This window comes from Capsicum annuum, chromosome 1 (genome assembly GCF_002878395.1).
Source record: "Capsicum annuum cultivar UCD-10X-F1 chromosome 1, UCD10Xv1.1, whole genome shotgun sequence".
Classification (NCBI taxonomy): Eukaryota; Viridiplantae; Streptophyta; class Magnoliopsida; order Solanales; family Solanaceae; genus Capsicum; species Capsicum annuum.
The window spans coordinates 181516358-181588446 of NC_061111.1; the positions used below are offsets into that span (position 1 = coordinate 181516358).

General features: G+C 33.2%; 2 protein-coding genes across 4 annotated transcripts; one reads left to right on the plus strand and one right to left on the minus strand.

The window, feature by feature from the left end:
• The first annotated feature begins 42169 nt into the window (after positions 1-42169).
• Positions 42170-49309, plus strand: LOC107842538. Of its 3 annotated transcripts, none has more exons than XM_016686444.2 (9): positions 42170-42376; positions 42470-42572; positions 44584-44967; positions 45838-45964; positions 46440-46734; positions 47062-47134; positions 48299-48389; positions 48465-48544; positions 48825-49309. In XM_016686444.2, exons 2-9 carry the CDS (start codon positions 42486-42488, stop codon positions 48957-48959), a joined length of 1272 nt encoding a protein of 423 aa, XP_016541930.1. In that variant the 5' UTR covers positions 42170-42376; positions 42470-42485; the 3' UTR covers positions 48960-49309. The 3 variants fall into 3 exon arrangements, with proteins under 3 accessions (XP_016541930.1, XP_016541938.1, XP_016541946.1); XM_016686452.2 differs by having other exon boundaries at positions 42182-42367; XM_016686460.2 differs by having other exon boundaries at positions 42184-42376; positions 46494-46734.
• A 394-nt stretch (positions 49310-49703) lies between these two features.
• On the minus strand, positions 49704-56428 carry LOC107842556. The gene is made up of 9 exons (XM_016686466.2): positions 56169-56428; positions 55816-55937; positions 54671-55159; positions 51735-54013; positions 51385-51654; positions 51234-51314; positions 50333-50444; positions 50171-50237; positions 49704-49984 (listed from the first exon to the last, which is right to left on the minus strand). The coding sequence occupies exons 2-9, from the start codon at positions 55925-55927 to the stop codon at positions 49888-49890; spliced, it is 3507 nt and encodes a 1168-aa protein (XP_016541952.2). The 5' UTR covers positions 55928-55937; positions 56169-56428; the 3' UTR covers positions 49704-49887.
• Positions 56429-72089: the final 15661 nt, after the last annotated feature.

Genomic DNA, 72089 nt, shown 5'->3' on the forward strand with positions numbered 1-72089 from the left:
TTACACAAAATTTACACTTGCTGAACTTGGAGAATAACTGGCGATCTTTGAGAGCTTATAAGACAATCCTCAAATGGTCTACCTGCTCATCTTTACTCCGAGAATAAAGACAATGATGAATATGTCCAAATACTACTTGAACACCATGTTCATAAACTCCATAAAAGTTGTAGGAGAATTCGATAGTCCAAAAGATATAACAACAAATTTGAAGTGACCATACCGAGTTCTGAAGATTGTCTTTGGAATGTTACATTCTCTAACTCTGAGATGATAATAGCTCGATCTGAGGTCTATCCTTAAAAACAACTGACACCCTAGAGTTGATTGAACAACTCATCAATCCTAGGGATAGGATATTTGTTCTTGATTGTGACTTTTTTTAACTAACGGTAAGCGATGCACATTCTAAAAAAAACATCTTTCTTTCATACGAATAAAATTGGAGCACTCTATGGAGAGATGTTGGGCCTGATAAAACCTTTGTCCAAAAGTTAATTGAACAAGTCATCAATCCTAGGGATAGGATATTTATTCTTGATTGTGATTTTGTTCAACTAATGGTAATCGATGCACGTTCTAAGAGAACCATCTTTCTTTCACATGAATAAAATTGGACCACTCCATAGAGAGATATTGGGCCTGATAAAACCTTTGTCTAAGATATATTTCAATTGTTCATTCAATTCTTTAAGATCAGTTGGATCATTTGTTAAGGTGAAATTAAAATAGGTTGGGTATCTTAAAAGAGATCTATTTCGAAGTCAATTTTCTACTTAGGAGAAATGTCGAGCAGATCTTCGAGAAATACTTCTGGGAACACATTTACCACTGAGATTGACTGAAAAGTTAGGGTCTCAAATTTTGAATCATTAACCTGAATAGATACACACGCTTTGGAAATCTTTTTTGGCCTTAACGTACAAAACAAACCAACCCATAGGCACTAAATTACTACCCTTCCATTCTAAGACTGATTCATTTGGCACTGAAATTGGACTAACTTTTTTATACAGTAAATTGAGGAATAACAAGAATATAACCAATCCCTTCCATGAATGACATCAAAATTAGTCATATCTAACTCCACAAGATCAAATAAGTAACTTTCTGACAAACTATGATAGGGTAATTTTTGTATACCCATTTGGCTATGACTAAATCACCAACATGAGTGGAGATTAAGAAGGGATCTAAGAGGATTTCAATACTGAAAATAAAGTCTACTCTATGTAAGGAGTCATGAAAGAAAGTATGGCTTCAGGATCTAACAAAGGATAAACATTAACATAAAAGACCTGTAAGGTACTAGTAACAACATCAAGCAAACCATACTGGTCCTATCGAGTTTGAAGTATATAAAATCTATTCTAACTATATCTACCAACTGTACTAGATGAGACACCCTGCTGAGTCAAGCGACCTGCTAAAGATACTAAGAAATTAGTCTAATTCTATTAGCAAGCATCCCTATCTTTATGTAAATCCACTAGACACTTCCTTAATTTGTGACGAGGCTAAAAAAAACTACTACTACCGATCATACACTCTACCTTGGTGTTTTTTACCACTCTTCTTGCAATTTAGATGAGTACGTCAACTAGTGACACTGCCTTGGGACTTAGATCTTGGTTACCTATCCGGTGATCTTATCTGAACTTGGGCACTAGAGGAGGATGGGGCTAGAGCTAAAGAATTTTGATAGAACTGAGAATGTTCACCACCTCCTAAACTCCACTAAGATAAGTTAAAACTGCATATTCTAACTTTCTTATTTTTTCTTTCTTTTGCTTTGATCTTTTCCTCCTCAATATGTTGAGCATGAATAATCAAACTGGAGATGTCCATCTCCTTGACCAACATTGTAGCTCTACACTCTTTAACCATATCCTTAGAAATAACCAATATAAACTTACTCATACGGGACCTGGAATTAGCCACCATAGCTAAAGCATACTTAGAAAGCTAAGTGAACTTAAGAGAATACTTATTTGCCATCATGTGGCCCTACTTTAGATTAATGAACTCTAGAGCCTAAGATTTCCTTAACTCAAGTGAAAAGAACTTGTCAAGAAATGCAGCTATGAACTCATCCCAATCTACTAGGCCTTCTTACATACCCCCTATCTTCTTTTCATTACTTACACTAAGTTTGAGCTACTTCTTTCAACTGGTAAGAGGCTAAGTCTGCACTCTCTACTGGAGTGACACCCATAATCTGAGTGACCTTTTGAATTTCATCAATGAACTCTTATAGATCCTCTTCCATCTTAGAACTATGGAACTCGAGAGAATTCATCTAAGTGAAATCTCGAATTCTAGCTGATATTGTACCATCATTTAGATTAACCTGTGAAACAATCTATTGGTTCATCTGGGTACTCATTGCCTGAGCTAGTAGCTAAAAGGTATCCCTGAACTCAGCATGTGAGGCTTGTTCATTTAAAGGGTCTGTTAGAGCTGGTAGTGCTTGTTGGTTCATATTCTTGTTACCATTTCCATTCTTGTTTCTTCTTTCGTTCGCTCTTCTAGGAGGCATTTTATGTAAATGAGTAAAGATAATTTAGAAAGTGGTTAAATAGAGTTCAAACCCTATCACAAGACATAAATATAAAAGAAGAAAAACTTTTCATAAAATATTTCATAGCCCCTTATTCATAAGTTGGTGCGCTTCATACCCATGAATAAGACTCTACATAATGTGGATTTAAGACACCCTCCGATACTTTAAACCTGATTATATAATCCCAAATTTATCACAACCTGAGATAACTTCCTAATCTAACACGATGCTTAGTCATAAGTGACCCCAAGCTAATCCATGGCCTGATATGGCACTATAAATATTAAAATAAATTGGAAATAACTGAGCGAAAGCTAACAATTTAAATGATATAAAAATAATATCAAAAATAATTTAATACTGATGTCAAAACCATAAGCTAAAAATAGTATATTTGCCTGAAAGCCTCTAAATAAGATGAGTTACTGGGACAAGCCCCCAACTAACTCTATTGTTTGAAAATAATATGACTGAATAAGAAAGTAATTATAAATCTTGTATTCATAAGATGAGGACTAACTAAACTCTTCTACTAAGATGATACGAGCGGAAGGTTGGGCGTCTGAATCTATTTTATAAAATAATATAAAGCAAAAAAAGGTATACATTTATTCCTTTGAATGTACAAAGCATGTGAGATATGCACAATACTAAATAAATCTATATGAGAGAATAAACTGAACATGGAACTGAGGAATGTAACTAATACAATAACCAAGTAAATAAATATGCAATTGAATAATAATATGTGGAATAAACTGAATAAAAGGTCATGTAGTATCTGAATCTAAACTGTATAAGCTATCATTAACCATCATACCCCATTTAGCTAAAGGAGGCCCAACCAGTAACCCCAATTTAAAGGGTATTCTATACCTTGTCAAGTTTACGAACATTGACCGATGTGGATTTACTAATTTGTTGTCAAAAAAGGACTAAGGTATCAAGCTTGGTCTGATGGGTGATCCTTTATAACCTATGATGGCGTAGTAATTTTAGGACTTAAGGACTTCTACTAAAAGTCTCAACTTAACTAGCAGGTGAGTCTTCATCCATGCGTCCACTCAGTGCTAAGTACTACTCCCAACTAAATTATATTTATAACTGATAGGCTTATTTATACTGAAGTCTAGAACTGAGATATAGACACTTTATCTAAAAAATCCTAAACATATATAAAATTGAAGGACTGGACATTGAAATTAAAGGACTGGACATTCAACTATCAATTCATGAGAACCTAAGTCAGCGGATATTTATAACCCACTATCTCTAAAAATTTCAACTAATTATGACAATTTTCATAATCTGAATGGGATAAGAAATTACATAGCACAAGTCTAGAATCAAGAATTTATCAATTTCCTTAGGAATGATGAATTATAAATATATAAAGGTACTGAATTTATATAGGGGTCATGGGTATAAGGATCATCTTGAAGAGGAACTAAAATACCAAGAAAGTCATATTTTTCATGAAACCCTAGGCTCTGAAAGATAGATTAAACAGAGGAATTGGGTTTACGTAGGGACTCAATGGGCGAAAGAAAATCCATTAATGAAATTTCACATATACCTTGGTGAAATCTTTGGATTTGAGGTCTGAAGTTAAAGAACCCTATATATTTCTTGATGAAGGCAAAACACCTATGTTCTCTATTTTCTCTCCAAGTGTCGACTGAAACTTAGTTAATAAAGGATTTGGGTAATTTAGACATATTATTAAGCCTTATAATAGTTAAAATAATGTAGTTTAGGAGTTTAAATAATGGAAAAGGACTAAAATACCCCTTATAAAATAAAAGAATTGAGTATCATGATTGATGAACCCTTCAACGGTCATTAAATCTATCAACGATCATTGGTAGGATCGCTGGCTGAGAGCTAATTTGATGGTTTGCAAGACTCCAACATACGAGCCAATGGGTGACTCATTGGATCCCGCAACAATCATTCTTTGGTTGCTCATTGGATATCCAAGCCAAGCCAATCTTAGAACCACGATTGCCACCAATAATCTTTAGTTATATCAATACCTTCTTGTCTCTTTCATGCCTAGGAGGTACCTTTTATCTACTTGCAGGATTTTGAGGTTGTTTCATGTAGACGAGCACCACTAATGCTCATCCATTCAACCAAAGATCATTGGAAGGAAAGTCGTATATGACTGTTGGACAGTGCTTCAATAAAATGATCACATCTCTAAGCTCTGGAATCAAATTAATGAGCAATTATATCTGTTAAGAAGAAGACTCAAAAACCTTTCATTTGGCGAATTTTAAACCTCAAAGCTCCTTATAGTCTAAAAGTTGTACTCATGTAAAGTTGACTAAAGCAAGATCCTATACAAGAATTCAATAGGTAAGGAAGCTTTCAATTTAACTATAAGCTAGGTATTGTGTATGGCTTTAATTCAAACACAAAAAACACTTCGCACGATACCAAATCATTAAGTTTGGTTCTATATGTACTTTAAGTATGGCTCCAATATTAGCTAGATTTACGGAGTGTTACATTAGTATAATGTGACACCATTTAACTTGACATAGTATTTAGGAAAAGAAAAGAAAAACTTTTGAAGTTTGTGGGCTAAAAAAATCATCAAATATTTGTGTGATTGTAAGAAATTTCATCAAGATTAAAAATAGAATTTTAAAGTTAAATTATTTATAATCATAGTAATGAGACATTCTTTTTGAAACAGTGATGTATCGTGATTTTATGATACTTTCGACGCTTAAAACAAGGAAAATATGTTAGTCTAAAGCATGTTTATGTGAACATGATATGTTTCTATGGTGTTTGCAGGTGAAACAGGTCCTGAGAGTTAAAGTGCAAAAAATAGAACTCGGGTGTACCAGAAGAGCCCTTCAACGGTTATTGGGAGCCACTAATGGGTCTTCCTATGTAGTCGTTAGATGAACCAGAGAAGGTGAAATATTAAGAGCGCCAAATGAAAACCTCCCACATTCATCCCAAGAAATAATGAAGTCATCCTTAAGATCATGGGAGGAAGATTTGCAAAGTGAAAAACTCAAGGATCTAGCAATGAGGAGATATAACTATCGTCCTTTGAAAGGACGAGCTCATCCTAAATGTCATCCTAACAAATATTACAGAGATATCAAGAAGCAATCATCCAGCAATGAACATGAAGAATAGTCATTGGTTCAAATCATGATCGTCTCATCTTTAGTCTGAGGTGCGGACACTATAATCCCATCATGTTTGAGATAGGTTTTATTTTTTTCTATAAATGCATTCCTTAGATTTTCTTTGAAAGGTCACCTATTATTACTATTTGTGAGGCCTTAGAAATAGTAACAATAAATTATTCTTCTGTTTTAACAGATTAATTTCAAATTTTAATTTTTGTACTTAAAGTTTCTTTGGGAAATTCAAAGCATTCGGGTTTTCTTCTACTTTATTCGTAAGTTTATGATCATGAGTTCTTCTAATAATCTCTATTTTGGTCTTAGGAATATAACTAGCTAAATCATGCAACTAGGGTTATGGAAATCATGATGAAATAATAATGTAGGTTAAGTACTTAGTGATTCTAGAATGGTGGTTATGCATGTATTGATCTTCACTTTGTAGTGGTTGCTTTTTAATGAGTGCACATGCTAAAACTTATCTTATTATCACTTACTGGATCAAGAAGGTAATGAATAGAAAAAGAGATATAACAATGGAGATTTGAAGCTACCAATCCTCATCTAATAACTAAACTCTGTCCAAAAATAGTAAATTTGGGATCAAAGGTAAGGGTTATTAAAGCTTATGCACCCGTTGATGGACTAAGTTGTGTGGTGTACTTGAATTATCGATCTTGCATGATAAGCACCAGGATAGATCATTAGTACGTTGCACCTATTGCATTATGAAATCATGGTAATACAACCTAGCCTATTCTCTTACTTCTTAAACAAAAATAAATTAATATTTTGGTACTTGGTTACTAATTACTCAAAATCATTACTTGTTACTACAAACCCACTTCTTAGAAATAACATACTAATAGTTCAAATAACACATCGACTGAGCGTCTTGCCATATTCCATGTGGGATAGACCTCAACCTCGGTTGGATTCTATATTTGACAACGATCGTGCTATACTTTTTTTAGAGGTGTAATTTGAGTGGCATCAAATTTTGGCGCCATTGTTGAAAATACGATTTAGGACTAGTTTGATTGTATTTATTTAAATATTAGTCCTTATTTCCTAATTTTACTATTTTGTTATTTTTATTTTATTTTTAGGTTGCACACTGTTCATGCACAATACTCGGAGTCAGGGAAATCTTCTGATTCCACTTGATCCTGAAATAGAATAGACTTTGGGAAGTTGGACAAAAATGGTTAACGAGGGAGTTCTTGATAAAGGAGAGCAAAATTAATGAGTTCAGGAGACTACGAAAGAAAGGAGTGCAAAATCAACAAGTTCAGGAGACTACGAAAGAAACTACTGCCCGTACACTCCCTGAAGAACAAGCAAGAAGAACCCCTTAGGCAAGCAATACTTCTAGAGAAGACTAGACAAGAAGAAACAAACTATTTGGCTGCCACTGAGGAACACACAAGGTAGAGAAGGAATAAAGGGACATCCGTATCCCCAATATTATGTTCCCTAGTTTGATGATCCAGATAATGACATGGGTTTTGAAGAGGCAGGTAAAATAGGTGTTATTGTTCCACCCGTTTCCATAGGAACTAAGTTTGACATCACCGGTACTATATAATACAATTTTTGAACTTGAAAGGAGTATTCGCAGGCCTTGCTATTATTGATGTGAATTTCCATCTGATGAACTTTGTAGGAATTTGCAATTCCTATAACCTGACTGGGGTGAGTCAAGATGCTATGAGACTGCAATTGTTTCCCTTCTCTTTAACTGGAGAAGCCACTCTGTGGTTGATTGAATTTCCAAGATATTAGAGCAAAGTTTCTTTGATGATTGACATATGTCTGTGAAATATGTTAGTCATACTGCTCCTCACATGTGAAGCACATCGAAGCAGATGCAAAGTTGACAATGCATAAAAACAGGAGTGGATAAGCAAGGAAATTCAGATATACTCTCAATACTTATCACATATAGTAGAGAAGTTAAGGAGAAGATAAATGCAATACTTAGACATTGAGTTGATCAATAAGTCCTGCCAGACTAGGAGATAAAATAGAAGATTTTTATCCAGCCAAGGAGATAGACTGCAGCAAGGAGTAAAACTACCTAAGAATTCTAGTGAAGAAAGAAGAGCACATCACCTAAAGGACTGAATCAGGAGTTATCTTAAATATAAGAAAAGACATTCAAGAGTTTTACTCATGCACTGATAGGAAAAGCATCAATCAGCAAATCAGTTCACTAACTTGAAGAAGAACCTGGTCCTTTACTTAGAAAGTTATGGAGTTTGTGTAATAGGTTGGTTCTTTGAGTTGTAATGAGTCTTTGTTCTAGTCTCAGTAAAATATAAATTGAGTTAGGAGTTGTGTCTTCAAGTTAGGGAACTCGAAGACTTGGGAACACTTATCTTGGGAATATTTGTGTTATTGTAGAAATAGGAGTTAGAAGTTTTAATAACTAGTTTACAAGAAGTTTTGTAATTTGTTGATTGTTGAGGCTCAAGAGTATTAGTAAAGTTGGGGTTAAATCCTATAGAGGTACAGGTCGTGGTTTTATACACCTTTCTTTAGCCGGGTGTTTTTCACATAAAAATATTGTCTTTATATTTTACTTACGTGAACCACGTTAGCTTACTTGTTCTACTGATAGGAAACTATTAGAGTAAAACACTAAAATTAGTAGGGTACGCACTTTAACAAGTGGTATCAGAGCGAGGTTGTCTTAAATAAGGTTAGCACCCAAGAAAAGATCACTATGTTGAATTCCGTACCTCCTACTGGTCATAGTGAAAGTTAGTCAACTACTAGACCTCCACTCTTTGATGGTTCTCACTTTACCTGGTTGAAATCCAGGATGGAAATGTTCATTTAAGGTGAAGACTACGAATTATGGGATAGGATCACTGATGGTCCTACTATTCCAATGAAGCTGGTTGATAGTGAACAAGTTAAGAAGGTAAGGAGTGAATTTACTGTTGATGACTTAGTGGCATTAAAGAAAAATGTTAAGGTTAAGAACATCTTAGTCTGTGGACTAGGAACGGCTGAGTACAACAGATAGTCAAATTGTACCACTGCTAAGCAAATTTGGGATGCTCTGGTCAATGCACATGAGGATACTTCTCGAGTAAGAAAATTCAGGATTGCTCTTCTTTTTACTGAATATAAAGCTTTTAAGATGAAGGAGAATGAATCCTTGTATGAAATAATGACAAGGCTTACTGCCTTGACAAATGAGTTGACTTCCTTGGGAAAAGTCATCACTGTTGAGGAACAAGTTGAAAAGGTGTTGAGGGTACTACCAAAATCAAAATAGAATATTAAAGTGACTGCAATTAGGGAAGCAAAGGATCTCACAGGTATGACACTGGATGAACTAGTAAGGAACCTGAGGACTTATGAAATGGAAATTGATGGAACTAAAGAACAAGAAGCCCCTGAGAAAATCTTGGCTCTGAAGGATTCAGATAGTGATGAAGAAATTGAACTTGACAAGGAACAAGTTGCCTTCATAACTAAGAAATTCAGCAAACTCTTTAAAAAAAAGGGAATAGGTAGCAAAAAGTATTCCAATGACAATCCAAATGGTTGCTACAAGTGTGGTAAGACTGATCATTAGATCAGGGATTGTCCTATCTGGGAAATATAATAGAGAAACGAAAGGGCTGAAAGAGAACTGAAAGGAAAAAACAAAAGGAAGGAGAAAAAAAATATGCAATGATAGTAGCCTGGGGATCTGATTCAGATGATGATGAAATTTATGAAACAGCATTCATGACTATTGGAGATTTAGACTTAGAGGAAGAAGATGATGCTTCTAAGGTAAGTATACTTGAACTTAAAGAAAAATTACATTTATTTTCTAAAACAAAATATGTTTCCTTGATAAGTACTCTAATTGATGATTTTCAAGAATTAACTTCTGATAGGGATGAGCTGTTCAACAGTCTTGCAAGTTTAAAATTTGATCTTATTGATTTAAAAGCTAGCAAGAACACTGTTGAAGAAGAAAAATGCACTCTTAAGAAACAGGTTGCACAACTTGATTCTTCAAACAATGAACTTAAGAATGAAGTCCTGAAATTAACACTCACTGAAAATGGAAAAAAGGTCATGAGTAAGGAACAAGAAAATACTGAACTTAAATTAGTTAAGTACAAACAAGAATGTAATGATGCAACATAAATGGTGAATAAACTGAGTCAAGAAGTCTCTAAACTGAAACTTGATATTGAAAGAGCAAACAGGTGGATAAATTCTTCAAGAATTATTCACAAGTTGAGTGAAAGGAATCACAGTGAAAAAGCAGGTTTAGGTTTTCACAGAAATCTTGATGATCCTCAAGACTTGTACTATATCTATGGTAATCTTGGACATCCAACCACTGAATGTCTTGTGACTACCAAAAGCAGATTTAGTAGTCAAAACCTGGTAAATAAATTCTCTCAGACCAAGAAAAAGGAACTAATATTGGTCAGAGAAATAGGTCACTTTACCTGTTGCCTGCCTGGACTAGAAGAAATTTAATTCATCCATTTATTCATAAAACTGGACCCAAGCTTATCTGGGTCCAAAAGATAACCATTAATTTCTTACAGGAGAAGGTGAAAGGAACCAGAAAGCATTGGTACCTGGATAGTGCTTGCTCAATACATATGACTGGTGATAAGAAAAAGTTTTTTTCACTCTCCAAAGTAAATGAAAGAGTTTCTTTTGGTGATGACAAAAAGGGAATCATTACTGGAGTTGGTAAAATTGGGACATCTAAATCAAGAGCATTAGAGGATGTCTATCTTGTGGAAGGATTGAAGCACAAAAATTGCTTAGCATATCACAACTGTGTGATAAAGGTAATAAAGTTATTTTTACTTCTACAGGAGTCAAAGTCAAGAGAATGGACACCAAGGAGATTGTGCTCACTGCAAGGAGATACAGGAATGTGTACAAAGCTGACATAATGGCAATGCCAGGAACAGAGCTGACCTACCTGGGTGCTATGGAAAATGATCCCCTCCTTTGGCACAGGAGACTTAGACATGCAAGTCTAAAACAACTAAACATACTTTCCTCCAAAGATATGGTATTGGCCTTGCCCAAAACCAAATTCAAGGAAGAAAAGGTATGTAGTGCCTGTGTAAAGGGGAAGCAGGTAAAATCTTCTTTTAAATCAAAGAACCATATCAGCACTACCAAGTGCCTTGACCTGATCTATATGGATTTATGTGGACCAATGAGACTTGAAAGCAGAGGTGGAAAAAGGTATGTTTTTGTGACTGTTGATGATTATTCCAGATTTACCTAGACATTGTATCTAGCTTCCAAAGAAGATGCCTTTGATGTCTTTACTATATTTATCAAGGAAATTAAAAAGAAATTAGGCACTTCTCTAATTTCCATAAGATCTGACCATGGTACAGAATTTAAAAATGTTAAGTTTTTAAAATTCTATTTCTTAAATGGTATAGATCATAACTTCTCTGCTCCTAAAACACCTCAACAAAATAGAATAGTAGAAAGAAAAAACAGGACCTTGGAAGAGATGGCTAGGACAATGATACTTGCAGGAAATCTTGCTAAAAACCTTTGGGTTGAGGCAATTAGTATTGCTGCATATATCATTAATAGATGCATAATCAGACCTATTCTAGAGAAGACTCCCTATGAATTACTAAAAGGAAGAAATCCAAACATTTCTCATTTTAGAACTTTTGGTTGTAAATGTTTCATTCATAATAATAGAAAAGATCAATTGGGTAACTTTGATGCTAAAAGTGATGAGGGAATCTTCTTAGGTTATTTACATTATAGTAAGGCTTATAAGTTTCTAAACAACAGAACTAACTGCATTGAAGAAAGTGTGCATGTAGTTTTTGATGAATCTTGTGCTAAGACTAACCTGCAGGAAGGGAGTGATTCTGAGGAATAGGTTACACAACTTGGTTTATCCACTAAAGTCACCAAACATGGAGGTACCTCGATAAGGGGAACTGATTGTAGAGATACATTGACAGGAGGAACTGAGCTTCCAACTACCCGAGCTTAAATAATTGCAGTGATCCTAGTAGCTAACTAGATTTGGTTCCAAAAGGTTACAAGTATCAAGGATCATATCCCATTGAGAATATACTCACCGATCTTACTTCTGGAATCACCATAAGATCTATATTGAGAAGCATATGTGCCTTTAAAGTATTCTTGTCAGAAATTAAACCAAAGAAAGTGAATGAGGCACTTCTTGATGTTGATTGGATCATAGTCATGCAAAAGGAATTGAATCAGTTTGAGAGAAGCAAAGTTTGGCACTTAGTTTCTCATTCAATAGACAGGACAGTGATTGGGACTAAGTGGGTGTATAGAAATAATTTTGATGAGCATAGAACAGTTACAAGAAATAAGGCAAGATTGGTGGTCCAAGGATACAATCAAGAAGAAGGCATAGACTTTTATGAGACTTTTGCTCCTGTAGCTAAAATTGAAGAAATTAGGCTATTTGTAGCTTTTACTGCTTATATGGATTTTATTCTCTATCAAATGGATGTTAAGAGTGCATTCTTGAATGGCATTCTCAAAGAGGAGGTATATGTCAAACAACCTCCAGGATTTGAGAGTAAGGAATTTCCAGATCATGTGTATAAGCTTGACAAAGCCTTTTATGGTCTAAAAAAAGCCCCCAAGTTTGGTATGAAAGATTGTCAAAATTCCTTCTGGAGCATGGTCATACTAGAGGTAAGATTGACAACATATTTTTCTTGAAAACTAATGGAAAAGATTTGTTGGTGGTGCAAGTTTATGTAGATGATATCATTTTTGGCTCCACAAACATGAGTATGATTCATGACTTTGTAAAACTCATGAGCTATGAATTTGAAATGAGTTTGAAGGGTAAACTAAACTTTTTCTTGGGATTGAAAATCAAGCAAACAGCCTCTGGAACCATGATACATCAACAGAAATATGTCAAGGAACTTCTTAAAAGATTCTCCATAGAGGAAGCTAAAGAGATCAGCACTCCAATACCCACTACCACCAAGCTAGACATGGATGAAACAGGTCCTGATGTGGAGCAAAAGCTATACAGAGGGATGATAGGATCATTACTGTATCTCACAGCTAGCACATCTAATATTGTGTTCAGTGTGTGATTATGTGCAAGGTTTCAAGTAAATGCTAAAGAATCTCATTTAAAATCTGTGAAGAGAATCTTTAGATATCTCAAGGGAACTAGTGATCTTGTCCTATGGTATCAAAAAGGTACTAATTTTAACTTGGTAGGAGATTCTGATACTGACTATGCAGGATATTTGGTGGACAAGAAGAGAACCATAGGCATGGTATACTTCCTTGGATCATGTTTAATTACCTGGTCCGCTAAGAAACAAAACTCAGTAGCTCTGTCTACTGCTGAGGCTGAATATGTTGCTGCAGGATCGCGTTGTGCTCAGTTGTTATGGATTAAACAACAACTAATGGATTTTGGTGTGGATGTTGGATATGTTTCTATTTTCTGTGACAATACAAGTGTCATTAATATTTCTAAGAATCCTGCTCAACATAAAAGAACTAAACATATTGATATTAGACATCATTTTCTTAGAGATAATGTAGAAAAAGGGCTTATATCAATCATTTTTTGCTCTAATGAAGAACAAATTATTGATATATTCACTAAGGCATTAATCAAGGAACACTTTTAAAAAAAATGGGTTAGCCTTGGGGATGATTAAGATTGCATAAATCTCTCTCAATGATTGACTAGAAAAATTGATGTGCTCTTGAATTATTGTTGATTAATCCTGTCTTGCACATTTAGTTGTGTGTCCTAATTCCAAAATGTTGAGTGATCTAACCTTCATTTGTTTAAATTTTTATAGTGTAGTTGGAACACATAAAGCAATTTTGTTCAGAACTCTCAAGATTCCAGGTATGACTATCAGCCTATCTTAAAATTGACTAAGGAGAAACAGGTGTGCCCTCTTTGTTCTTTGTATTTCTCTTAACCGCAAAATCCCAAGAGTCCAAAAAATTTAAAAAGTTGCCACTATAATTCCATCACTACTGTAAATCCTCATCATTATCCTGCCACCTATCAAATCACCCCCCCCCCCCCGCCCCGCCTTTACGATTCATTTTTTTTTTACATAGCCAATTCTCTTTACCAAACCCTCACCAATCCACAACCAAGAACAAATTACTATTTCTCCCTCACCATGGCATCTTTATCTTCTGCCCCATCCTCAAAATCTACCACCACTCCTTCGACGGCCATTGTTTTTTATCCTACTGCTAACTTACCACCTTCCATCCATCCTATATCTCCAATTAAACTATCCAATTTTGTAGACTTCAAAATTTTCAAAAACCCTTTTGCATAATTTTCTTCCAATCCTTTGTCCCCGTCTAAGCCCTCACTACCACCTTCAATCCCTCTCCAAATTATCGACCCTGATGATGTTCCTATTGATAATCTGATTCTATGAAGGTCAATATCTAAATCAAAGAGAAAATCCTCTTCCCCCACCATTGTTGTTGAAGAACATGATCTGGGTGAACCCTCCCCTGTTGTACCCACTCCTAGAACTTCTCACACTTGAGGGAATAAACAACGGGAAGAAGCTTTCTTGGCTGAAGCCCTTCAAGCAAGCAAAAGAAAATGAGTTGCTACATCTGCTTCTCCTCCTTCCTCTTCTCGTGATATATTGCTTCACTCAGTGCGTAAAGGTAAGATAGTGAAATGCACAATTCCAAAATCCTCTTCCTTTTTTACCTCTTCATCTCAGTCAAAAACCATCCTTGCCTCAAAATCCTCCACTTTCAAACCCACTCCAAAGAAGTCATCTGCACGTTTAAGAAATAGGTTACCAAACATATTCCTTCTGATTCTTCTGAGTTTGACTCACCTCTTGACACTCCTACTGAGTTGGATCTAGATTTTGAACTTTATAAATCCTCTGCAAATCAAGATACTCTTGAAGATCACTATTTGTATTATCAAAAGCGTAAGCTAGCTAGAGAGCGTGTTCTTAGTGGTTTGGGGGTGATGATATGAATGTTCTATTAGCAAAATTAGAGGTCCAAGGGTGGTCACACTTATTTCTTCAAAGTGACGTACAAAGGAAGTTTTCCAAGCCTGAGGCTTACGATATCTATACAAATGGGGCTGTTATTGGTGAAATATTCCCAACCACTGTTCGAGGGATCACTATGAATCTTTATGCTGATGATATTGCTAGAATTTTACACATTCCTCCAGGAGTTTGGGGTCACTATGTCAAGGTCACTTGGCCTCCTCTTGACAATCTTGCATCTGCCCTTGACATATCTCATAAGTTTTATGGAAATCCTCACCTGGTTAATTGTCATAAGGTTCTCAAGAGAGAAATGTCTCCACTACGTCAACTCTATTTTAATTTTGTTCACAAGATGCTCACCCCTAGGAAGGAAAGAAGAACTGTAGCTAACTTTCTTGATCTTACTCTCATGGAGTTGCTAGACACTGAGGTGAAAATTGATCTGCCTAGGATTATCCTAAAGTATATGCAAGGGTTCTCCTCAAAGAAGTGAATGGCCATGCTTTTTCTTATGAATTCTGGCTCACCCCTATATTTGAAGAGTTTGGAGTGCCTATCCAAGTGTGGTCTATGCAGACCACAAAAGATGTTATAGAAACTGTGAACCATATGCAGCTGCCTTTCCATGAAGAGTGCAGACAATCCTATGCAGCGTTTAAGGAATGCTCTAAATGCCAAGACTGTTGAATTGGAAGCTGTACAGGTTGAAAATCTGCAACTTCGTGCTCAGATTACTTCTCTTCAACTTGCCCTTGAGAATGAAAGATTGTCTAATGCTGAAATCGTCCGCAAGTTGACTACTCTCATTCTTTCTACCTCTTTCTTCTCAACTTAGATCCTTCTTAGCACCTTAGTAGTCCTCTTTGTGTACTGGCTTCCTTGTTTCTCTTATCAATTTTTAGATATTAGTTGTTGTTAGCTTGATCTTGGATGTACTGAACTGCATTTCTACTTATGTTTTGCTCCTATTTAATCTAATGAATGATGGTTCCTTACTTCAGCTTTTGATTGTTTTAATGATAGCCCCAGTGGCCATGAATTATTAAACATCTCTTACTGAGTGCTTATTTTTCAATGATGTCAAAAGAGGGAAGTATTAGATTGTGCAATGTTTATAACTCAATGACTAACCTATTTCTAAGTGTTCTTGTGTCTTATTCCTTTAGTGGGTATGTCAGGAATTTAAGAAGTATTATGGTGATGTTGTGATGCTGTGAAATATGTGTTGTATGGTTTGTCATCATCAAAAAGAGGAATTTGTTAGAGCAAAGGTTTTTTGATGATTGACATATGTCTGTGAAACATGTTAGTCATACTGGTCCTTACATGTGAAGCACATCAAAGCAGATGCAAGGTTGACAATACGTAAAAACAGGAGTGGATAAGCAAGGAAATTCAGATATGTTCTCAATACTTATCACATACAGCAAAGAAGTTGAGGAGAAGATAAATGCAACACTTAGAGATTGAGTAGATCAAGGAGTCTTGCCAAACTAGGAGATAAAGTAGAAGAGTTCTATCCAGCCAAGGAGATAGACTGCAGCAGGGAGTGAAACTACCTGAGAATCCTGTTGAAGAAAGAAGAACACATCATCTAAAGGACTCAATCAGGAGTTGGCTTAAATATAAGAAACGACATTCAAGAGTTTCACTTATGCACTGACAGGAAAAGCATCAATTAGCAAATCAGTTCACTATCTTGAAGAAGAACCTGGTCCTTAGAAAGTTATGGAGTTTGTGTAATAGGTTGGTTCTTTGAGTTGTAATGAGTCTTTGTTCTAGTCTCAGTGAAATATAAACTGAGTTAGGAGTTGTGTCTTCAAGTTAGGGAACTCGAAGACTTGGGAACACTTATCTTGAAAAGATTTGTGTTATTGTAGAAATAGGAGTTAGAAGTTTTAATTCTTAGTTTACAAGAAGTCTTCTAATTTGTTGATTGTTGAGGCTCGAGAGTATTAGTAAAGTTGGGGTTAAATCCTGTAGAGGTACAGGTCGTGGTTTTTTACACCTTTCTTAGCCAGGTGTTTTTCACATAAAAATATTGTCTTCATATTTTACTTACGTGAACCACGTTAGCTTACTTGTTCTACTGATAGGAAACTATTAGAGTAAAACACTAAAATCAGTAGGGTACGCACTCTAACACAAGAAGATTAATAACAACTTGGCAAGAGCTGAAGACACAGTTTTTGAAGCAATTTTCCACCTTCTAGAATGTTGCGGTCGAGATTTACAACTTCAAGCAACTACATTCAGAGGTGTTGTACGAGAGATGATTAAGGTTTAAGAAGAAACTGCAACAAGTCCCTAATTACAGGATCCCTAATCATAGTTTGCTTGAGACACTCTACAGAAGTTTAATGTTTTCCTCAATGTTGCTCCATTTCTCTATTTGCATCAAGGTTTCTTTTATAGTCATGGCTAGAGCATTAGTTATAAGCCGTTGAATCCTCTCTGCAATATCTCTATATTCTCTGCTATTCAATTGCTTTAGGTGTGGCTTCAAAGCTTTCTGCCAAACATTCCAAAGCTTATACTTGTGTGGCCTTCCACCCAGTTGCTCTGAACTAGTGCAGCAAAAGTCTCATGATTTGCCCGCACATTAAAGAATCTAAATGGAGTTTTAGTGATGGAAATTTACAAATGCATGTCCAATAACATTGAAGAGTGATAAGATATATAAGGCAACTTATATTAAAAAACAAAGTATCCGTAGTGTAGCATTCACTCATTGTAGCTCTATCCAACCTACTACTATAATTTATCAGCTACTTGTTTGATCAGGAATAAGACGCCACCTTCCAAAGCACGTTATTCAAAATTAAATCTTGTACAAATTCAATAGTCTTTAGTTTCATTCCTAGAGACTGGTGCTTCATAAAGTATGTCCTGGTTCTGTTATAGTGCATTGAAATCACCCCATATAAGCCATAGATTGGTGCTTTGCGTTGTCATCTATCTGAGTTCACTCCATAAAGTTTTCCTAAGTTCAATTGTATTTAAATCTATACAACAGTCATGTTACAATCAATCTTATTGTCTCTGCTCGATCAACACTCTAACAATGGATATATTGTTCCCCTTGGTGAAGACATTGGACTACATATACAACATCATCCCAAAGGATCCAGATCCTCCCATTCACAACACTTGTATAGTTGTGAAGCATAAGCCACCCAGGTATTACTTCTTGAGCAATCTAATGCTTTATTCTTTTTCACTCTAGTTTCAACCAAACCAACTAATTTGATGTGATTTTTCTTCATATATCTACCCAGTTCCAAGGATATGCTTTATCGTCAGTAAATTTTATCAAATACTCGAATTATAATCAATTCTGATTGAGCAATTGAACACGTGGTAAAATATTTATATTAGATACTTTTGACTCAACTTTGAAATTATTTCTACTATTCTCAAGTGCCATCATGTATATAATCTATATTGATATGTATAATTAAAGAATGTGACATATTTTATTGAGTCTCTCGTCAACTCTTTACTTTTGCAATATATTAAAAATAATTGTCCAACTTTATTTGTTCAATTTGAAAAATCAAGGGATAATTTATCATTTTATATCTATTTATCCCTGTTATTAAATATTATTCATCATCCAACATTTAAATGACTTATAATCAATACAAGTGATGTAATAATTATCTTTTTATTTATTACTTTCTTAAGGGGTGGATCAAGTTAAATATGGACAAGTAAAGATGAACGAAAGGAGTAACTTGCCTGTATAATAGGAGTAGACGCCTAAAAGCATTTTAAAAACTAAGTCATAAATATCTAATAAAAATAATTTATCATGTGTTAATATGCTCAATTGATTCAAATTTATAAATTCTTTATTAGTCTCATGTTACTGGTCCACTTTTATCCTTTGATACCTCTGAAGAAATCAAACAATTTCACTTTTTAAAATAATTTTATTTATATACCTTATTCATCAATATCAAGATTAATAGTGGAAAAACTTTACGATACTTATACTTTTAAAGAAAAATAATTTTTAGGACAAATTGAAAAAACTAAATAAATTCTATCTTGATTAGTAAATTGACAAATAATCAATAAAATGAGAGTGATAGAGTAAAATTTACTCACAAATTTAAGATAAAAAATATAAAATTATTTCTATACTTGTCAGCAAAACTTACTTTAGCATTTTACTTTACGGTATGTATATACTTCCCCCCACCCACCCCCCACAAAAAAAAAACACACATTTCAAGTATATTAAATCACCCCCAAGAATAACACCACTCTCACAATAGAAAGTGCATTACCCACGCGTAACATCATTGCTATATTAGAGTCAAGTCAAAAGTTATTTAAATTTTAAATTTTTTTCCTTTACCTCTATCTCTCCCATGGAAACAAGAATATGAAACTTTAATTTGACTTTTTCATAGCCAAGAATCTGAAATTCATTGGCGTCAACCAGCTGAAAAATTGATTAATTCCTTATAGTGTGCTTTTGAGCTTACATCTTTAAATAAGTATTTATTTATTCAAGAATCTTATTTTGATAACTGTGGTGTCAGGGCTAGCTTGCGCGCACCTCGATTAATTCTATGGGATATCTGTCACTTTCCACCAGAAACATGTACCATGTAACTTTTTGTCCACCAAGATTAGAATAGATGTGAAGAAATCACCAAGTGCTTGTCTCAACTAAGAATTGAACCTGAGACATCATTGTGCTCAACCCAACTTTATTGAGCCACGAGGTTGCACCCTTGGGTGCTATTCAAGAATTTTTCATCAGCTAATTTTTTTTTCCAGTTTTTCTTCTTTCATTAACCTCTATTTCAAAAGCTCCATTTTTAAAACTGAAAGATCTCCATCTCCTTCCTTTCGGATTGCTACTTCTAATTTCTCTTCTCGTAGTACTTGTTTTTAAAAAAAATGGATGTTCCAAATTAATATTTGAATACTATAATGAAGATTTCTTGAAGTAAGATATGAAGACTTTTCATGTAAGTGATACAGCAGCAGCAACAACAACAACAACAACAACGTATCCAGTGCATTCTCAAATAGTAAGGTCTACAGAGGGTAGAGTGTACCCAGATCATACCACTACCTCAGATGAAGTGGAGAGGTTGTTTTCGATAAATCCCCAGCTTAGGACCGATAGCAGTATAACATACACAAATCATAAATGCATATAAATGAGTACAGTCTGCAAAATAATACTATAGCCACAAGATAATACTAAAAATTATCTATTCGAAATCATAGACATCACTCAATACCACGAACAAGAAACTTCAGACCCAAATAAAGAACACTCCCTTATTGTTACCGACGCACTCTCACCCCTTAACCCTCTACCCTAATTTGTGTTCTCCACACCTTCTTATCAATGGTCATGTCCTCCATAAACTGTAACTGCTTCATATCATGCCTAATCACTTCCCTTCAATATTTCTTAGGCCTACTAGTGCAGAGATTTGAAAAAAATGAAAGAAAATGGGAAGGGTTCGAAGAGGAAAAGGTTGGGGGGTTTGTAGAACAAGAAAAGGGGGGTTGTTCAAGAAAGATGAAAAGAGGTGGGGAAGAAGAATTTTTACTTATTTTATTTTTATCATGTAATAATGAAATTAGTGAAGCCGCCTCCCTTTTAAAAAAAAAACGCACTTAAAAATTTTTTTTAAATTCTCTAGCCATTAAGGTGACATTTAATTCATTTGAAAGTTATTTAAGGGGGTATTCAAATATGCGTAAAGTTAAAGTGCTAAAGTAATTTTTGCTGACAAGAGGGTGATTTTATGCATTTTCCCTAAGGGGTAATTTGATAAAGTTTATATAAATAATGCAGAATAGTGTATATTAGTAATATTTGCATTAGTAATGATGATATTAGGTATGCTGGTATTAGTTATGTTAGCATTATTTCTTATATATTGTTTGATTTGATGTATTAGAAAGAACTAGTGAACGTACCCGCGCGATGCGCGGAGTTAAGTATTATTTTAATCATTTTATATTGAAATATTTTTTTTCGAGCATGTTGAATATATTATCTAAAAAAAAAAATTCAACCACCATATTATTTCTCAATAATATGTGGAAAAAAAAATTCTACCCCTACCCCTACCCCCACCCCCTTTTCTCAATGATATGTGATAAAAAAAAATTTCTACCCCCTCCCCCCCCCCCCCTACTTCCATCTCCACACCCCTCCTCTCCCCTCTCAATTTATTTTTAAAAAGATTAAATCACCCTTTCACCAATCTCTCACCCCTAACCAAATCTATACGTAAAACAATCATGTAATTGTAACAAAAAAAAAATTATGTTTCATATTTTTTAAATTATATTATTCACAACGTAAAGATATCCTCCGCCCCCACCCCACTTCTAATCAAATCTAGATGAGGAAAAACAATGAGGAAATTGTGAAAAAGCTTTTATTATTTATATTTTTTAAATTATATTATTTATAATTTAAAGATTTCAAATTCTTAATATTAATTGTTTTAACTTTTAAACTTTTATTCTTTCCCCATCTCTTTTGTTTAAAATGTATCGATAATAATATGTATTAACTAATTATTTTATTGGGAACAATAACAACATACCCAATATATATAATTATTTCATTATATTCTCAAAATTAATTCAAACTCACCTTCCGTATTCACAGTATACATATTTTTCTACTATTTTTAATTACTTAACTAATTCTCTACTATTTTTTAATTACTTAATTAATTTAAATTCTCTGATCTATCCTCAATGTGCATTTTTTCATATTATGTTTTCATTACTTTACTTTTCTCTAATTTTACTTTAAATTAATTTTTTATGTGTGTGTTACATGCATCAGTAGTTAAGTTTTCTTGCCTCTTATCCCAAAATAAAAAAAAATAGAATAGATAAGTTTCGCTATGTATAACAAATAAATAATATCTAATACTACAACAAGTCAAAGATAACATAATTTCTCAATCTTTTTTCCAATGAACCACGTTGTCGGTGCCCCCTTCAATCCATTTTTGCTGCAAACCACACTGGTGGGGGGGAGTTCTTCGAAGTTATCCATTTTTGAAGGATCAACACGACCTCGGTGAACCACGCTGCTGGTGGTGAGGGTTCTTCGATGTTCTTCAAGTAAGAACATTGTTATACATAGCTATGGTATGTATAGTGGTAAAGTCGTGAAATCTTCAAGCAAGAAAAAATTGAAGGATTAGCACGACCTCAGCTTTCAAAGATTTTGTGATTTGCTTTTGAATCTGTATTTTTTTCTTGATTTTATTGCTATCTTATACATTATCATACATAGGTATATTATGTATATGGATAAACTCTCTTTTTTTGCGAGAACCACTCTTATTTCTATTCCATATACATTAATACGTAAGTGTATGGTTGACCCATTTTGTTATTATACATGCAAGAGTTATGTATAAGTTATGTAGAAGGGTTGTCAGTGGCATGTAATGTATGTGGCTTGAAGTATTCTGATCTTATACATGTAAGACTTATCTATAAGGGATTGTCTGTGTTATGCAATTTATATGGTTTATCGCAATATTATATGCTTTATGTATAAAACTATTGTTTCCTGTTGCTATTTTTTACTTTATACATTCCATGTTAACTTTTTATGTATAGGTTTATGTTTCTTCTGCAATTATGTTTTACCTTATACATAAGCATGTTATGCATAAGGTTATGGTTAACTGAAGTTATATTCTAAATTATACATTTGAGGTTATGTATAATAAAGTCAAATTTATAAACATGTATGTCTTTTTACTCGTCATTATAAGTTGAAGTTTGGTGTTAAAGTTCTCTGAAGTTCAGAGAGTTGGGATGTTCATATGGTTGATAAATTTTGATGAAAAACAGAGCTTCAAGAATACAAAAATTAATTGTTTGGAAAAACAGAGAAATTTTGATCAATGAAATTTTTCTTTTGTTTGAAGTTTTTTGGATTTGATTTGTTGTTACTGATTTTAAGAATTCATTAATCCCAATTACAATAAGTGGCGTTAATTGTGCAACAAATTAAAGGCGACAGATTTATTTTCCATAAATAATGTCAAAATAGTTATTTCATATACATAGATTGTAATGTATAATAACAATCAACAATGTATAAGAACATTAAAAATTTAGGAGAGAGAAAAAATAATTAACAACTATTGTAGCAATCAAATTTTTAAGAATTCTTTCACTGTCTCGGCGAGTATGTTCGGAATCAAATCACCGAAATACAAAAACATCTAATTGATTCAAAAAAGATGTCTTGGGGATCCATTTGCAATCTTCGTTACGACAATGAAGGACATAGTTGATGCAATTTAATCAAAAAAATTAGTTTCAAAACATATATATAAAAACACGTCAAGTTCAAGTTTGTTTTTCAGCAAAACTATTTTGCGTTAACAATTTCTTATACATAACATGTTTATGTATAAGTAAGTCTAATGAATAACTGTATCTTACCAAGTGCAAAATTCTACAAATGATTTATGTATAAGAAAATTATTATACAAGTACAACTAAGTATAAGGTTCATTCTACATACATAACTAAGTATAAGTACAACTAATTATAATGTTCATTCCACATACTTAACTACGTATAAGAAAATTATTATGCAAGATCAACTAAGTATAAGGTTAATACGGTTTCACATACATAACTCATTAGTATTTTCATATGTCCTACACACAATAATTTTAAAACAACGTAACTACACATATGCACAAAGAACAAGTATTTTTGTATGTTTTCTTAGTCATGCATTAGAAAATCTAAACATAAGGACAAATATATGTGTACGTTTTTTTAAATTTTTTACACTACTCATATAAACTTCAACAGGCTCCAACATACATAAAAGTTTTAGCAAATGAGTTCATTAGACATAATGCATTACACCACTGCAATCATATACGTAATGCAAGCTTAACAAAAAACTTCAATACAATTATTTTAAAGTATGGGGTTTATCAAATAATTGCATCAATTATCTAATGAATAACACTATCGAAAAACTTTGTGTATTTGTAAGAGCGTTAGTTTCAGTTCTTCAACACACAGGACAACTCCAATTTTGCAATCAAACTTTAACTCTTCTTTTAACTTATCAGAAATCGATATGCACAAAGGATAAGTGACAAATCCTAAAAAAAAAAATTCTTCAACTCTATATACACTCTCACTCCATTATCGTTCCTTATAATTATTGATGAAGAATTGTATTTCATGACATACCTGACCTCAATTTTTTTTCTACATTCATCAATATCTAGTTCTGATGTAATCGTCGAGATCAACCTCAAAAATGATATACTTTCTGAAACAACAATACCATCACTTTTGTAGCTTTCATTTACTATTTTTTATTACCAAATACCAAAATGCCTTAACAAATTTGTGACTTTCATATTGATATTGGAGGTTACAGGAAAACGGATCTTAAACTAATGCAGGAAGAATTGGTGAAGGAGAAATATCAATTTTGATCAACTAAATTGTTATGTGGTTTCAATTTTTTTCAATTTGAATTACTGTTATAGATTTTAAGGTTTCACTAATCACTAATTTAATAATTATCATTAATTACATTAAATAATAAAAGTGGTTGATTTATTTTCCTTAAATATAGGTAGATGGCTGATTTATTTTCCTTAAATAAAGGTAAAATGGGTGCATTATACATAGGATGTAATGTATAAGATGTGTGAGACATGTATATGTAAGTTTCAAATACATGAGAGAGAAAATGAATTCGGGAGAAAAGGTATTAATTAAGTACATAAAGTTTGAAATTTATGTTGTTTATACAAATTTAATTTCCAACGAATTTTATTCTTTCTCCATCCATAATAACACACGGATTTGGCAAAGTGGTCCTTTTATTATCCACTCCATTTTCGTATGTAACATCTATATATATTATAAAGCAGTGGACGAAGCATCAGAAGAAGCCACATATCAGTTTTTAGGATAAGTTTAATAGTATTGTAATAAGATTTTTATAATTATTTAAATTTAAAAATAAATTATCCTTTAAACAAATATTATTAATTGGTTTAAAAATAGAAACTCACAATGAAAGAGTTCTAAATGAACTCTATTTCATAAACTTATCTATATCAAATATAATGATAAATATATTATTATTATTATTGATAACTATAAATGATATATATTTGTGGTGTGTATCTAAAACTTATTCTTGCTTGCGATTATTTTAAAATTTTAAATATAAATTAAAATTTAATAATTAAATTCAACGCATATATCTACTTGAAATACATTTATATATCTAAGTTGTCAATTTATTTTATAAAAAAGGAAAATTAACAGACAAACAAAAGAAAGAAAGAAAGAAAGAAAGAAAGAAAGAAAGAAAGAAAGGAAAGAAAAAAAAAAGAAAATTTAAAAAAAAACGTGCAAAAAAAGTTAAACAATCAAAAGATAATTAAGACTAATAAATTGTTGATTAAATTAAAAATAATTATAAAATAAAATTACATATTATAAATAGTTAGTTATCACATTAGAGAGTTCTAATTGGACTTTTATCAAGTTTTGAATTGAAAGATTAAGTATTTGAATCTGAAATACATTATCCTTTTAATAAAAAGATTTTCATTATCTTAAAAATAGAAACTCATAATTGAAGATTTCTAATAAATATTTGCTATTTCAAACTTATCTATTTAAAATTTAAATGGTATAAAATATATTAAATACAATTTATTTACATATTAATGAAAGATTAAAATTTTATTAATTAAAATTTTATTAAAATATTAATAATAATATTTAATAGTATTGTAATAAAATTTTTATAATTATTTGAATTTAAAAATACATCATCCTTTAAAAAAATATTATTAGTTAGTTTAAAAATAGAAACCCGTAATGAAAGAGTTCTACATGAACTCTTACGTTTCATAAACTTATCTATATCAAATTTAATGATAAATATATTATTATTATTATTATTATTACTATTTTTATTATTTATAAATATAAATAATATATATTTGTGGTGTGTATTTAAAAATTATCATTGCTTGCGATTATTTTAAAATTTTAAATATAAGTTAAAATTTAATAATTAAATTCAACGTATATATCTACTTGAAATACATTTATATATCTAAGTTTTCAATTTATTTTAATTAAAAAGAAGAAGAAAATTAACAACAAACAAATGAAAGAAAGAAAGAAAGAAAGAAAGAAAGAAAGAAAGAAAGAAAGGAAAGAAAAATTATAAAAACATGCAAAAAAAAGTTAAACTATCAAAATATAATTAATACTTATAAACTGTTGATTTTAAATTAAAAATAATTATAAAATAAAATTACATATTAGAAATATTTAGTTATCATAGTAGAGTGTTCTAATTGGACTCTTATCAAGCTTTAAATTAAAAAATTAAGTATTTGAAATACATTATTCTTTTAATAAAAAGATTTTCATTATCTTAAAAATAGAAACCCATAATTAAATAATTCTAATAGATATTTTCTATTTCAAACTTATCTCTTTAAAATTTAAATGTTAAAAAATATATTTAAACATAATTTATTTACATATTAATGAAAGATGAAATTTTTATTAAAATATTATAATAATAATAATAATAATAATAATAATAATTAGTAATAGTAGTAGTAGTATAGTGATCGAAGCAATAGTAGTATGTAATATGTAGAAGTAGTAGGATAATAATAATAATAATAATAATAATAATAATAATAATAATAATAATAATTAACTACTACATACGTAGTAGAACTAGTATTGTTTGAATTTAAATATAAATTGAAAATACCCCAATTATCCTCCCTTTGATAAAGATTATTATTAAATTTAAACTGAAAACTAGTTGTTTGGATTTGAATGATTCTTTTTTTATAGAATATTTTTACAATAGTTTTCTAATAAAAATTTTGAATTAAAAGATTAGAAATATTTGAATTTAAAAATATATTATCCTTTATTTTTTCAAAAATAATTATCATTAGCTTGAAACTAGAAACCTACTATTCATAATCTAATCCCTTTTAATGTTCTAAAATATATTAAATATTATATAAAAGATAATAATAATAATAATAACAACAACAACAGTAGAGCTATCAAAATAGGCTAGCCCACCCAATCCAATCTAATCATATTAAATGGGCTAGGACGGGCTAGCCCTTTTAACTAAAGAGAGTTTAAAATAGTGGCCCAACCCAGTCTTTAGCGGGCCGCAGGTTGGACGGGTTGACCCTTCAGAAAAAATAAAAGCAACCCGAAACATGATAAACAAAAATATTGTAAATACTAGACTATCACCAACTTTTATGATTGAACTGTAATATATCTCCTACTAGTTTTTAGCATGTTAAAGGCATCTTACTAATACCTTTAAGGATTGTTAGCTTGGGAATGAGTTATCCTGGGATAATTAATTTCGGAATAAGTTATTTCATTATGTATACAGATAATTTATCTCATCACTATGGTGTAAATGGTGTGATATATAATCCCGGTACTAACTAATACCTCACACCAAACATGGGATAAAAATATTTCGCCATTTTATCTCGGACTATCTATCCCTTATACCTCACATCAAACGATCCCTTAGTTGTAATTAGCTCATGGCATTTACCGTAATAAGCAAAGAAATGATGATTAGCTACAAATTCCATAGACAAATTTTAATATAGTTAAGATAATAAATATAGATATACACAAAGTATCTACATAAAAGAAGCAAGATTATAACAGAAGAGAGCCTAACTTTAAATAACAGAATATTGCATTAAGCAAAGGTAACAACTACTAAACCATCACGAGTAAAAACAACTTTTTAAAGTTCACAACTAAAAGCAGCTTAACAGCCATTTCAAACACACACTAAAAACTTTCAAAAAATTAGTATCAACCCATGGGCTGGCCTCTGAGGCTGACGAGTTAGGCCTCTAAGGCTGACGGGCCAAGAGAGCCTGGGCTTATAAGCCTCATTTCTAGATGGGCTGAAAACATTTAGCCCAACCCTACTTAATTAAAGGATTGGGTTGGACCGACATCACGGGTCAAGCCCATATTGACAGCTCTAAACAACAACAACAACAACAATAAATAAATAATAGTAGTAGTAGAAGTAACACACATATAGTAGTAGTAGTAATACTTTTAGTCTAACAAAATGTAGTAGCAGTAGTAAAATAATAATAATAATAATAAATAAATAAATAAATAATAGTAGCAGTACAAATGTAGTATGATAATAATAACAACAATAATAGTAATTATTATTAATGTTATTATTATTTTTTAAAAAAAGATGATTTGTCTTTTAAAAAAAAGGAAAAATGAAATTAGAAATTTTACAATATTGTAATAAAAGATTTTAGTTTAAAATTAAATATATTTAAATTTTTGAATATTATTTTTTAAAATAAAACAAAAAGAATTTTCATTAATTTCTTTTAATAATTTTTATTAACTTAAAACTAAGAATTTATAATTAAAGAGTCCTAAATAAACTCTAACTACATCATATTATAATAATAATAATAATAATAATAATAATAATAATAATAATAATAATAATCTATATACAAATAATAGTAGAAGTAATAATAATATTACACATGTATACTGTTGTTAGTATTATAATAATAATAATAATAATAATAATAATAATAATAATAATAATAATAATGAAAACAATAATAATAATAATAATAATAATAATCTATAATCATACAATTGCATAGTTTAAATTTAATTTTTTCTTCTTTCATTGGAAAAGGGTTGATTTTAAACCTAAAAAATTGAAAGATAAATGCAGAGAAACCTACTAGTAATAGGTCATTCATGTTCTATCTAATAAGATAATTGCAGTTTCATTTTAATTTTGAATTTAAGTTTATCAATAAGTTGACTATTTCAATTTTGAAATTTCAAATTCAAAATTGTATCTATATAAAGTCATCAACATCCATCATTCCACACAAATACATATATTTTTTTTTATTCTTCTAGGTGAGTAGACCACACAAATATGTTCTTGCTGCTATTTCATATTTTCTCTTCATTTTTTTATTTAATTCTTCTAGGTGAGTAGACATACTGAAACTTAAAAGTAGGTCGTTAACTCTTATCTTTTGGATGTAAACAATTATTTATTGTAATTTTTTATTTTGTTATTCTCTCTCTCTCTCTCTCTCTCTCTCTCTCTCTCTCTCTCTCTATATATATATATATATATATATATATATATATATATATATATTAGTCACTATGAAGTTGATTTGTTTTTGAGGTAATCAACAATTATTTAATCTATCCTATGTGCAATCATTATTGGTTATTTTTCTTCATTTTGTTCTTTGTTAGAAAACATGCACTTATGATATTTGACTTACCTTTTATCACTTGCTACTTTGTTCAAATTGATTCTAAATTTAAGTTGGTATTGATTTTGATTGATTATGTTCATGTAATTCTTAATTTATGAGTTTATGTGGATGAAGGACTTCTTCGATTATCTTATATTTACGTGTAATACTATTAGAACTTCTTTTTTAGAAAAAATATAACAAAGAGAGTTAAATATTTATTGTTGATGACGATATTATAATTTTTTAATGAGTATTAATGTTTGATACATTTGTAATGTGTTTAAATCTTCAGTGAAGATATACTTTTAAGAATGGTATAGAATAAACATCTGACGTAATTGCTATAGTTGTTTGTTTTTATTAGTATGTTTATGAAATGTCTTTTATTTGATTGAATAGACTATCATTTCTTAGCAATAATCGCTTATGAGGAATATATATTTATATTTTTTGATAGAATATTTCTATGATAAATAAAGAGATTATAGGTAATGTTTGTTGGATTTCTCTGAGTAGCAATCAAGGTAAGTTGTTTATGTTTAATTTAGATTTTTAATTATTTATTATTATTTATGATTAATATTGTATGTTTTATCATAAATGTATCTATCATGGATAAAATTATTACAGGTGATGTTCATCATTGGATTTCTCCAAATAACTATCAAGATATGTTTTTATGCTTAATTTATTTTTTAATTATTTTATTATTAATATTATATTTATCTTTTGTCCCAGATGCATCTAAGGAATCTAAAGTTTTTATGGATATAATGTACTGAAATATTTAAAAAATGAATATTTGAAAAATCAACAAGTACAATGGAGACTCGAAATATATAAAGAAGATTTACCAGATCAGTTTTATAAAGAATGAATGTAAATATATTTGTATGTGCATGAATATTATTATGTCACAACTTTTTATCTTAATAAATTTCTCTTAAGCATAAAGGAGACTCTGAAAAAATACTACATTTATATATCTACTTTTTCTAAGGGGATTATCAAATAAATTTGTAGGTATTTAAATACTTCAATTTATTTATTCTTTTCATAATTTTTATTGCAGTTTATACTTATGAAAAAATCTTTGTTACTAATTTTGTGTGTCATTTATATTATATAACAAGTAACATGTTTTAATTCATTTTTTAGTAGTTTCATGTAGTATTGAATTCCTTTTAATCCTAGAAACAAAAGTAATAATTTTTTTAAAAAAATATGAGTATAATTAAAATAAATTAAAAGTGAACATGAGATAAACTTATCTCCAATAGACGCGAAGTGTTTAGATTAAATAAGAACTTACTGTAAATTTTAAACAATAAATACTTCTAAATAATTAAATTAGATTATATTAGAGTCTGCTTTTATTATATATTTCTTTTTGGTAAAATCTACTATATATTTCATTTTATTATTTATGTTACTTATAAAATGAAAACCTTACAATTTTAATTCATGTAATACAAAACTTATTAATCATAAAAATTTAAATAGATCAACAGTCAACCAATATTTCTATTTATATATAATAACAATATAAAATTATAATTTAGAAGAAATACTCAAATTATATCTCTATTTATATTTTGTTGTAAAATAAATCTATAATTTAAAATAAAGTATGATAGATAAATTCAAACTACGAAAAAATTATGAACAATAGAAGTTAAGAAATAAATTAAATTTTAAGAATTAGAAAAAATACATATTTTTTTTTGGTGAAACATGCAGTATTTTATTTATAATACAAAAATTTTTACAAGCCTTATTGTGATCCAGTCACAACCGCAGTAGTAGAAGCCCTATTTATATCTTGCATAGAACTAATATAATACACACTTGGGTGAACAGTTAAAGTTTTCACCCACCTAGCTAATAACACTAAAAAAAAAAGAAAAAATACATGATTATTTATATATTAAAATAAATAATAAGAAAAGATATTAAGCAAATTGGCAAGTTATTTACAAGTATAAATAAAACATAACTATAAGTCGGGACAAAACTAAAAAATAAGTTACAATTATAATGTAAAAGTTTGAAGGATGTGACTTTCTATTTAAGATAAAAAAGTATTTTTAATTATAACAAGTCAAATTTTAAATAATACATATAATGTAACTAAAATTTTGATAAATAGTAACTAAAATTTTGATAAATAATGAATTAAAGGAATATTATAATAGAAAAATTTAAGTAACTTAAATTTTAAATTAGCATTGTATATTTTGACATAAGAAAGAACATAAATGTCAAAATACAAGAGAAAATAATTAAATACAGTAGGAAAAAATGTAAAGGTTGTGCGGGGGTAATATTTTGAACTAATTTTGAGAATATAATTTAGTAATTAGATAATATTAATATATATATATATATATATATATATATATATATATAAATTTTAAATTGAAAAGCTGTGAATAATAGAATAAAAATTTAAAAATAAAAAAAAATCTCAAGTAAATTAATTAATATATCTATTTCATATTAATCAAAAGACCACTTAATAACAACATTAAATCAATTGATAAGCTATTAAAAATTAATATCAATAAGTTAATAAATTTAAATAGTAAACAACATAATAAATAAAATATGAAATATAAAAGTTTTCAATATTGTATGATTCATCATCACTATGGGGTCGTTTGGTACGAAGACAAGTAATGCATGGATTAGCAATGCAAGAATTAGTAATGCAGGGATTATAGTACTTGAATTATTTTTTATCAGGTGTTTGGTTCATTATATTAAAAATTAAATATACAATGTATTGTGTTTGATTTAAAATGCTATAAAAATCCCCTTTACAATTATACCCTTGAATTTTTGTGGGATTTTCTATTTCATTAAATTAGTCAAGTTAAAAACTAAAATATGAATAAAAATTTGTTACTTTTTTTCAGGTGTGATGTGCCACTGTTGAAATCTTTGATATCATGGTGTACCCTCCATATTCTATGATATTGGATTTTATTTAGCAAAGAACAACTCTCTTTAAATAATAAAATTTATAGACTAATTTATTTAAATAAATTTGTTTGTATAAATATAAAAAAATAAAATAAAGAAAATTAAAAAATGCTTAAAAGAATTTGAGGGATATTTTTGTCTTTACACATATTAGTCCCATGGTATTTAAACTCATGTATTACTAATACCACTAAATGAAATGTATTAGTTATACATCATATAATACCGTGTATTAGTTATATATCCTATAATACATGTATTAGTTATACATTGATCCAAAATACTACCAAATATAGTACTACTAAATAATACCACAAGTCCACACTTAATACATAAACTTTTCTAATAATACACCCTACCAAACACTCCCTATATGTATAGTTTTTGGCTATGGAATAGTGCGGGTGAAGGGGGGTGATTTGGGGGGGGGGGGTATTTTATTGAGGAACAATATGATGATTGAATTTCGTTTGTTTATTTTATTAAGGAACAACATACTCGAACATCAGAATTCAAAAAGATTAAAAATAATATTCTTATTCACGCATCGCACGAATACATATACTAATTAGAAATATATAAAGGGCATAAAAGAAGTGGTACAAAAATTATACCCAAAATTGTGAAATAGGATAGAAAAAGTAAACAATCTTTGACTAAGAGGCCGTTTGAAATTGCTGTTACAAAACTGCTTATTTGAGAAGCACTTTTATAAAATGACTTATCAAAAAAGTGCTTTTAAAAAAAAATAATTTGTGTTTGGTAAATTCATTTGAAAAGTGTTTTTGATAAACAAATTGTGTTTGGGTAATTTTTTTGAATAAGTGCTTTTTTGAGACAAATGACCAAAAAAGGACATCTATCAATAGATCTTTATTACTAAAATCAATTCATAGAGAAAATTTATTTTAAATATCTATTATAATATTTTTAATTAATTTTTTTTGATATCTGTTATTTGTTATCTTTTCTTTTGGATATATTTTTACCGTGTCAATTCTAAAACTAAGTAACCACATTTATATACGTATACTACATGATAACAAATATTTTAAATAAAATTGAATCTGTTATTCATATATATACACACTACATTGTAACAAATATGTCATTTTTCATGAATTATTAATTTAAAAATAAATATTCAAGAAAAATTTACATGTGTTGTCAAAATATAATCTTGTAACCTGATTCATCTGTCAATTGTTATCATTAATAATAAATAATAAAAAATTATATATCCTTTAGTCATCATTATCAATGATATTTTTAAATGTATTTAAAGAAAGTGAGTGAAAATAAAATAACAATATATAAATCATAGAGAATTATGAGTGAATATGAAATGTAAAATTTTAAAAATCAAACATTAATTAAACTTTATATATATATATATATGTGTGTGTGTGTGTGTGTGTGTATGTGATAGGGATATTGTTGTCATAAAAAATAATTTTCTGTTTCTGCTTTTGCTTTTTTTGAAAAGCAGAAACTTTCTGCTTCTTCCCAGAAGCAGAAAAACTGTTTCTCCTTATTTTTAAAAGCACTTTTGCAAGTTTATCAAACACTCCTATTTATTAAAAAAGTATTTTTTTTCCCCTCAAAATAAGTGCTTATTTTAAAAAATAAGCAATCCCAAACAGACAATAAGTGAAAGAAAGAAGATGCGGAGGAAATCATCTTTGCTTCTCTGGGGGAAAGTATAGAGAAAAGAGGCAAAACATAGTGGAAAAGGACTTGGGAAATGTTCTAAAAGGATTTGGGGTTAATTTTATTACTTCCTTCGTTCAGTGTTACTTGTCACAATTTAACTTGACACATTAATTAAAAAAATAATTAATAACATGACTATTTTATCATATTATCTTTATTTAATAATATTTACATTGTATATTAGAATTAATTTGGAGAAAAAGTAATTAATACTAAGGGTAAAAGAGGAAAAAAGAAATTATCTTTTCTTGATATATCAAAAATGACAAATAAAAGTAGAAATAAAATTAGAAAATTTATGACAAGTAAAACTGAAGGGAGGGAGTATTAATCACGGTAATGCATGTGTTAGAATTCTTTGTATTCCTAATACATGAAAAAAGGTGGTATAAGTAATTAGTATTTTTAAAGATGTGGTGTAAGGCGATGCGTTTACCTGAGGTGAGTGGGCATAAGCCTCATGAATCCTTTAATTTTTAATATTTTATTAATTAATATAATTATAAATAAATTAATTTTTTAAATAAATAAATTACCCCCTCCCCCCCCCCCCCCCAAAAAAAAGAAGTAAAACTACATCAAAACTATAAAAAAAAATAAGTGAAATATATATCTAAAAGTGCTTCAGCGAAAAACAAAAAACCTAACCAAAGCGACATAATACTAATAGATAAAGATAACTTTCACTTAATAAACTATTATATGTCCTCAAAAATACAAATTTGTATATAAAAATACATATTTAATCAACCTGCACCTTTCTGTTACTCGACCATATATTTACGCACGCATATATTGTATTTTAATGAGAATAAAAACGTAAATAACTTAAAAACCCATCACTATGTGACTTAAAAAGAACTAAAAGAAAAAAAAGGAACTAGGAAGAAGAAAGTACACCCAATATCTTTTTAAGTAGCGGCGTCGTTGACACCCACCGACAAATACGTTTGAAAGTGTGACTTTTAAATTTTCTTTTACTTTTGATTTGAGTATTTAAGTTCTTACTAATTATATATTTTAGTATTAAGTTTAAATTAGAGATTTAAAAGGAAAAAATTATTTTTATGTTGTAAACTTTCTAGGCTTACGTCTAATTTATGTCTTACACTTAAGCGAATGCCCCAATGCTTAAGCGAACGCCTCAACTTCGAAACGTTCTCTTTTCGATACTTTCACCTCCACACAACGCCTCAGGTATTTTTTGTTATTTTCCTTCTACGGGTACAAGAATCTGTATACTAGAAACAACCACTTCAACTAGTTTAAGTTTATAAACCAAGAACACAATGAAGTCCAGAAAATACCCTCAACACAAGATCAAAGTGATCTTTCCAAGAGGTGTATTTTATTTTTTAGAAATAAAGATGAAACAGAAATGGCCAAGTCGTCCGAATTCACGGAGTTTCCTTAAGGAAATAATTTCCCTCACTGTACCCGAGGTTGTGAAATTTTTCCTCTCAGGATAAAATGGCCAAACAGACCAACTGTAGCAGTACCTCAAATAATTGGAATATCTTCGAACTCACTGAACGTTTTGAGTGATCACACAAAATATTTTAAAGTCAAGAAGAGTTTTTTTCTGTAATTTTCGTATCAAAACCTGTGGATGAAAGTAGGTTTATATAGCCACAAGATGCCTCTTCTGAAAAGTGGCAATGGTTCATTTAAAAGGTGTAACCTTTTCTGAAAATTCATGTCCATTCGTCCAAACAGTGTGTCTGTTCCAAACAGGCATGCCATTTCGTGAATCAGTGTATCATTTCGTTGAAGAATTGTATCCTTCTGAAGCATCAGTTTGAAACAGTACAACTTTTCTGAAGCATTAGTTCAGATCGAACATTGCATCTGTTACTGTTACTGCATGCATATAAATAGAGTATTAAACACACAAAAAAAATTTCCTGCGTTTTTGTCATTGATCAGATTTCATCAAATAAAGTTTGTCCAAAAAATAGATCTTATCGATCGATCATTTTCCAAATTCAAATCCAAATCCGAGCCGAGCGAGCGACGACGACGGCATAAGTCATCTCTTATTTCTTGTCTCACTTACCATGTAGAGTAAGTGTTCTTGATTATAAACACTTTCAAGTTCTCTTCCTCCATCAATGTGAGAGAAAGAGTAAACTTTCTAATTTGGGAGTACACTTTCCATTTTAGTGTCTCCTTCCCTCCACCATTTTACTCTCCATTTTTCTATTCACACTTCTTTCATATACTATGAACCCAACAATCCCCCACATGAATGGGGATGGCTATTTTTTGTAAAATTTTTACGGACAAGTATGTGATCATCAAGCGAAGACTGATTGCATCTGGATGAGTGGGTTTCCCTTTGAACTTTCCCTAGTGAACATGCATCAGATGCACTCGGTCAATCGGTAGATTTGATATCTTTGAACCGTCGAGCTTTAATGTACACCTAGATAATACATGTCACACCACCAGCCTTTTAACATTTATGGTTCTCACGATTTTGTTCTTTTCATCCATGAACACGTTCCGGTTTTATGAGAGCTTAGAGAATAGGCTTTACTAACATTCTCCTTGAAGCGACTTCCACTTCGCCATCACATAGGTGTTTTTTAAACGTTCAATCCTATAGATTAAACTATTTGGTCAAATCTGCTAAATTTAGATAATCATTAAAAGACTTTTCACCTTAAGTCTTATCCTTGTTTACTATACATTGTCTACATTATGAGAATGATTTGGGTAATTAACAATGTTGAACCTATCAGATACAACTTTGTTTGATCTCCTTGAACCTAGCTCTTGGAATCTCCAGTCTGCTAGGTAGAGTTACCGCCATGCTGACTTGTCCTAGGCCTTAAACCCATTTCCTTGGATGTCTTTTCCACTCCTTCTCTAGATAGACCTTTTATAAGTGGATCCGACACATTATCCTTTGACTTTACATAGTCAACTGTGATAATTCTACGAGAGAGAAGTTCCCTAACGATATTATGTCTCCATTGTATGTGACGAGATTTATCATTGTACATCATGCTCCTGCCCTACCTATAGCCGCTTGGCTATCACAGTTTATACATACTTGTGCCATTGGCTTGGACCAATACGAAATATCTTCCAAGAAATTCCAGAGCCATTCTGTTTCTTCACCGGCTTTATCCAATGCGATAAATTCAGATTCCATTGTAGAGCGAGCAATACAAGTCAGTTTGGATGATTTTCAAGAGACTGCTCCTCTACCGATAGTAAATACATATTCACTTGTGGATTTTACTTCGTTCAATCCGATGATCCAATTTGCATCACTATATCCTTCAAGTACCGCAGGATATTTATTATAATACGCAGCATAATCTTGAGTGTATTTAAGATACCCCAAAACTCTTTTCAATGCCATCCAATGAGTTTTGTTGGGATTACTCATGTACCGACTCAATTTACTAATAGCGCATGTTATGTCTAGTCATGTACAGTTCATTATATACATTAAATATCTCAATACTCTTGCGTACTCCAATTGTGAGTCACTTTCACCTTCATTCTTTCGAAGTGCAAAACTCGCATCTAATGGAGTCTTGGCAATACCAAATTCCATATACTTAAATTTTCAAGTACCTTTTCGATATAATAAGACTGTGACAACGCCAACCCTTGTGGAGTTCTATGGATTCTTATACCTAAGATCACATCCGCAACTCCAAGGTTTTTCATATCAAACTTGCTCTCGAGCATTCATTTTGTTACATTTATGTCAGAAATGTCTCTACTGATGATTAACATATCATCCACATATAAACAAACAATGACTTGATGATTTGGAGTGTCTTTAATATAAACACATTTATAACATTCATTTATTTTGAATCCGCTTGCCAACATGGTTTGGTTAAACTTCGCATGCCATTTTTTAGGTGCTTGCTTTAGTCCATACAATGACTTAATAAGTTTACACACCTTGTTTTCCTTTCCTGGAACCACAAAACCCTCAGGTTGTTCCATGTATATTTCTTCCTTCAATTCTACATTTAGGAAAACGGTTTTCACATCCATTTGATGGATTTCAAGACCATATACCGCAGCCAAGGAAATTAACATTCGAATCGATGTTATCCTTGTTACTGGCGAGTATATATCAAAGTAATCAAGGCCTTCTTTTTGTTTGAAGCCTTTTACTACAAGTCTTGCCTTGTATTTGTCAATAATGTCATCTGCTTTTATTTTTCTTTTGAAGATCTATTTAGAACCTAAAAGTCTATTTTCGGGAGGAAGATCAACCAATTCCCATGTATGGTTGCTTAAGATTGAATCAATCTCACTATTGACTGCCTTTTTCCAAAAGGATGAGTCTGACGACGACATTGTTTCTTTAAACGTTTGAGGCTCATTTTCTAAGAGAAATGTTACAAAATCCAATCCAAATGAAGTTGACGTTCTTTGACGTGTACTACATCTTGGATTTTCTTCATTATGTACATTCTCACTTGGTTTATCTCGAGGTCGTTTAGATCCTCCACTAGACTATTCATGTCTAAGTTTATACGGGTAAATATTTTCAAAGAATTCAGCATTATCTGATTCAATTACCGTATTTTTATTTATATCCGAATGTTTGGATTTATGAACCAAAAATCGACATGCTTTACTACTTTTAGCATATCCTATGAACACGCAATCCACCGTCTTAGGTCCTATCTTAACCCCTTTTAGGCACAGGAACTTGGACCTTTGCTAGACACCCCCACACTTTGAAATATTTCAAGTTGGATTTTCTTTCTTTCCATTTTTCATAAGGAATTAATTGTGTCTTACTATGGGGAACTCTATTGAGTATACGGTTGGCCGTAAGGATAGCCTCCCCTCACAAGTTTTGCGGTAAACCAGAACTTATAAGTAAGGCATTCATCATTTCCTTCAAAGTTTGATTTTTCCTTTCCGCAATTCCATTAGATTAAGGTGAATAGGGGTCGTAGTTTGATGGATGATTCCATTCTCTACAAATATTTGCGCAAAGGGAGATTCATATTCTCCGCCCCTATCACTTCTTATCATTTTAATCTTCTTGTCTAACTGATTTTCAACATCAATTTTATATTGCCTAAACGCATCTATTGCTTCATCCTTACTATTTAGCAAGTAGATATAACAGTATCTAGTGCAATCGCCAATAAAAGTTATGAATTACTTTTTCCCACCACGTGATGGTGTTGACTTCATATCACAAATATCAGTGTGTACTAAGTCTAAAGGATTGGAATTCCTTTCAACGGACTTATAAGGATGTTTTGCATACTTTGATTCTACACACGTTTGACACTTTGATTTATTGCACTCAAACTTTGGCAAAACTTCTAAGTTAATCAGTTTTCGTAATGTTTTGTAATTAACATGGCCTAAACGTTCATGCCATAAATCATAAGACTCAAGCAAATAAGAAGAATTTGAACTTTTATTTATTTCAACATTCATTACATTCATCTTATAAAGGCCCTCAGTGAGATAGTCTTTTCCTACATACATTTCTCCTTTGTTAATTACAATTTTTCCAGAAACGGTTACACATTTGAATCCGTTCTTGTCTAGAAGTGGAACAGAAATTAAATTCCTACGTAACTCAGGAACATACAAGACATTGTTAAGTGTCAAGACCTTTTTTGAAGTCATTTTCAAGCATATTTTTCCTGTTTCTTCTACCTTAGTAGTAGCGGAGTTAGCCATTAGATTATTTCTTATACTTGAGCCGGAGCGAATGACGAAAAAAACTCTTTGTTAGCACATACATGGCGGGTGGCACCAGAATCTATCCACCATTCGCGAGGATTTCCCACCAAGTTGTATTCTGAGAACCTAGCACACAAATCATCGCATTCTTTGTTGGATTCAATCATATTTGCTTGATCCTTTTTCTTGCCTTTCTTTGGGGCACGACAATCCGTGGACTTGTGGCCAATCTTGCTACAATTGAAGCATTTTCCCTTGAATTTCTTCTTGGGTTGATAGCTTCCTTGTTCAGCTTTCTTCCTTTTCTTAGAATTGTTTTGGTCATCTTCTACAATATGTGCTCCATTAATTGTAAAATTTCTTTTTGACCTTCTCTGGGCAGCCTTATTATCTTCTTCAATATGTAATCGGACAATAAGAGCTTCGACAGTCATCTCCTTGCACTTGTGCTTCAAGTAGTTTTTGAAGTCTTTCCACAGAGGTGGTAGCTTCTCAACTATCGCTGCTACTTAAAATGCATCATTCACAATCAAACCTACAAAATAGTTTATGTGAGTATTAAGAACATTTTTAATTTGTTCAACTAAGGTATTTTTCAAAGATATACCTTCTGCTAGGAGATCATGTATGATGACTTGCAATTCCTGCACTTGAGAGACAACCGATTTGCTATCTATCATTTTAAAGTCCAGGAACCGTGCAACAAGGAATTTCTTAATTCCCGCATCCTCTGTTTTATATTTTCATTCAAGTGCCCCCCACAATTCCTTCGATTTCTTAGTTCCACTATAAACATTGTAGAGGTCGTCCTAGAGACCACTCAGAATATAATTCCTGCAAAGGAAGTTTGAATGTTTCCAAGCTTCTATAATTACGAAACGCTCTTTGTCCAAGGTTCCCTCGGACACCTCAGGAGCGTCTTCGCTAGTGAACCATTCCAGACACAAAGTGGTGAGGTAAAAGAACATCTTTTGCTGCCATCGCTTAAAGTCAATGGCCGCAAATTTTTCGGGCTTCTCCGCCGGTGCCATTGTAGGCGGAGTATTTGTGCGACTTGATGTGGCAATATTAGTTGCCCCTACAAACGTTGTCGCATCTTGCATTTGACTTTCGCTTGTCATTTTTCCTGTCACCACAAGACAGAAAATTTTAGTATTTTTAGAATACTACTTATAAAGTTAAATAACTTTTAAACTTTTCTTCTTGTTTCTAGTTAACGATGAAGTTTTTATAACTTCAAATCGCCAACCGAGTGAACTTTAACTTGTGATGAAGATTTATGTCTTCTAATCACTAGTTAAATTCAAGCGGAGTAGAAAGCTTAAAGCTTTAATCTCCAAAAATAAGTAATACAGATTCTGTAAATTTATTTCCTTAAGATTGTTATTTTCCTTCTACGGGTACAAGAATCTGTATACTAGAAATAACCACTTCAACTAGTTCAAGTTTATAAACCAAGAACACAGTGAAGTGCAGAAAATACCCTCAACACAAGATCAAAGTGATCTTTCCAAGAGGTGTATTTTATTTTTTAGAAATAAAGATGAAACAAAAATGGTCAAGTCATCCGAATTCACGGAGTTTCCTTAAGGAAATAATTCCCCTCACTGTACCCGAGGTTGTGGAATTTTTCCTCCCAGGATAAAATGGTCAAACAGACCAACTGTAGCGGTACCTCAAACAATTGGAATATCTTCGAACTCACTGAACGTTTTGAGTGATCACAGAGAATATTTTAAAGTCAAGAAGAGTGTTTTTTTCTGTAATTTTCGTATCAAAACCTGTGGATGAAAGCAGGTTTATATAGCCACAAGATGCCTCTTCTGAAAAGTGGCAATGATTCATTTAAAAGGTGTAACCTTTTCTGAAAATTCATGTCCATTCGTCCAAACAGTGTGTTTGTTCCAAACAGGCATGCAATTTCGTGAATCAGTGTGTCATTTCGTTGAAGAATTGCATCCTTTTGAAGCATCAGTTCGAAACAGTGCAACTTTTCTGAATGTTACTGTTACTGCATGCATATAAATGGAGTATATCAGATTTTGTCAAATAAAGTTTGTCCAAAAAGATAGATCCCATCGATCGATCATTTTTCCAAATCCAAATTCGAGCCGAGCGAGCGACGACGACGGCATGAGGCATCTCTTATTTCTTGCCTCACTTACCACGTAAAGTAAGTGTTCTTGATTATAAACACTTCCAGGTTCTCTTCTTCCACCAATGTGGGAGAAAGAGTAAATTTTCTAATTTGGGAGTACACTTTTCATTTTAGTGTCTCCTTTCCTCCACCATTTTCCATTCACACTTTTTTCATATACTATGAACCCAACATTTTTGGCTATGCCTTGCTCCGAACGAGCCTCAAGACGAACATTTTAGAACATTATTAGTAATACACACCTCAATCTTAAATTCTCAATACATAATAAAATATATAGCTAATATAAGTATTGATTATACATATATTTAAAAAGTATATCAAACAAAATACTAATAATATATAAAATTAATACATGCATTTTTTCCTCTAGTATAATATGCTAAACTAGCGCTAAATTTAAAAAGTCATGATGTATTCCATGACTCTATTACTAGGAAACAAGATAATCTAATACAGGTCAGATTGTTAATGACATAAAATTTTGTGGATATATGGAGTATACATACTTGGGATAGTGGTGTGGGCCAGGAGGCACAACAAACAATCATGTATGCTTCTCGTTATATTCCACAATAACAATCACAGTCTCAATCCAATTCTCCTCAGTTTCATTTGGGGTTCTTCCTAAATCTCCATACAACAAATCTCTAGTCCTTAATCCTGTATGTGAAGTAAGTTAGCCAATATTTATGTATTCTTGAAATTTTTTTACTTGGCTATCTCTTTTGTTTGATATTTTGCTATTGGCTTTTGTGCTTTTTAAGGTAGTAATTATAAAGAATGGAGACACCTAGTAGAGGAACAGAAGCAGCACCCATCCCATTTTCAGATAATGTTCCTCCTCCTGCTTCTCCTAGGACATCACAGGTAGTACACTGTACTATGTACTGCTCAATATAAAGATTCCATCTTTTTGAGATATCTAGATTCATATCTTGCCATTTCGCCTAAAAGCTTTTTCCTTTAATCAGTTATTCATCATAGAAGAGTGTGTGTGCTTTATACATGTAGTCCCTCTCTCCCAAATTGTTTGACTATCTTTTTTAATAAAATTTGCTTATTTTTAATTATAAAATGTTGTGATTTGAAGCACAGTGCTACTAACACTTAAGCATTTCCCAAATATGTAATGTTTTAAATAAAAGAATTATTAAGGGATAGATATCCCAATTTTGACTCTTCCTGTCTCAAAATATTGTGCTGAATTTTATGGTGCTTGTCTAAAGCTTTAGAAAGTGCAGTTCTTTTTGTGAGGTGGCTCCTTCCTCATTTTATTTAGATATCTCAGTTTATTTAGGTGTCTTCCAGTGTATAAAATATGTCCAATTTAATTTATTTTTGGGATGATAATTTGATTCTGATTAGAGTTCTTAGCTTTCACGCACCTCAGCTAATTCTACGGGATACCTGCCACCTCCCAGCAACAGGTGCTAGGTAACTCTGTCCACCAAGGCTAGGACAGGACAGTTGGGAAGAAATCACCCGGTGTTCTTGTCTCTGTTGGGATTTGAACCTGAGACTTCATGGTTGTCAATCCATGTGATTGACCAGTAGGCCACAACCTTGGGTGCAACATTTGATGTATACTTTTTGCTAGAGAAATCTTTAGTGACAAGAAGAGATATTGTAGTACGTAAGACCTTTAAGAGGAATTTTTTATGCTAGGAAGATAAATGGTGTGAGTATCCATGCTCGATTCCTTTTTCAAGTACTAAGGGTGTTTAGTATTCATTTCTTCTTTTACCATTATAAGATATTTGGATGGATAGTTCTATTCTCCGCCTATGGGACTATACTGGGTTGTTTGTTGTTGTTGTTGTTGATAGTTCTGCTCTAATGGTCCATGATAGACATAATAGACATTTACTTCATAGTAAGTTGACTTTTAAGTATTGTAGTGTTTTATGTAAATTTCCAATAATTAAAAGAAATGGCAAAGTATTTCCTCTGTGAACACAGTTGGCCTTGCTGTCCCAAGATTGTCTTGCTTTCCCCCAACCAAATGGATCATATTTGGGATTCCGCAGAACTGTTATGGCTGCTACATTACAAAAGCCATATAGTTTGGGTACTATGAGGTGTTGAGTGACACTTTGAAATGTTATATTATTTTCAAGTTTTATCTTTTTATAAAAATTTTTGAAAATATTTACCAAGAATAATGTTTATACATCACATGAGGAATGTAGGATATTAGTCTCATTTACAGTGTTTAATATAACTCAATCCTACACTCACAACTATCACCAAGCATCAGAAACTTCTAGTAGCACTACATGAATGCCTAGGATAGACTCAACTCATCATGAAAATCATTTGAAAAAGTTTTTGCAGGAAAATGAAAATGATGTACATTTGGCCAACTGAAGCCTCTAATCATGTAGATAATAACTGTTAGAGTTTTTGACCCGAATTTTGTTGATCCGGTCCTGAAAAGTTCGCGGTGCGACCCATGTATGGACCTGTATGTTTTTGGGCTTAGGACTTATTTGTACGCACATATTATATAAGTGCATTTAGTGAGTCGTTTCGGACGTAGCATAAAAACACATCATTGAGACTTTCGTCTCCTTATTGTACTCCTCTCCATTATAGTGAAAATCCTCCTTCTCTGCCCGTGGTTTTTCCCACAAGGGTTTCCATGTACATCTGTGTGTCTTCTTCTTGTTTTCTTTTGCTTTGTAGTATTGCTTATTTTGCCCGAATATAACAATAACATTAGGTATTTTTTGTTTCCACCTGTCTTTCTGAAAGTTATAATAAGCAATGTTAATCAAATGGTAGAAAAGTTAACAAGTGTGCAGTTAAATTAAGTTAGAAGATCTGGCGTAATATTACCAGATGTAACAAGAAATTCTTATATTTTGGGTACATGCAGGCTGATTTACAGAGAAGGGAATCCTCGAATATGGTTTCCGGCTTGGGCCCAAACATGAAACGAGCAGATCTTTCCCTCCAAATACCTCCAAGACATGCAGGTTTTGGAAGTGGCAGAAAGTATTCACCCCGTTCACCAGGTCCAACAGGAGGTTTTCTTCGGGCTTTAAGCTTTAAAAAGAAAGCTGCTTCATCTGATGGTGAGAGAAGTTCTCTCCTCAGTTCAGATCGTAAGGTAGTTCCAGGAAGCCCTCTTCCAGTAAACTTCTTCTCCTCCAATTGGCAAAAATGTACCTCTCTACCTGTTACCCCTGCTTCAAATACATCTCCATCAGTTTCCACGCCTATTTCTGCGAGGACACATGGTGAACAACAAAGGTCACATGTGAGTTCCTTTTGTTTCATTAACCATTATGCACTTTCAATAGTTTCTGGAAAGTCCAACTTCATCAAACACTCAGAAGGTGGTATGTGTAGACACACCATTAATACTCTCATTTATGTAAATTTGTTTGTCTGTGCACAGAGTTTAAGGAGAGATTATTCAAACTTATGATCTTAAACAACCATGACATTTTTGTGGCTATAAAATTATGCCATTTAGGGTTAAATGAGAAGTTTAAAGTTAAACTGTTTTTAAATATAAAAATGGGTCATTCCTTTTAAACAAACTAAAAAGGAAAGAATGTCAAATAAAATGGAATAGAGGGAGTAAATTTATACTGTACTAACTATACGATGCAACAATTTAGACTGTATCCTCAATGTTCTTGCACTTGATTTCACCAATCAATCTCCTGTTCACACAATTAAAAAATAGAATCAAGTCTAACTTGAATTATGATATAATATTTTTTTTGATATATCTGGTCTGACGAACTTCAACAGATAATCCAATGTATATACAACATGCCATTCAAGTTAATCGGTCGATGCTTGCCTTAGTCATACTTTGCCATAGACAATAAGACGGGGATTTATGCCACAGAAAAGAACTAAATTTGGAAGCCGACCTCATTCTGCTGTATGTTCAATTATCTAATGGCCTATAAGATCTCTTGTCATTATAAATGTCTATCAATTGAAAAGGATTGCAATCTAGACATTATCCTCTTTCCTTCTGCTTACGGCACCTGCTATGGGTTATGAGGCCATAAACATATAAGAGGTTTCCTAAGTAGCTTTTACATCCAATGGCTTCTCTACTTTCCAGGTACAACTAACACATTTACACAACGTGTACTTTTTCTTGCAGTCGTCGCGGATTGGGGCATCTCAAGCTAGTATTTCAAGGTCGCTTTCTGTGCCTGGGAGAAATTTTGTCATTGTTAGATCGATGTCCTTTGCTACCCATGAAAAGCATGTTCCAGATACTGGAGATGGTAAGTAATATGTGTTTAAGTTGCGCGTGAGTAATCAAAGAATGTTTCATGTTTGATCAAGTCAAACTAATTATGAAGCTGTATCATATCAATTTTCTCCATATTCTACTGGAAATCTGGATCGGCCGGAACTCGCAAATGTTTAATAAAGGCTTCCAAGTAAAATTTCTGGCAGTTAAGATTTTAATAATGTAAAGTAAACATTTCTTTTACGGACGAACGTATTACACTTAAATCCAACTATAGCCTTTTCTGTTTTATAAAATGATTTCTTTTGAAAATGATTAATGAGTTCCACACACCTGAATCATTATTCTTCTCCTGACTCAACGGTAAAGTATTTCAAAGCTTTTACTGACTTCTACCTCCTGTTGTATTAAAAAAACTGTAATCAGAAGCTGTTGGAAGTGTTATGATTAATATTTGACTTTTCCTCTGCTCCAACTGGTCAAAAATTGATTAAAATGAACAAAAGAAATTACTCCTGCTCCTGAGAATGAGGATCGTGAAATCCCTGAAGAGGAAGCAGTTTGTAGGATCTGTCTGGAGGCATGTGATGAAGGCAGTACTTTCCAGATGGAGTGCAGCTGCAAAGGTGACCTTAGACTTGTTCACGAGGAATGTGCAATCAAGTGGTTTAGCATGAAAGGGAACAAAATTTGTGATGTTTGTCGACAGGAAGTTTCTAATTTACCTGTGACTTTGTTGCGAATCCCTAGTACTAATCAACAAGATAACAGACCGGAGCACAACAATTCTCGAAGAATAAGGTGAACATCACATGGAAAACATTTCTTTCACAGAGCTTTAATGACATATTCTGAACTTTTCTTAGTTTTTGCATTGATTTACACATTCGCCATGTGAGATTTGAAGAAGTTCTATCTCCAGTTTCCCTTTGATTTTTAGAGCTACTGCTTCAACGACTGTCTTTATTTGATATTACAAAGTAAAGCAAATCCTTAGTTATATCTACTGGGAAGAAGCGCTAGATACTGGATGATGGAGCAGCATCCCGCACAATGTTGTTGAACTAATTTCTCAGTTACTGTATTTGTTTTTGGGTCTATTCAAAATTGAAAATTTTGCCATTGCAGTGCTTGGCAGGACTTTGTGGTGCTTGTTTTGATCAGCACAGTGTGCTATTTCTTCTTCCTTGAACAGTTATTGGTGAGTTTTTTTTAAAGCTTTTGGATAGCATTTTAAAAATGACATTAGCTTGAGATTTCATCCTTGAGAATACACTTACCAATGTTACAATTTAGTGGTTACTTGTGTTGAAGTCAATAACATGAAACATTTTCTTTTTCTTTCCATTTTTTTGGGAGGGGGAGGAGTGGAGGGAACCTGCTCCCCCTTAGTTCTGATGCTGCATATGCATGCACTCGCAGACAACCTAAAGGGCAGAAAATAAAGACTTGCTATCTATAACCTGTAGGAGTGAAAACTGATTAAATAAAATCTGAATTCAGAGTTTGAAATTTATAAGAAGTCTAAGTAAGTGGAGAATCAGTTAAGGCCCTTCTTAGATGATTGCACTATATGAGCACTCATATTCGCAAAAATGAAGATGAATGAACAAGTGAGAGATACCCTAGTCGTACGGTATCCTCCATCTCCAACCATGAGGTTGGGGCTTCAAGTTCCACTGGAGCAAAGTGGGTAAGCCTTTAATATAATATTTCATTAGAGTTTAAACTACTTAACATACTGAAATTGAGCACAATTTTCTGTTGCACTCTTTCATTTGGTTATTTGCCTAAAAGTTCACCGTGCTTGGGAAGCAGAAAGAGGTCCAAAAATTTTATGAAACAGTAATTTGAAGAATTGATTACTTATCCCATAAACGCATTTGTGTATGAGCGTGCTGTCAGCTGCATTTTGATGTCAGCAGCACTAATGGTCTTTAATGCATATCCGTCAGCTTTTACATATTTTTCCAACACTAAAAGTAGAAAAGCGGAATCGCACCCAAGGGTGTGGCCTAGTGGTTAATGAAGTGGGTTGAGAGCCTCAGGTCTCAGTTCAAATCCCAGCTGAGACAAAAAGCCACTAGGTGATTCTTCCCATCTGTCCTAACCTTGGTGGACTGAGTTACCTGGTACCTGATGCTGGTGAGAGGTGGCAGGTATCCCATGGATTTAGTCGAGGTACGTGAAAGCTGGCCCGGACACCATGGTTATCAAAGCAAAAAAGTAGAAAAGTGGAATCTGATGACATTAACTACCTGGAATGCTGTCTTTTTATTTACTTTTTGTAGAATCACATTTCATATTTTATGTCCGCCTCTTAAAGGTTTTCTTGGATAATGCTAAGATATCCTGTTTCTTGAAGGTTCATGACATGAAAACTCAGGCTCTTGTGATTGCTGCTCCATTTGCATTTACACTCGGTCTTTTGGCATCTATTTTTGCTGTCATCCTAGGTGTGTATGAGCCCTCTAAGTTTTATTTAGTAATACTAGCCGACTTGCATCATAGTATTTTCATTTGAAATGCAGCTATTAAAGAGTACATATGGACGTATGCCGCTTTAGAGTTTGCCCTTGTTGCTATTACTCTACATGTTTTCTACTCTATGGTAAGATGCACTCTCTATTATGCAGTTGATATTTGATAACTCTGTGATATTTTCTAGTCTGTCCATTTAAGATCCTGTGTCTTTTTTAACCATCGAATATTTCTAGAGAAAAAACTCTTTAAGACCATTGTGATCCTTTTGGAAAGATGCAACCAGATTCACAACTCATGCACCCCACCCCAACCAAAACCAATTGTTTCTAAGAAAATGTGCGCACACACACATTAGTGTTGGCAGATAAGAAGTAGGACTAATGCCCAGAAATCTTGTCTTTTGGCAGCTTCAATTGCAGGCAGTCTATTCAATAATGATAGCTTCAGTTTTGGGTTTTGGTGCTTCTATGAGTCTCAACGCAATGTACATCTGGTACTACTCTTGGCGAGTCCAAATTTCCGAAAATTCTAACCCTGCATGACATGAGTATAACAGAGAAATGATGAAGCTTGTATAGGAGATGGTGAATGTTAAACCCCGACCCCACAACCCGCATAGATTTATTTTCCTTGTACTATTTTGTCTTATTTCTTTTCCTCGTGATCTTATGCGATGACGTGGTTGATACCTCAAACAGTCTGGCAGTCAAATGTGTATACCAACATAGTTACAGTAGCTATTGTTGTCTTCTTTCTATGTCCGGTGATAGGGAAAATAGTAGTTCATGTAAGTCTGGGACATGGCCATTACCAAATTCTGATGCATTGGTTTTGTGCCGAGATGTTGATTTCCGTTATTGTCTTAGTAGGTTTTAATCTGTTTTTATTTCCAGTTGCTGCAAGTCATGTTTCTGGTTTTTAAAAGAAAGGAGATCATTTGTGATTTCATTATGCCCAACTTGGATATTCATTAGTTAGATTTATTAAATAATCTTTAAAAGCAAACAAATGAAAAATTGTTGAGTTGGACGTATTAAATCTGATTCATTATTTAGCTCAAATTGACCCAATCACTTTGGTCCTAACAAAACCTATACAAAAGTATGACTTCTCAGTAATTGATCTAATTCATTGGAGTCTACTCGATTAGTCCTAATCTGCCCATTTGTCACCCTATTTTGGATAGCTTGTAAAGCTGGACATTGCTGGAGCAAACTGAATATATCCTAAGAACCAAACTAGTTATCCAATGGCATTTGAACAAAAGTGGATGAAAGATCAGCATCTGACGAGAATTCTCTTTTGGATGCTTCATTATTAGTCTGATTTCTGAAAGTTCAAAATCCACAGAACCGGGAAAAAACAATTCTAGAGAAGACTCGATCACTATACATTAAAAACAAACTACATTTACAGATACCTACACTTTAATACACATGCCCCTTACACTCTTTAAGTGGCAACTAAGCCTCATTTGCATTTTGTAATAGCAAGGTATTGATTGTTATTTTTCTTCACCCATACTGTTGAACGGGTTCTCTTAACATGATCTGTGAAGAGACGATACCTGCAATAAAAATATGGCTGGTTAGAAAAGAGACTAGTAATCTTCATATCAGCAACTACAACATTTTGATCTTATGCTGATGGTGATCAGATCTTAAAATGAACCATCCATACATTCACACCCCAAAACATTAGGACTTCTCATTAGTATCATAAGAAGTCGATGCTGTTGAAATTAAGAAACCACCTGTCAAACTCTAGTCTCTGAGTGACTATCCCGTTCAGCAGGAGTTCCGAACTATACACTGTTGCTCCTGTAAATGTAACGAGGGATTTGCATGATTATTCAAATTTAATACTATTAACTTCTTATTTATTAGTAGACAAAGCAAAAGAATAAGAAATTCACCTTTCTCAAGAAAGGGGATGCAAACTTTATGGTCTTCTTCACACGATAAAACTAGAAGATTGTCGGGAATAACTTCCTCTTTCATAGCAGATCTACAAAGTCGTTCAACTGCCTGAAAAACATTTCGAACACGTCTTGACAAGCAGGAAAAATCATCAATCAAATAAAAACAAATTATGGAGAGGTCTGCCTGCAAAAATACAGATTGATTATGAATTCTTACATGGACGATGTGATAACAGTAAACACAAGACATTCTAGCAAACACTAACTTCAGTTTATAGGATGCCCAAAATATTTGGTGTACTTATACAAATAGCCATACAGTAAGAGTTCAAGAATTTAAATCCATCCAACTTTAGTTTGGATTATACTCCAAACCATTTATTTTCCCCATCAAAGAAACTTTCAACAAAATTGGTCACAGATATTTGCTTCAGCTGCTTCAAGACAAACTAACAATTTTTTTATCCAAAAAGTCCAACTAATGATCTTTGACACGTGGACATTTATCACCCTACCATGCACAGCACATCTAGCACACCTCACATATATATGATATTCAACATATTTATAAAAGTTGGTCCTGATCTATCATAACTAATGTTGCATTTAGAGTAGAATCCTAGTCTATACTCTATCATATCCTCCTGACCATTCTAATAAAGATTAGTTCTATGTCAGGTATCACAAAGGTACAAATGTAAGAGAACATAGACTGAACATTTTAATCGCTTGCTTTGGACATGACCGACTTTTTTTTCTTTCAAAGAGGAACTCAGTGTGCCACCAAATTCCATCAGCAAGATGATTCAGGTCAGTGGATAGAGTATAATCTATGTCTTGTTATGACTGAATCATGGAGTGAAATAAATGAGTGGTAAAGAGTAGAGGTACTCACCAAACCATTAACTGCCTTCACCAAACTTGCCAATATTTCTTTACCAGGTTTGGTGTTCGGAGTGATAAAAACTTTATATCCCTGAAAAAAATACAATGAGAAAAGGAGCAATACAGCTGCATCTAATACCCACCAAAAACTGCATCTTTACCTGTAAAATGGGATGCTGGCATGCTCGTGCTAATGAAATTGGCATGCTGAAGCCGAACTCCTTTTCTTTTTTTGCATCTCTCAGTATATTATTTTTCTCATCAATAAGACAATTCGCTTGTCCACAACTCTCAAGCCATAGATGTGTAACCACAGGTTTTCCTACAGCAATAGCTTCTAGCATGTTTCTTGTGCGAACAAATTCATCAGCCACAAAATGAGTGGCATCAGACATTGATGACGCACTTGAGGCTCCTAACCGTGCTAAGATCTGGAGGAAAAGATGACAAGGTGATTCCAGTTTAAAACATAAAATTTTTGCACATACAAGGTAAGATGTATCCAAATTACCTTTTTTTGTTGTTTGATTGTATCTGCATCAAGGTGCTGACTGAACAAGACTCGAACATTAGTCATTTCTCGCCTCTTCCTGGAATCTTTCAAGGTGGAGTTTACTTGCGTTCCAGTAGTATGTAAGGAAATGATTTCTCTCATAAGAGAGGACCTTGACATATTCTTCCTGCACGATTGCTTTTGATACTCATCACCCATACATATAGGTGACACAGAATTCTTCAGAATTCTTGAATTGGTGGGAGTGGTGCATGCTGAAGCTGGCGCTTCACACTGGTCTCCTGTTGAAGATTCTGCTCGATGTGCTTCATCAACAGATTGTGTTGTCTCTACATCATCTTTCCTATTAGAATCTACTGGTGACTTATTTATAAGTGCATTTGTATTTCCATCACTAAAAGCATCATTAATGTTGGTACCCTCCGGATGCCCTTTATATGTGCCTTCATATAATAGCTTCTTCCGAGACCCTCCTCCTGAGGATGCAATACCAGAGGGAGTGCATTCAGGTGAACACTTGCTCACTTTTCTGCTGACATCAGTTGAAGTACTTGAATGATCACCTCTTAATCTTTTTGACCTTCTACAAGATTGAGTAGTGGTCTCTTGCCCCATGGTAGGCATCTTTCGATGACTTCTTTTTCCTTTGGGATGGTCAACAGCACAAAGGTCACCCCACGATGATTTCATATTTCCGAGATTTGCAGTTTGATTGGTAGCAAATGTACCATTATTTATCAAAGTTTCACAAGCATTAGTATCAGTCCCACTTCTATTAAAAGTGGCAGCTGCAGACACATGACGTTTTGGTTGACTTTCTGCCCGGTTGTGCCTAGTTCGATGAGCTACAGGTGTAAATGAGTCATGCTGCTGTTGCAAATGATAACTCTTGACAGACACAGAACCTCTGCTTTCTTTTTGTGGTCTTTCTTCTCGCCTCAATTCCTCTTCTTTTCCCCTTGAAGCATGGGATTTCGTCATATTTGGCTTGATCCTTCTTAATCCGGCTCCTTGTTCTTCACTGCCTTGCTTCTTGCTACTTCTTTGTGGCTTCACTTTTTCTCTACGGTGCTCTTCAACTAATTTGGCATCCTTCTGCACTGATAGTCTTGTAGCAGGCCGAGTGTCAGAAGGTCGTGGTTTTTTCTCGGAGTGCCTTTGCTTTGATAGACTCTCATCATCAACTCGATCTTTGCCGGAACTATCCCTCAATGTACTATCACCTTTCTTCTCATTGCTACGATCATTTTCCAGCACAGGAACTCCGAAGCATAATGTTTCCATAGCTTCAGCAGCCATTTGAGTATCTAAACCAACATTTAGCCCGTCCAGAGCATCGTCTCCATTACCATCATCAACCACTCCATCATCGCCCCCTACAGTGAATTGCTCATCAAGCTCTTCAACAAAGTTCTTTCTAGATCTGGGCATCGATGGCTTACTTCTCACTCTCGCTTTACTTGACAATAACCTTGAATCAGAACGGGGGGAACCCTTAAACTTTTTGTCATTCAACGGGTGCTTTTCCTTTTCTCCACAACTTTTAGCTCCCCGCCTTAAGGGGTCAAGTGAATCACACTTCCGAGGTTCAGTAGCAGGTATCCTGCCAAAAAGAAGTTCCTTTTTCTTCTGAAAAAACTCTCCACCCCCTTCATCTTCACGATTGTCATCCCAATCAAAAATCTCACCTTCTACATCAGCTATTCCAGCTGCTCTCCGAGCTAAATGTTTTGTCCCGCTTGCAGCAGAGACACATTTTGATTTTCCAACGGAGGACTTCCCAAAGTCAACATGTTGATCAAAATCAAAAGGATTGAGCTTAAGAAACTTATCAACAGTTTCAAGTGCATTGGCCTGAGATTCCTCTCCAGGTTCTTGAGAATCTAGATAACTTAGACCTGCCAATACATGTTCAGAGGCCAACTGAGGCAAGTCCCCTGTCTTTTGAAAACCATTCTTTCCATCTTCTGGCCCTTTAATTTCAACAAGTATCTCATCTCCAAAAAGTTTCCTTGCAGCTGAGCACCGGTTTCCATTACCTACTTCCTTCAACTGTTCGTCATACTCCTCACAAGCATTCAGCTCCTTCCTGACTTCAGATTGAGGTCCAACCACAGATGTCCCATTTTGACCTGCACCTGCCTGCTCCAGAGGATTGTCACTCTTAATAGACCGTGTACTTCCGTTTGTTCCTTTACGGCCCATGTCATGGGCAGCCAAACCAGAAGCCCTGATAGAGGCAGCACGGATTGAAGTAAACCCTCGTTGCAAAGATCCTGAAAAATATATGAATGTAAGCGCTTCAAAATTCTGAAGCAGCTTCGTATGAATACTCAAAGACATTCTGTCTTATAACAAATATGGCTAGGATATAGAAGAAGTTGGAAACAGAGAAGAAATCCATCAACCACCTAAAAGTACCAACAATGAAGAGTATATTAAGCACTTCCATGTAGTGAATAAGAGGAGAAATCTTAGATTCTACAACATAAAGCAGAGAAAGTGAAGGTCAAGCCTCTCTTTTAATAGCAAAATTATTCCTGGATAAAGCAGAAATGACCAACTCTAGTCACATAGAATAAAAACCAAAGTCAGCAATGTCATACTAACAGTGACATCAAAATGCAAGATAGTGATACACTAAAAAGAATATACAGATCCAGCAAAATGAAGAGGCCTATTTACTGTGAATTGTAAAAACTGGCTGACGCAAAATGTCTTGTCCAACTTTACACTCATTGAAGAAGATTTGGATTAATTTCTTAAATTAAGGTATGGATAAATAACAGAATTTTGCTCAAGTATAGTTCCATTTAGATCCTTCATACTTAAAAAGGGAAAAAATACAGTAATATGATAAGTTTTTAGCCTATCATGTATAGCATTGGAACTTAATCAAAATCAATTATCCCATGATTGTGAAACCAGTTCACCTGAATGATGCTTATCATTGCTCTGAACATCTGATTGTGCAATCAAACTTCTATCACTTGTGTTGGAGTTGCTGTTTTTAGGAAACTTCACATTATCAATTGAGCTGTAGCTGTGCTCCATTGAATCATCATCTGATAACTCTTGAGTATCACACAAGACCTCAGTTCTATCACTTCCTTCATTATCACTATCTAGGGCAACTTCGACATTGCAATTTCCAGAATTCTGGATGTGTTTATTCTGTAGACCATCATGATCATCAACCACTTGAGTTTCACCACCTAAATCAACTTGTTGGGTTTCACCACCAAAATCCACCAATTGTGTTTCACCACCAAAATCCACAACTTGTGTTTCACCGTCAAAATCCCCCACTTGTGTTTCATAACCATTATCCAATACTAATTGGGTCTCAAAGGCATCATTGAAGAAAGGGTGGTCATCAGCAGGATCCATATTTTGGTCATTGTACAGCTCATGATCCTCACCTTCAAATATAAAACAAAGTGTACTTTTAGGGAGAGAAAATTCCAATTTCAACTTAAAGCTTCAAGTAGTTGAGAAAAGAAGTACTCCCATACATTTGACTAACTTTGCATTTTTTTAATTTTCTGACCCCCACTACCACCAACAACACACACACTCCCTAAAAGGCATTTATATAGTGGTTTTGCTTGAAAATTCCTCTCTGAGGAATGGTATCACTGTGTTAACAGTACACTTACAGAACATAAATTTAAAAAGTAACATAACATCTCAAACTTTGCATTCAAAAGATACAACCGGTTCAAGGTATCACAAACTATCTGGTTAAAAATTCCAAGCTTTTTTCAATGAAAAAAAAAAACTTGACCACAAGTCCTCTTTTATTCTTTAGCAGTTAACTAAAACTGATTATAACAATCAACGCAAAATGAGTGAGAGCAATTTAAACAACTTAATAAACCAAAACTGTTTTTAATCAGTGTAATATTTTTCGTTAATAAAAAATCCAAACTTTTCTTTTTCCTTAACAAGCAAGAATGTCAGCTTTAAACTTAAACTCTTATACTACCATTTTACAAATAATACACATCCCCTAGTTTTCTAGGGCAAATTTTGCCCTTTACTTTATCCCAAATTAAAAAGATAAAAGAAGACTTGCCTGATAACGACTCGGATGAAATTTGAGTGTCCACTGGCTGTGTATCTTCAACACTCGAATTAACCCCTTTCGGGTAACAATTGTTCGCGTTCTTTCTACCACCGTCAACCATTTTAATTCATCTACATTAATATCACCAAAAACATTTTAAAAAAAATAATCACAATAATGTCATAATGAACAATAAAATTAACAGCAATCCGAATCGAAACCCTAATTATTTCCCATCTGAAAGGGAAAACAATTATTCCTTTAAATCACAATACTGCAATAGGATAATAACTTATTTATTTAATTAAAAAAAGGGGGGGAACTTTTTTGAGGCAAATCGAAAAATGTGCAGGAATACTAACTGCATCGAATCGAATAGAATCGGAAACGTCGGAGAAAGCCGCCGGAGATAGTGAGCGCGTAGGTGAGTGGGCGAGTGTAGGGTTAGAGTTTAGGAGGGAAAATAGGGAGATGTGCCAAAAATACCTTTTGATTTGGAGGGAAATTTCTGCCCTTTTTATATTTTCTCCACTTCCTACTGCGGAATAAAGAATTCTTTTTTTTTTTTTTTTTTTTTGGGTTTCCAAGGTTTCCCAAACTTTGGGTTTCCCAAAGTTTGTACTCCCAAATTTTTTATTTTTTATTTTTTTATAATAATGAAAGTTTCATAGAAATTAAAGGGAGCCCAGTAATACAGTTATATGTTTTCAGTTTATCAATCAGGGTTGATTTGAAACACTTGATAAGTGTGATCTATCTTATCATTAGAACTAGATCTAACACTTCTTTGAACAGTAATTTCGATCGTGTCTGTCTATAACGCGTTACGGACACACATTGGAGGAACTTCAAAAATTCTAGCTTCATCAAAAAACGTTGAGTTTGCTCCCATTTTTGCTAGTGAATCAGCCACCATATTGGCTTCCCTAAAGAAGTGGTGTATGACTGGAATCCCCAACCTTCTTAACCTGCACCTGTAATCATGAAGAATACCATCATAGATATCATGATTTTCTTTAAGTATCCTTATTATTTCTTGGGAGTCCGTGTTGATTTAAGTAGGTATTAATTGATGATTTTCAATGATTTTTAGTCCTTCATTCAAAGCAAGTAATTCCATAAGATTGTTGGTTCTAATAAGAAAGCTTTTTGAATATCCTAGCAGCCAGTCACCTTTGTGGTTTCGAATTACCCCACCAATACCCCCTTTCCAGGATTACCTAAGCAAGGCCCATCAATGTTCAACTTAAAGGTTCCGTGTTTTGGAGGGATCCAATTGATGTTGGTAGTGGTTAAGGTATGAGGGAGCCTCCTATCAGAGTATATGTGGGAGAACTCAACAGCTTGTGTATATGCGTCTTTGAAAGAAGCATTATACATTTGGCTAGTGAAGTTGTTAGTATTCCTAGTTGTCCAAATTGTCCATAAACAATAAGGAAGTATTTCCGCCCAGAGAAGAAGTTTGTCAAACTTCTGGTTTCGAACATTCTTCCAATTAGTAAGGTGGTTCAAAGAAGAAAAGTCAGTGGGCTTAAGCTTAGAGGGTTGAGTGGCTTTGGCACTGAGATCTCTCCAAAGCTGCTTAGCGTTGATACAATAAAAAAAGATATGATTTAAGTTCTCCTCTTTCCGGGGACATCTTTTACAGAATTTGCTGTTAGAGATTCCTATTTTTGAGAGATGAGAGTTGGAAGGAAGTTTGTTATGAAAGAATTTCCAAAGGAAAAACTTAATTTTATTGGGGATATGGATCTTCCAGAACCCAAACCAAGTATTGCCCCGTTGAGTATGTTTTTCCAACTGAGAAACATGATTGTAGGCACTAGCAGTAGAGAATTTCCCACTACCAGTAAGTCTCCAAAGGGAAGTGTCTATAGGCCTTTTGGTATTGGGGAAAAAAGTGTTAACAATGAGCTGCTTGGTCTCGAAGGAAAGGTTAATGGAAAGATTGTCAAAATTCCAAGATGGGTTGGTCCAGACCTCAGCAAGTTTGAGATCTTCATCATTTTTATTAAGGGGGCCTTGAATGGTATTCCTAAAGGGAGTGTTATTTGGTAGCCATCTGTCCAGCCAGAATCTAACATGATGACCATCCTTCATACTTCAGGTGCTTGCTTCAGTGCAAGTCTGCCAAGCCTTCGCTAGACTGATCCAGGTCCTAGATCCTGATGTAGGTTGAATGGTTTCAATGGATTTGTATTTGTTGGTTAAGACCCTAGTCCAAAGAGTTGTTGATGAGTAAACCTCCAAGATAGACTCATGAGCAAAGCCTTGTTCTTAAACTTAGCTTTTTGGATGCCCAAACCCCCCTCAATTTTTGGTCTAGTGACTGTATCCCAAGAAATTAAATGCAGTGTCCTCTTGTCAGAGATGGAACCCCAGATAAAGTCTCTTAGGATCTTGTCAATGGCCTTAAGAATTTGTCTAGGGAATTGAATAAATTGCATGATATGGTTGGGGATGCTTCCTAAAGAAGTCTTAGCAAGAATAGTTCTTCCTGCCATATTGAGTAATGTAGCTTTCTAGCTACTGAGCTTCTGCCTAAGATTGTCAAGAATGAAGTTGTAATCCTTACTGAGTGGCTTTTGGTGGAAAATAAGGAAACCTAGATACCTACCAAAGTCTTGTGAAGGCTTGATTTTGAGGTTTTGAGCCAGGAGCAGCCTCTCATCGTGGTTGCAATTATTAGAAAAAATGATCTTGGATTTGGAGATGTTGATCTTTTGACCTGAATGTTGACTGAAAGTGTTTAGGGTATTTATGATAGTATGACAGTTTTTTCATCAGCTCTAGCAAAAAGGGTAAGATCATCAGCAAAGAAGAGATGAGAGATTCTGGGTCCTTCCCTGTTAATAGAGATGGGAGTCCAGTTAAGAGTATCCACCTCATAATCAATCCTTCTAGAGAGTAGCTCCATTCACATGATGAAAAGGTAGGGTGAGAGCGGGTCCCCTTGCCTAATCCCTCTGTAGGCTTGAAGAAGTTAGTCCTACCCCCATTGATAAGTATGTAGATATTGGAAGTGGAGATGCAAGACATAATGAGCTTAATCATTTTGTCAGGGATATTGAAAAAGAATAGAGCTTACCTGATGAAGGACCATTCAATTCTGTCAAAAGCCTTTTCAAGATCAGTTTTTAAGATCATGTTGGCTTTTTTTCCTCTCATTTTAGCAAAGTGGGTGATGTATTCCTGGACAATGATAGCATTATCAGTAGTACGTCTATTGGATAGAAAACTAGATTGAGTATAACTGATCAGAGTAGGGAGATGTTGCTTCAAACGATAAGCTATGATTTTGGTAATGATCTTATATTGAGTATTACACGCCCCAATAGGTCTGAAGTTCATGAGGTTAATGGCATTCCTACACTTAGGGATTAAACAAAGGTAGGTATTGTTCACAGCCTCCTCCATAGTGGCTTTATGAAAGGTTTGTCTGCAAAAATTGACAACATCTGGGCCAATGATATCCCAGTACCTTTGATAAAGTAGGGGATGGATACCATCAGCGCCAGGAGTTTTGTCAGGCTTAAAGGAAAAAACAACAGATTTAATCTCAGTAATTTCAGGAATGGCCTCAAGTCTGGAGTGGTCCTCCTTGCAGATGGATCCTCTAGAGGATGGGTTTAGTTGGAAACCCAAAGGAGCAGCATGATGCTCGGTAGAATAAAGATTGTTGTAGTATTGGAAAATAGAATTCTTAATATTCTCTTCAGAGTAGTTCCAATTCCTAGAATCATCCCTAAGAGAATTGATTCTATTCCTTCTTCTCCTATTTAGAGTAGAGGTGTGAAAGAATCTGGTATTGTAGTCTCCTTCAGCAAGCCAACTTATCCTGGATTTGAGTCTCCAAAACTCTTGTTCTTGTTGAAGGATTAATCTATAATCCCTAACCAAGGTGTGCTCTAGTTCTTGGAGGAAAAGGCTACGAGTGTAAGCTCTAAATCTCTGAATACCTTTAATTCTAGCAAGAAGGTTCTTTTTTTGTGGAAGATGTTTCCAAAAACATCTCTATTCCACCTGGTAATCTGTTCTTAGAAGTGTGCTAGAGCTTGAGTAAGATTTAAGGTTGAAGAGTCAAAAGATTGCCTAACCATATCAGGAAAAGAAGGGTGAGAGCACCAGATTGTTTCCATTCTGAAAGGCTTGACACTGATAGAAAGGTTTCTTTTGAGACAAATCAGTAAGGGGGAGTGATCCGAATGAGTCTTAGGGAGATGAGTAACAGAAGCTTCAGGGAAAAGATCAATCCAAGCCTGATTTGCAAAGCATCTATCTAGTCTTTCAAGAATAAGAGAGCTTCTATTCCTATGCTTTTTATTAGTCAATGTAAACCTGCTTCCTCTAAATCCTAAATCAATGAGGTTACTTTGGTTGATGTAGTCCCAAAAGTGGGATGCTCTGCTGAAATTAAAATTATTTTCTCCAAATTTGTCAGAGGAAGACAGAATCTTATTGAAGTCCCCACCCACCAACTAGGCTTTTTGAAGGTCATTATTAATGGTATCAGAAAGGTCTATAAGTTGATTCCAAAGAACTTTTCTATCTTGGAAGTGGTTACTAGCATAGATAACACTGAATACCAACAAGAAGGAGGGTTGCTAACCTGAACAGTTACGTGGATACCTTGAGGGGAGATGTTGATGTCGTTAATACTGATATTATGATCATTCCACATAATGACCTAACCCCATGATGTCCTCACAGCAGGATATTGAATTTTGTTTAAGAACCCCAAGTCCTCAGCAAGTTTGTTATGATCCCCCATCTTGGTTTCAAGGAATGCCAGGATAATGGGCTTGTGCATCTCTATCATGGCTTTGCAATGCCTCTTGAATTCAGCATTGTTGCCCCCTAGTGTTCCAAATGATGCAATTCATCATTGGCATGGTTGGTATGTCCCATTCCTGGGTATCCATTAGGATCTCCTTTCCCCTTTCTATTACAGAGTCTTGCCTCTTTCTCTTCTTGGATAGAGGTGACATTTTGGTCTTGTAATAAGCGCCTGTTGCTGGACATGGAGGAACTATCTCTAAGTCCAGCTTGTTGATCTATTTGAGAATAAGGAGAATTGAAATCTCGCTTGTTACCTCTTCGAATGTGAGATGGACTGGCCTTTCTAGGGTTATGGCTTCTATTTTTTAAACTTTCAGAGTTTGTAGTATTTTCTCTAGTTCCATATTTCCTTCTCTTAGTGCTTCCAGCATTTTGTCCTTTTCCCAGTTTAAAGGTGGATTCAGGGGAGGCCCTAGAGGTGTCAGGGCTATCTGTCCCTCCCCAGATACATTCACAAAAAGAGGGCCTTGTTCCAGCAGTTCCCTCATTTTGGGAGGAAAGAAGGGTAGAGTCTGACTCATGGCAATTATTTCTGCATTCATCAAGTGTAGAGTTGGAGGGATTAGATTTGGTTGATTGGTTAGGTTCATAAGGGTTGTCATCCATATGTTCTGACCATATGATTTAAGCCCCTGATTTATCCCGTCCATGATTAACTGGGCTAGGTAATAGGGATTCTGAATGAGGATTTGGAAGTGAAACCCTTTGTCTATTTACTCCCAAATTGTTATTTTAACCTTCTTTGTCTATTTGGAACCAAAAATAATAATAATAATAATATAGGTTTTGTAATTGTTGCCTTATGGCAAGTTTAAGCAACCTTTACTATTAAAAAATAATTTGGTGCAGTTGATGAGTTGTTTTTTTCTTAATTAAAGATTTTAATTTGAGCTTTGAGTATGAAACTTTTTATAGTTAAAAAATTTACTTGATGTGAATTCAAACTAGTCGGCTCTATAAAGATACTGGTCACCAAATAAAAGGAAAAAAAAAAGAAGTAATTTTAACTTTTCGCTAACAAAAAATAAAAAGAATGAACGATTTACTGCTCATATAAAATTAAACATCAATTTCGTTGCTTTTTAATAAAATTTACATATTAGTAATTGCACTAATTGAGGACCATGAGCCATACTTTTTTTCAATTGAAATATTCAAAAGATACTTTTTAAATAGTACTAGTTTTCAGGTCTCCTTAAACCAGTCTTTTTAAGTATAAATAAAATGAACCTTGTGTCCCCTATTAAATAAAAAAATGAAATAGTACTAGTTTCACATAAAATAAAGATCGAAATTATGGATCTTATTTTTTGAAACAAAAAAGTTAATGTTGCAGTAGTAGCAGCATTTGCATCAAATAAATTTTTAGCATTTGCATCAAATAAATTTTTAGGACATGATTTTTCTGAACCTTTAGAAGAAGTGGACGCATTATTATACTAGTTTCTTACCAAGAGCATAAAATGGAGGCTTGTTTTTCGGCCAATAAGGAGAGATAAAATTTTGTTGAATTTTATTTTTTAATTAGAAGTTTATAAAATAGGTAAGTGTATATTAACCTTTGAGGAAATTAATTAACTAGAAAGGTGAAAACTAGAAAGGTGAAAGGTGTCGAAAATCCAGCAAAGAAATAAGGCAAGTGCTAGTGGGTGTTTATATAGTCCTCAGTCAGTCGTTAACATGTGAAGGTGTGGCAAAAATGGAGGCTTGTTTTTCGGCCAATAAGGAGAGATAAAATTTTGTTGAATTTTATTTTTTAATTAGAAGTTTATAAAATAGGTAAGTGTATATTAACCTTTGAGGAAATTAATTAACTAGAAAGGTGAAAGGTGTCGAAAATCCAGCAAAGAAATAAGGCAAGTGCTAGTGGGTGTTTATATAGTCCTCAGTCAGTCGTTAACATGTGAAGGTGTGGCAAAAGCTTAAAGGGGGAGAATCGAACTCGAGACCTCTCGCACCCAAAGTGAGAATCATACCACTAGACCAAATGCCCAGCTTGTATTTTAGTACGTATTTGGACTCCTCAATGAGAAACCAATTTTAAAAGTTTGTTTAATTTATATTGTACGAAAGAGAGAATTTTAAATCGTGCAAGCATAAAGGACATATATAATGTACTACTAGGTGCAAACTCCCAACACATACCTAATAAATTATACTCCCTTCATTTCATAATAAATAAATTGTTGAATTTTGGTATACATATTAAGAAAAATACATGAAAGACATAAATTTAACACAACTTTTCATTTTTACCCCCCAAAAAGAAAAAGATAACCTTGTAATACCTTTTCAAATGTTAATTGATTGTCAAATCATAAGGGTAAATTTGAAAAAAAATTCAATGATTCACTTATTTTGAAACACCAATAAATACCCCAACAATTCACTTATTCCGAAATGGAGGGAGTATCTTTATTGGAGTATGAAAGAGAATTTTTTTTAAACCGTGCAAGCGTAAAGGAAGTATATAATGTACTACTAGGGTGTAAACTCCCAAGACGTACCTAACAAATTATATTAAAAGTGGTCTTATATATTTTTTTCCATTTTAATTTATGTGATAGATTTTTTTAATCAATCTACACAATGATAAATTTCCTTATTTGACAAATTTGGGATCAAACTATTAGCATAAAAACATATGTAACCAAAGCACAAGCATTAAAATTTCAAAAATATCCTCGACATGAAACAACAAATCAACGAAAAGATATCCGAAACTAGCCTCTTATGAAGCAGACACATCAGTAAAGAGGTTTGAAATTTCAAATATACCTTAGCATAAAGTGGACATGTTGATGAAAAGGTGCTTGCTTCTAGCCTCTTATTTATATTAATTAAGTAATTAATCTTTTATGTATTTTTTAAAAAGATTGTTAAAAAAATTAATCATAAACTTTTTAAATTTGTAAATGATTAAATTTAAATTCATGTTTTATTTTAATGAAAAGCTCTTTTAACCACATAAATCACTACTAGAAATAGAGGTTTCTTCAGTGTGAATCAATGAAAATTTGTATCATAAATAATTTTTCTATCAAATCAGCTCACTGAGAAAATGCATGGTCGAAAATAAATTTTCATTGAAATACTAGGAAAGCTACCTAATTTTTTCATGTGAGAACACTATTATTTTTCTTTTCATTGATTCAATTAAATAAAATATCTATCGTAATAGCCACTGAATATTTTTTACTAAAGATTTTCAACAAAAAAATAGTGATTTTCACGTAGTAAATGTATAACATACATTTTAGTATTTTATTTATTTTTAAAGTCATTGAGACTGTGTTAAGTTGAAAGGGGGGGGGGGGGGGTTATCAATTATTCTCTTTGTTTATTTTTATTTGTTACGTTTCATTTTTCAAAAGTTAAACTACATGTAATTTATTCAGCATTTTAAGATGTAGTGCATTTTGTACATAAAAAAGGTAGTTGCATCTTGTAATGACGACTCTTGGTGATGAATGGTCACCTACTTGACGAACCGTCAAGCGAGTCTTTAGGGTCAAGACGGTCAATTTAATCCTAAATTGTATTCAAATTTTCCTACAACCTATAAATACCTAGTTTAGGATTTAGAATAGACATCTTTCAGTACTTAGAATATTTTTCATGTTATTTTCTATAGGGATTGAACGTTATTGGGATTTGAAAACTACTACTTCAATTTTAGTCAAAGATTTAAGACTTGAGTTTTGTCCTTGTAAGAATTCATCTTTTAATTATGAAATTTATTGTTTTCTTTTTCTCAATAACCATGTGTGGCTAAAATCTCTCTAACTAGGATTGTGGGATCCATGGCTAAAAAGTGATCCTAGGGTTAATTTTAGTTTGGATTTGAATTATACTTGTGAATGTATTATTATTCTTTTCATTTTCACTGATTTTTAATGATTGAAAATATTAGAACAAGCCATAGATTTAACTTGCCTGTACTAAGAAGTTAAAATCAGGAAAAAAATTTAACAATGAGGAGTCGGAGTTTCTAACTCCGTCTAATGAGTAATGCTCTAGAGAGACTAATCAACTTGAGGCTAAAATTGGGTGTACTAGAATTAAAGGGCTACTCCTCTAATTAGGCTGGAAAATGTTTAGACTTGCAAATGAATTCAATTGCCCAACATTACTTGTATCAAGACGAATTCATTATCAATATTAACTCTAAAGTGATAAATAGCCATGGTGAACGCAATCCCAGTTTGTTCCCTCTATTGATTCATATATCTTTAATTTAACTCTCATTACTTGAAACAAGTTAGACGTCGAGTATAAATCACTTATTACGACCCCCCCCCCCCCCCCCCCCCCCAAATTTCATGAAAATTATAGACTAATAGTCACTTAAATCACAAATGAATTAGTGTTCACCATATTCCATATGAAATTCGACCCCAATATTTGTTGGGTTATATATCTGACAACGATTGCTTATATTTCTTAAGAGAGGTGTAATTTAGGCATATCAAATTTTGATGTCATTGCGGAGGAATATGACTGTCTATTAAGTTGTTGTGTTTACTTGACTCTTAGGCTGCATTTGTATTTTTTTAAGATTCAGAGGTCTGAATCTAAATGCACATCTAAATAACTAAGATGTTGTCTCTAGATCTGAAAATTAAATGATTAAGACTGTTTTTTTTCAATATCTGAATGTGCAAAAAAAAGTGTGTATATAATAAAATAAAAAATACAATTCAAATAAAAAACTAATTATATATCAGAAAAGTATGTAATTTAATACAACAAAATTATTATTTTATTGAAAAAATATTTATATTTATTAGTGATAGTGGAGATGGTTTATAATAGTGGTTGCAGTGACAATGATTGATGTTAGTGATTAGTAAAGTTGGTGGTGATAGTTGTGATGGTTGGTATTGTAGTGATTGTTATGATGGTGCCGGTTGATAGTGGTGGTGGTGGTTGTGATGTGACGCTGCTTGATGTTAGTAGTTGGATGTGTTAATTGTGATGGCTGAAAAATGAATGCATGATGATTTGATAATGTGTTGGTACTAGTTGGATATGTTGTTAGTTGTGATGGTGGAGATGGTTGTTAGTAGAGAAAAATTATAGCGATGGTAGTAGTTGAAGTGATGGTAGAGGTAACGTTACTAGTGACAGTGGTGGTGGCGGCCAAAGAATGTGTGGAGGTTGTGATGTATTAGTGGTAGTTAGCGGTGGTGCTAATTGTGATAGATGAGTTGGTCGATAGTGGGAATTGGCCAGTAGTAGTTGATGATGGTGTTGTTGTTGACGGTGGTGATGGCGGTGAATAGAATTAGATTAATAGAGGTAGTAGGTGTGGTAGCGGTTGACAATAGTGATTGGAAACAATATCTATTTTCGATGGTAGTTGTGATAGTGAAGGTGGTTAGTGGTGGTGGGTGGTGGCTGACAATGGTGGCGGTGGCAGAAGTAGTTAGTGGTGGTGATTGATGATTATGAATAGAGAAGCGGTGAATATTATCATATACTAGAATTCTTTTTCAGACCTATTAATACTTGATTCTAGATCTGAATGATTAAAACCTATTAGGATTTATTAAGAGCTAAAATCTCAATCAAAAATAAATGCACTTAATGGTCTGAAGTCGGAACCATTCAGATTCAGACCTCCATTAAGTGCAAACAAATGAGCCCTTAGTCATATTCTCTAATTTCACTTTTAGTTGTTATTTTTGTACTTGCAAGGTACTGACTTGTGCATGCCAAGTACCCGAAGCTTGAGTGAATCATTATTACCTTACGACTTTGAGATTACAAGGACTTTGAGGCAGAATATGGATGCACAACAACATAAAGCAATATTATCTTCAACAGCTTGCAACAAATCAACTGAATCAACCTAATTAGAATGCACCTGGAAATGAGGGTGATGACGATTTCGGTGATGATATTGATGAGCAGTATGTCGACAATGTTGCTTTGACTAACCAAAATCAGTGATAAAGAGCTAGAGGTCACAATAACCTAATATGAACTTTGACCTCGATAATGAAGATGAGTCTGATTTAGATGAGGTTAGTGCTACTGGAGCCATTGTTCTACCACCATTAGTCCCTAGAATAAAATTTAATATCATTAGCACCATGATCCAATTGTTGAATCTCAAAGCTTTATTCAGGGAAATAGCTGGTGATGGTCCAAATATACACTCGATGAACTTCATAGGGATCTGCAAGTTCTTTGATTTTCCATGAATTAGTAAAAATACTATTTGATTGAGGTTGTTTCCATTGTCGTTCTCAGAGGAGGCAACATTGTGGTTGATAGAGCTGCTAATTTTCCATGAGTTAGTTAAAATACTATCCGATTAAGGTTATTTTCATTGTCGTTGTCTGAGGAGCCAACATTGTGGTTAATGTACCTTCCTCCCAATTCTAAATCTAATACCTAAGCCTCATTCCTTATTTCTACACCGAATTAAGAAGAAAGTAGAGGATGGTAGACATCCTAAGTTTATCTCCATATTGAAACAACTATTGATGAATATCCCATTGGTGGAGGCTCTTGAACAAATACATGGATATGCTAAGTTCATGAAGAACTTGGTCACCAAGAATATAATTGTAAGTTTTGAGCCATAAAATAATATTCATCATTGTAGTGCAATTGCTTCGCGATCACTGATTCAAAAGAAGGAGGATCTAAGGAAATTTACTATTCCTTGCACAATTGGTGCAGTCACCTTTGCAAAGTATTTTGCGATCTTGGTGCTAGCATCAACTTGATGTCATTGGATATCTATCGGTTGCTGGCCTTGGGATCCCCTAAATTGATGACTATGTGGCTATTGATGTTTGACCATTCGGTCAAAAGGCTTGTGGGGGTATTATATTACATGCTTGTATAGGTTGAGAACTTTATATTTCTAGCAGACGTTGTGATCCTTGATTTGCTAAGTAGATTTTGAAGTATCCATAATCCCGGAAAGACCATTCTTAACCACATGAAGAGTGATATTTGACATAGAGAGCAATGAGTTAAAATCCAGGTTGAATAATAAGGAGGTTAGGTTCATATATGTCAATCAATGAAGCAACCGAGAGAGATGAATGTTGTTTTAGTCATTAAATTTGGTTGCCTATTGAAGAAAGATTTATTGTGAAACCTTAGCTGGAGTGGTAATGAATTTTGATTAGGAAGACATCAAAGATTATGAGAAGACGGTTAGTGATTTGGATAGAATGGGGTCATATTCTTATGCCTCAAAGAAGTTGGATCTGGATATGAAAATCAGACAAACTCCTCCAGCAAAACCATCAATAGAAGGACCACACATGTTGGAGCTCAAGGAAATGCCTGGCCATCTTCGATACATATTTTTGGGTGAGAATAACATATTGCCTGTGATTATAGCTACTTATTTGATAGAATGGAAGGTGAAAGCCCTTGTTTCTGTGTTGTGAAACTACAAAAACGCAATTGGTTGAAGGAATGCAGATAATATTGAAATTCCATCAGGCATTTATAAACATAAGATTCAGTTGGAAGAAGAGTGTAGTCCTACCATTGAACACTAGCAGACTTAACCTACCAATACAAGAGGTAATGATGAAAGAAATAAGCAAATAACTTAATGCAGGTGTTGTGTACTCAATATCAGCTAGTAAATAGGCAAGTCCTATCTCGCCCCATTTTTCTCGCGAAAAGCAAAATTCGACGTGACAACTATTTTTTGGATTGTTAAACGGAGTGAAGAGTCGCCACCTAATGTATTAAGGACGTCAGAGGCACCATTCTAGGCTATTAAGGGCGTCAGGGGAACCATTCTAGGCTATTAAGGACGTCAGGGGCACCATTCTAGGCTAACTACGAACCTATTTTATTGTTTAGTTTAGCTTGCCAAAAATTTGAATAAGGGTTCAAATTACCTCAAAAGGAAGGTGTTAGGCACCTTTCGAGGTCCACAAATACGGTTCTCAACTAAATTCATATTTTATGTGGGGATTCTATGTGATTAGCAAAGGTCGAATAACTTTATTAATCTAATACCAACTAGGTGACATAATAAAGAATACTTTCAGCTAGTGTACATATCACACAAAGAATAAAAAAAATACAAAGGATGTGAGATTGACCTTTTGCGACTGAATAATACCATAATTTCTATATTCATCGTCTTCCTCAAATTGTACACTCTAGTGAACTCCTTCGCTTTGTAGTATATTCAGTAAAGAAAGTATTCAAGCTTGAATCGAAATAATAATAAACTAAAAATAACAAGAGACATGTTAGTAAGATGGGCAACCTTAATTTGGTGGTAACTTTAATGTAAAAGTAAAAAAAATTGACAACACATAAAGTTAAAATTGAGAGAGAAAGAGAGAGTGAGTGGGATCAGGTATGACAAGGCTGAAATAGTCCCAATTTGATGTTACTCCACTACCCAAAATTCGGTATTTTCCGACAGCACATGTAGTCGGAATGTAGTCGGAAAATAAGTTTTTTTCGACCACATTCCGACTGTATAGTGGTAGTCGGAAAATACCTTGTCGGAAAAATACTCTCAACCACATCTGTCGGAAATTTTTGACTACTAAAGTCGGAAACATTAAATTAATAATTAAAAATAATTATTTAATAAATAAAAACTTTCCGACCAATGTAGTCATAATATTTATTAAAAATTATTTAATAAATAAAAACTTTCTGACTGCTGTTGTCGAAATATTAATAATTAATTATTTAATAAATAAAAACTTTTCGACCAATATAGTTCGAATATTAATTAAAAAATATTTAATAAATAAAAACTTTCCGACTACTGTAGTAGGAATATTAATAAATAATTATTTAATAAATAAGAACTTTCCGACTAATGTAGTCAGAATATTTATTAAAAATTATTTAATAAATAAAAACTTTTCGACTACTGTGGTCGGAATATTAATAAATAAAAAATTTCCGACCAATGTAGTCGGAATATTTATTAACAATTATTTAATAAATAAAAACTTTTCGACTACTGTGGTCGAAATATTAATAAATAATTATTTAATAAATAAAAACTTTTCGATTACCGTGGTCGAAATATTAATAAATAATTATTTAATAAATAAAAACGTTCCAACCAATGTAGTCGGAATATTTATTAAAAATTATTTAATAAATAAATCATTTTCAATCATTGTAGTCGAAATACCCTCTCCTGTTCTACTAGAATTTAAAAATTACAAATAAAATCGAAACTTAAAAATTCAACCACTTTGAAACATCCAAAACAAATAGCGGAATCAAATAGTATAAGCATTTCAAGACAAGTCTAAAAGTCACAATCCAAAACAAATACCGATTGTAATAGTTTAAGTCTAAATGTCACAATCATAAATAAGAACCAATCACTACAATGTAATCTAATCATCTGATTCACTATCTTCTCCATCCCCAAATACTTGCGGCATATGCTTCTTCACTAACGCCTCAAACTTGATAAATTTTGCACAGTGCTGCGCCAACTCTTCAATTTTTGTTCTCATCGCTTCCATTTCTTCCTCATTTTACGAAATAGAAGCAAAGTTGGGACACATTGGGGAAGAACTACTTGAGGATTGGTTAAATCCAAGCCCATAGATTTTATCCTTCTTTGGACCACCTACCACAGTTGTCCATATTCTAGTCATATCAGAAGGCGATGGTTGGACCATGGTACCACCCTCTGAAGCAGGTTGAGTTTGACGCCAATCTTCAATGCTTTTTAAAAATCCCTCATGAAAGAAAAATAATTGTCATTAAGTAAACAAACTAAGTTGAATAATAAGAAAATAATATATATAAAATTTATTATCTTACAAATGCATCCTTAGCACACGGTTCGACCCACTCTTCTCTTGTACTGTTCGGATTTTTCTTCCTATGTGTCTCTTCGAAGGCTGTAGGAAGAGGTACATCTACTCCCCCATTAAAGAATTTCTGCAAAACTTTACCCATATACAAGGTCAATGCTACTGTAAAAGTTCATGGATTAAGCTTGGTGACTCTTAAAAACAAGTATTTTTTAGCAATTATGAAAGAGATGAAGCAAAAAAAATATTCCAATTTTGAAAAACATGACAGGAGATATACTCAATAGCCTTTTCTCCATAGTAGAAGAAATTCTTTTATTTTATAAGTCCCTTATGGGTTCTGTAGCATTTACACTACCTGTTGTAATAGTTGAATCATACTAAGAGGGACCTAAAGAACAAAAATTCCCTCTCTAACAAGATAAACCAGAGTTTGACCCTCGATCTGCATGGCTCGATCTCTGACCAAGCCAAAATCTCAAAACCCGCAAACTTACCATCTGAACTCTGCAAAGCTACATGAATTGATCTATCATTGTAACCATGAGAATCTCTACTTGATAAATCCCAACCGTAGGATATATAATTGCTAAAATCTCTCTTTTGGTGTACCTTCTTAGAACCACCACCATGCATACCATAGTGAATAGTCTCAATCATCTTAGCATGATCCATTATACTAAGAAAAGAACCACCAAAAACCACTAATTGATCAACTTTAGACTGGTAAAAAGTAGCCAATCCCTTAACAAACTTCCTAATGCTCTCAAAGTAAATTGAACTAAATATTAAATTATTAAAGTTCTCTGCTTTGCTTCTTTGAATTTCGAAGGAGTACCATCAAGTTTATGGGTACATTAATGCAGGTTGTGACCAACTTGAACCTAGATGGGTTAGATCGTGTATATGTATGTGCAGCTGTGTCACCAAATAGGGTTTTCTTCACACATTGTGCATTACATCTTAAGAAATCTGGAGCAGTAGTTCCAAGAATAGAATTAGTTGAGGTTGGACCATCCATGGACTTAGTAACTCGGTGACATCGTCTCCATGAGGACAGTTTAAGGAAAGAATCAATGAAGACAACTCTTGAAAAAGCAAAGAAGAAGGTTTGGCTTAGTTACTTCATCAAATCTTTAAAAAAAAATAGGGGTTGTGAGATACTGATATTACGGTCATTTTCAGGAGAAAAATATTGTCAAAGATACTATTCAAGGAAAGCTTGGGAAGATATACATTCCTGATTAGAAGGTAAGAAGATATTACCTTGTCGAGTTTTTCTTTTTATAAAATTCGATGCCTCTTCTCACCAGTGAAGAATTATACCTTGTGTAGGTTGGAAGTGTGGCACTGCCTTACAAAGCAAAAGGAGTCAAAAAGGGAATGTCGAGAAGCTAAGTTGAAACACGGAACAATAGAACTATCCGAAGAAAAGAAGCAAAAGTTGGATTCAGATTCTGAGTGGTTTTTATTCGACCCTTCTATTGTGTGATGCTTTAGAGGGTTCTCTCCTGCTTGATCAAATTAATTTTGTTCTGTCCGCCTTTGCTTATATGATAGAGGCGCAACATATTTGGCTCTAACCCTCATTAAATGAATGATCACATCAAGTTTTTGGATCTACTAGTTTAAAGTAATAGTCTAAACGCA

Excerpts from the sequence above, each read along its gene's own strand:
- LOC107842538 (XM_016686444.2), top strand. The coding sequence starts at position 42,486 with ATGGAGACACCTAGTAGAGGAACAGAAGCAGCACCCATCCCATTTTCA. Across the intron at positions 46,735-47,061 it reads AACAATTCTCGAAGAATAAG|TGCTTGGCAGGACTTTGTGG; the intron begins GTGAACATCACA and ends TTGCCATTGCAG. Across the intron at positions 47,135-48,298 it reads TCTTCCTTGAACAGTTATTG|GTTCATGACATGAAAACTCA; the intron begins GTGAGTTTTTTT and ends TGTTTCTTGAAG.
- LOC107842556 (XM_016686466.2), bottom strand. The coding sequence starts at position 55,927 with ATGGTTGACGGTGGTAGAAAGAACGCGAACAATTGTTACCCGAAAGGG. Across the intron at positions 55,160-55,815 it reads TTCATCCGAGTCGTTATCAG|GTGAGGATCATGAGCTGTAC; the intron begins GCAAGTCTTCTT and ends TTATATTTGAAG. Across the intron at positions 50,445-51,233 it reads TGAAGGCAGTTAATGGTTTG|GCAGTTGAACGACTTTGTAG; the intron begins GTGAGTACCTCT and ends AATGTTTTTCAG.